Raw genomic sequence first — 72,089 nt, 5'->3', positions numbered from 1 at the left:
TTTATGGAAAAATAGTGTTTTCTGAATTTCAATGTTGCAACTTGCTGAAAACTGTCCACAATGTTCATTTCATCTCAAATAGACAGCACATAAATAAATTGGACATCCAGAGTGCATCAAACATGATTTAGAGCTTGTTTATGGAAAAAAAGTTTTTTCTCTATTTCAATGCAACTTGCTGAAAACTGTCCACAATGTTCATTTCATCTCAAATAGACAGCACATAAATAAATTGGACATCCAGAGTGCATCAAACATGATTTAGAGCTTGTTTATGGAAAAAAAGTTTTTTCTCTATTTCAATGTTGCAACTTGCTGAAAACTGTCCACAATGTTCATTTCATCTCAAATAGACAGCACATAAATAAATTGGACATCCAGAGTGCATCAAACATGATTTAGAGCTTGTTTATGGAAAAAAAGTTTTTTCTCTATTTCAATGCAACTTGCTGAAAACTGTCCACAATGTTCATTTCATCTCAAATAGACAGCACATAAATAAATTGGACATCCAGAGTGCATCAAACATGATTTAGAGCTTGTTTATGGAAAAAAAGTTTTTTCTCTATTTCAATGCAACTTGCTGAAAACTGTCCACAATGTTAATTTCATCTCAAATAGACAGCACAGCAAAAATTGGACATCCAGAGTGCATCGAACATGATTTAGAGCTTGTTTATGGAAAAAAAATTTTTTCTGTATTTCAATGTTGCAACTTGCTGAAAACTGTCCACAGTGTTCATTTCATCTCAAATAGACAGCACAGCAAAAATTGGACATACAGAGTGCATCAAACATGATTTAGAGCTTGTTTATGGAAAATAAAAAATCTGTATTTCAATGTTGCAACTTGCTGAAAACTGTCCACAATGTTCATTTCATCTCAAATAGACAGCACAGCAAAAATTGGACATCCAGAGTGCATCAAACATGATTTGGAGCTTGTTTATGGAAAAAGGTGTTTCTGTATTTCAATGTTGCAACTTGCTGAAAACTGTCCACAATGTTCATTTCATCTCAAATAGACAGCACAGAAATAAATTGGACATCCAGAGTGCATCAAACATGATTTAGAGCTTATTTATGGAAAAAAAGTTTTTTCTCTATTTCAATGTTGCAACTTGCTGAAAACTGTCCACAATGTTCATTTCATCTCAAATAGACAGCACAGCAAAAAATTGGACATCCAGAGTGCATCAAACATGATTTAGAGCTTGTTTATGGAAAAGAAAAAATCTGTATTTCAATGTTGCAACTTGCTGAAAACTGTCCACAATGTTCATTTCATCTCAAATAGACAGCACAGGAAAAATTGGACATCCAGAGTGCATCAAACATGATTTAGAGCTTGTTTATGGAAAAAGAGTGTTTTCTGAATTTCAATGTTGCAACTTGCTGAAAACTGTCCACAATGTTCATTTCATCTCAAATAGACAGCACAGGAAAAATTGGACATCCAGAGTGCATCAAACATGATTTAGAGCTTGTTTATGGAAAAAGAGTGTTTTCTGAATTTCAATGTTGCAACTTGCTGAAAACTGTCCACAATGTTCATTTCATCTCAAATAGACAGCACATAAATAAATTGGACATCCAGAGTGCATCAAACATGATTTAGAGCTTGTTTATGGAAAAAAAGTTTTTTCTCTATTTCAATGCAACTTGCTGAAAACTGTCCACAATGTTCATTTCATCGCAAATAGACAGCACATAAATAAATTGGACATCCAGAGTGCATCAAACATGATTTAGAGCTTGTTTATGGAAAAAAAGTTTTTTCTCTATTTCAATGTTGCAACTTGCTGAAAACTGTCCACAATGTTCATTTCATCTCAAATAGACAGCACATAAATAAATTGGACATCCAGAGTGCATCAAACATGATTTAGAGCTTGTTTATGGAAAAAAAGTTTTTTCTCTATTTCAATGCAACTTGCTGAAAACTGTCCACAATGTTCATTTCATCGCAAATAGACAGCACATAAATAAATTGGACATCCAGAGTGCATCAAACATGATTTAGAGCTTGTTTATGGAAAAAAAGTTTTTTCTCTATTTCAATGTTGCAACTTGCTGAAAACTGTCCACAATGTTCATTTCATCTCAAATAGACAGCACAGCAAAAAATTGGACATCCAGAGTGCATCAAACATGATTTAGAGCTTGTTTATGGAAAAGAAAAAATCTGTATTTCAATGTTGCAACTTGCTGAAAACTGTCCACAATGTTCATTTCATCTCAAATAGACAGCACATAAATAAATTGGACATCCAGAGTGCATCAAACATGATTTAGAGCTTGTTTATGGAAAAAAAGTTTTTTCTCTATTTCAATGCAACTTGCTGAAAACTGTCCACAATGTTCATTTCATCTCAAATAGACAGCACATAAATAAATTGGACATCCAGAGTGCATCAAACATGATTTAGAGCTTGTTTATGGAAAAAAAGTTTTTTCTCTATTTCAATGTTGCAACTTGCTGAAAACTGTCCACAATGTTCATTTCATCTCAAATAGACAGCACATAAATAAATTGGACATCCAGAGTGCATCAACCATGATTTAGAGCTTGTTTATGGAAAAAAAAGTTTTTTCTCTATTTCAATGCAACTTGCTGAAAACTGTCCACAATGTTCATTTCATCTCAAATAGACAGCAAATAAATAAATTGGACATCCAGAGTGCATCAAACATGATTTAGAGCTTGTTTATGGAAAAAAAAGTTTTTTCTCTATTTCAATGCAACTTGCTGAAAACTGTCCATAATGTTCATTTCATCTCAAATAGACAGCACAGCAAAAATTGGACATCCAGAGTGCATCAAACATGATTTAGAGCTTATTTATGGAAAAAAAGATTTTTCTCTATTTCAATGTTGCAACTTGCTGAAAACTGTCCACAATGTTCATTTCATCTCAAATAGACAGCAGATAAATAAATTGGACATCCAGAGTGCATCAAACATGATTTAGAGCTTGTTTATGGAAAAAAAGTTTTTTCTCTATTTCAATGCAAATTGCTGAAAACTGTCCACAATGTTCATTTCATCTCAAATAGACAGCACAGCAAAAATTGGACATCCAGAGTGCATCGAACATGATTTAGAGCTTGTTTATGGAAAAACATTTTTTTCTGTATTTCAATGTTGCAACTTGCTGAAAACTGTCCACAGTGTTCATTTCATCTCAAATAGACAGCACAGCAAAAATTGGACATACAGAGTGCATCAAACATGATTTAGAGCTTGTTTATGGAAAAGAAAAAATCTGTATTTCAATGTTGCAACTTGCTGAAAACTGTCCACAATGTTCATTTCATCTCAAATAGACAGCACAGGAAAAATTGGACATCCAGAGTGCATCAAACATGATTTAGAGCTTGTTTATGGAAAAAGAGTGTTTTCTGAATTTCAATGTTGCAACTTGCTGAAAACTGTCCACAATGTTCATTTCATCTCAAATAGACAGCACATAAATAAATTGGACATCCAGAGTGCATCAAACATGATTTAGAGCTTGTTTATGGAAAAAAAGTTTTTTCTCTATTTCAATGCAACTTGCTGAAAACTGTCCACAATGTTCATTTCATCGCAAATAGACAGCACATAAATAAATTGGACATCCAGAGTGCATCAAACATGATTTAGAGCTTGTTTATGGAAAAAAAGTTTTTTCTCTATTTCAATGTTGCAACTTGCTGAAAACTGTCCACAATGTTCATTTCATCTCAAATAGACAGCACATAAATAAATTGGACATCCAGAGTGCATCAAACATGATTTAGAGCTTATTTATGGAAAAAAAGATTTTTCTCTATTTCAATGTTGCAACTTGCTGAAAACTGTCCACAATGTTCATTTCATCTCAAATAGACAGCAGATAAATAAATTGGACATCCAGAGTGCATCAAACATGATTTAGAGCTTGTTTATGGAAAACAAGTTTTTTCTCTATTTCAATGCAAATTGCTGAAAACTGTCCAATGTTCATTTAATCTCAAATAGACAGCACAGCAAAAATTGGACATCCAGAGTGCATCGAACATGATTTAGAGCTTGTTTATGGAAAAACATTTTTTTCTGTATTTCAATGTTGCAACTTGCTGAAAACTGTCCACAGTGTTCATTTCATCTCAAATAGACAGCACAGCAAAAATTGGACATACAGAGTGCATCAAACATGATTTAGAGCTTGTTTATGGAAAAGAAAAAATCTGTATTTCAATGTTGCAACTTGCTGAAAACTGTCCACAATGTTCATTTCATCTCAAATAGACAGCACAGGAAAAATTGGACATCCAGAGTGCATCAAACATGATTTAGAGCTTGTTTATGGAAAAATAGTGTTTTCTGAATTTCAATGTTGCAACTTGCTGAAAACTGTCCACAATGTTCATTTCATCTCAAATAGACAGCACATAAATAAATTGGACATCCAGAGTGCATCAAACATGATTTAGAGCTTGTTTATGGAAAAAAAGTTTTTTCTCTATTTCAATGCAACTTGCTGAAAACTGTCCACAATGTTCATTTCATCTCAAATAGACAGCACATAAATAAATTGGACATCCAGAGTGCATCAAACATGATTTAGAGCTTGTTTATGGAAAAAAAGTTTTTTCTCTATTTCAATGCAACTTGCTGAAAACTGTCCACAATGTGCATTTCATCTCAAATAGACAGCACATAAATAAATTGGACATCCAGAGTGCATCAAACATGATTTAGAGCTTGTTTATGGAAAAAAAGTTTTTTCTCTATTTCAATGCAACTTGCTGAAAACTGTCCACAATGTTAATTTCATCTCAAATAGACAGCACAGCAAAAATTGGACATACAGAGTGCATCGAACATGATTTAGAGCTTGTTTATGGAAAATAAAAAATCTGTATTTCAATGTTGCAACTTGCTGAAAACTGTCCACAATGTTCATTTCATCTCAAATAGACAGCACAGCAAAAATTGGACATCCAGAGTGCATCAAACATGATTTGGAGCTTGTTTATGGAAAAAGGTGTTTCTGTATTTCAATGTTGCAACTTGCTGAAAACTGTCCACAATGTTAATTTCATCTCAAATAGACAGCACAGAAATAAATTGGACATCCAGAGTGCATCAAACATGATTTAGAGCTTATTTATGGAAAAAAAGTTTTTTCTCTATTTCAATGTTGCAACTTGCTGAAAACTGTCCACAATGTTCATTTCATCTCAAATAGACAGCACAGCAAAAAATTGGACATCCAGAGTGCATCAAACATGATTTAGAGCTTGTTTATGGAAAAGAAAAAATCTGTATTTCAATGTTGCAACTTGCTGAAAACTGTCCACAATGTTCATTTCATCTCAAATAGACAGCACAGGAAAAATTGGACATCCAGAGTGCATCAAACATGATTTAGAGCTTGTTTATGGAAAAAGAGTGTTTTCTGAATTTCAATGTTGCAACTTGCTGAAAACTGTCCACAATGTTCATTTCATCTCAAATAGACAGCACAGGAAAAATTGGACATCCAGAGTGCATCAAACATGATTTAGAGCTTGTTTATGGAAAAAAAGTTTTTTCTCTATTTCAATGTTGCAACTTGCTGAAAACTGTCCACAATGTTCATTTCATCTCAAATAGACAGCACATAAATAAATTGGACATCCAGAGTGCATCAAACATGATTTAGAGCTTGTTTATGGAAAAAAAGTTTTTTCTCTATTTCAATGCAACTTGCTGAAAACTGTCCACAATGTTCATTTCATCTCAAATAGACAGCACATAAATAAATTGGACATCCAGAGTGCATCAAACATGATTTAGAGCTTGTTTATGGAAAAAAAGTTTTTTCTCTATTTCAATGCAACTTGCTGAAAACTGTCCACAATGTTAATTTCATCTCAAATAGACAGCACAGCAAAAATTGGACATCCAGAGTGCATCGAACATGATTTAGAGCTTGTTTATGGAAAACAATTTTTTTCTGTATTTCAATGTTGCAACTTGCTGAAAACTGTCCACAGTGTTCATTTCATCTCAAATAGACAGCACAGCAAAAATTGGACATACAGAGTGCATCAAACATGATTTAGAGCTTGTTTATGGAAAATAAAAAATCTGTATTTCAATGTTGCAACTTGCTGAAAACTGTCCACAATGTTCATTTCATCTCAAATAGACAGCACAGCAAAAATTGGACATCCAGAGTGCATCAAACATGATTTGGAGCTTGTTTATGGAAAAAGGTGTTTCTGTATTTCAATGTTGCAACTTGCTGAAAACTGTCCACAATGTCGATTTCATCTCAAATAGACAGCACAGAAATAAATTGGACATCCAGAGTGCATCAAACATGATTTAGAGCTTATTTATGGAAAAAAAGTTTTTTCTCTATTTCAATGTTGCAACTTGCTGAAAACTGTCCACAATGTTCATTTCATCTCAAATAGACAGCACAGCAAAAAATTGGACATCCAGAGTGCATCAAACATGATTTAGAGCTTGTTTATGGAAAAGAAAAAATCTGTATTTCAATGTTGCAACTTGCTGAAAACTGTCCACAATGTTCATTTCATCTCAAATAGACAGCACAGGAAAAATTGGACATCCAGAGTGCATCAAACATGATTTAGAGCTTGTTTATGGAAAAAGAGTGTTTTCTGAATTTCAATGTTGCAACTTGCTGAAAACTGTCCACAATGTTCATTTCATCTCAAATAGACAGCACAGGAAAAATTGGACATCCAGAGTGCATCAAACATGATTTAGAGCTTGTTTATGGAAAAAGAGTGTTTTCTGAATTTCAATGTTGCAACTTGCTGAAAACTGTCCACAATGTTCATTTCATCTCAAATAGACAGCACATAAATAAATTGGACATCCAGAGTGCATCAAACATGATTTAGAGCTTGTTTATGGAAAAAAAGTTTTTTCTCTATTTCAATGCAACTTGCTGAAAACTGTCCACAATGTTCATTTCATCGCAAATAGACAGCACATAAATAAATTGGACATCCAGAGTGCATCAAACATGATTTAGAGCTTGTTTATGGAAAAAAAGTTTTTTCTCTATTTCAATGTTGCAACTTGCTGAAAACTGTCCACAATGTTCATTTCATCTCAAATAGACAGCACATAAATAAATTGGACATCCAGAGTGCATCAAACATGATTTAGAGCTTGTTTATGGAAAAAGAGTGTTTTCTGAATTTCAATGTTGCAACTTGCTGAAAACTGTCCACAATGTTCATTTCATCTCAAATAGACAGCACATAAATAAATTGGACATCCAGAGTGCATCAAACATGATTTAGAGCTTGTTTATGGAAAAAAAGTTTTTTCTCTATTTCAATGTTGCAACTTGCTGAAAACTGTCCACAATGTTCATTTCATCTCAAATAGACAGCACATAAATAAATTGGACATCCAGAGTGCATCAACCATGATTTAGAGCTTGTTTATGGAAAAAAAAGTTTTTTCTCTATTTCAATGCAACTTGCTGAAAACTGTCCACAATGTTCATTTCATCTCAAATAGACAGCACAGCAAAAATTGGAAATCCAGAGTGCATCAAACATGATTTAGAGCTTATTTATGGAAAAAAAGATTTTTTTCTATTTCAATGTTGCAACTTGCTGAAAACTGTCCACAATGTTCATTTCATCTCAAATAGACAGCAGATAAATAAATTGGACATCCAGAGTGCATCAAACATGATTTAGAGCTTGTTTATGGAAAAAAAGTTTTTTCTCTATTTCAATGCAAATTGCTGAAAACTGTCCACAATGTTCATTTCATCTCAAATAGACAGCACAGCAAAAATTGGACATCCAGAGTGCATCGAACATGATTTAGAGCTTGTTTATGGAAAAACATTTTTTTCTGTATTTCAATGTTGCAACTTGCTGAAAACTGTCCACAATGTTCATTTCATCTCAAATAGACAGCACATAAATAAATTGGACATCCAGAGTGCATCAAACATGATTTAGAGCTTGTTTATGGAAAAAAAGTTTTTTCTCTATTTCAATGCAACTTGCTGAAAACTGTCCACAATGTTCATTTCATCGCAAATAGACAGCACATAAATAAATTGGACATCCAGAGTGCATCAAACATGATTTAGAGCTTGTTTATGGAAAAAAAGTTTTTTCTCTATTTCAATGTTGCAACTTGCTGAAAACTGTCCACAATGTTCATTTCATCTCAAATAGACAGCACATAAATAAATTGGACATCCAGAGTGCATCAAACATGATTTAGAGCTTGTTTATGGAAAAAAAGTTTTTTCTCTATTTCAATGCAACTTGCTGAAAACTGTCCACAATGTTCATTTCATCGCAAATAGACAGCACATAAATAAATTGGACATCCAGAGTGCATCAAACATGATTTAGAGCTTGTTTATGGAAAAAAAGTTTTTCCTCTATTTCAATGCAACTTGCTGAAAACTGTCCACAATGTTCATTTCATCGCAAATAGACAGCACATAAATAAATTGGACATCCAGAGTGCATCAAACATGATTTAGAGCTTGTTTATGGAAAAAAAGTTTTTTCTCTATTTCAATGTTGCAACTTGCTGAAAACTGTCCACAATGTTCATTTCATCTCAAATAGACAGCACATAAATAAATTGGACATCCAGAGTGCATCAAACATGATTTAGAGCTTGTTTATGGAAAAAAAGTTTTTTCTCTATTTCAATGCAACTTGCTGAAAACTGTCCACAATGTTCATTTCATCGCAAATAGACAGCACATAAATAAATTGGACATCCAGAGTGCATCAAACATGATTTAGAGCTTGTTTATGGAAAAAAAGTTTTTCCTCTATTTCAATGTTGCAACTTGCTGAAAACTGTCCACAATGTTCATTTCATCTCAAATAGACAGCACAGCAAAAAATTGGACATCCAGAGTGCATCAAACATGATTTAGAGCTTGTTTATGGAAAAGAAAAAATCTGTATTTCAATGTTGCAACTTGCTGAAAACTGTCCACAATGTTCATTTCATCTCAAATAGACAGCACATAAATAAATTGGACATCCAGAGTGCATCAAACATGATTTAGAGCTTGTTTATGGAAAAAAAGTTTTTTCTCTATTTCAATGCAACTTGCTGAAAACTGTCCACAATGTTCATTTCATCGCAAATAGACAGCACATAAATAAATTGGACATCCAGAGTGCATCAAACATGATTTAGAGCTTGTTTATGGAAAAAAAGTTTTTTCTCTATTTCAATGTTGCAACTTGCTGAAAACTGTCCACAATGTTCATTTCATCTCAAATAGACAGCACATAAATAAATTGGACATCCAGAGTGCATCAAACATGATTTAGAGCTTGTTTATGGAAAAAGAGTGTTTTCTGAATTTCAATGTTGCAACTTGCTGAAAACTGTCCACAATGTTCATTTCATCTCAGATAGACAGCACATAAATAAATTGGACATCCAGAGTGCATCAAACATGATTTAGAGCTTGTTTATGGAAAACAAGTTTTTTCTCTATTTCAATGTTGCAACTTGCTGAAAACTGTCCACAATGTTCATTTCATCTCAAATAGACAGCACATAAATAAATTGGACATCCAGAGTGCATCAACCATGATTTAGAGCTTGTTTATGGAAAAAAAAGTTTTTTCTCTATTTCAATGCAACTTGCTGAAAACTGTCCACACTGTTCATTTCATCTCAAATAGACAGCACAGCAAAAATTGGACATCCAGAGTGCATCAAACATGATTTAGAGCTTATTTATGGAAAAAAAGATTTTTTTCTATTTCAATGTTGCAACTTGCTGAAAACTGTCCACAATGTTCATTTCATCTCAAATAGACAGCAGATAAATAAATTGGACATCCAGAGTGCATCAAACATGATTTAGAGCTTGTTTATGGAAAAGAAAAAATCTGTATTTCAATGTTGCAACTTGCTGAAAACTGTCCACAATGTTCATTTCATCTCAAATAGACAGCAGATAAATAAATTGGACATCCAGAGTGCATCAAACATGATTTAGAGCTTGTTTATGGAAAAAAAGTTTTTTCTCTATTTCAATGCAAATTGCTGAAAACTGTCCACAATGTTCATTTCATCTCAAATAGACAGCACAGCAAAAATTGGACATCCAGAGTGCATCAAACATGATTTAGAGCTTGTTTATGGAAAAAGAGTGTTTTCTGAATTTCAATGTTGCAACTTGCTGAAAACTGTCCACAATGTTCATTTCATCTCAAATAGACAGCACAGGAAAAATTGGACATCCAGAGTGCATCAAACATGATTTAGAGCTTGTTTATGGAAAAAGAGTGTTTTCTGAATTTCAATGTTGCAACTTGCTGAAAACTGTCCACAATGTTCATTTCATCTCAAATAGACAGCACATAAATAAATTGGACATCCAGAGTGCATCAAACATGATTTAGAGCTTGTTTATGGAAAAAAAAGTTTTTTCTCTATTTCAATGCAACTTGCTGAAAACTGTCCACAATGTTCATTTCATCGCAAATAGACAGCACATAAATAAATTGGACATCCAGAGTGCATCAAACATGATTTAGAGCTTGTTTATGGAAAAAAAGTTTTTTCTCTATTTCAATGTTGCAACTTGCTGAAAACTGTCCACAATGTTCATTTCATCTCAAATAGACAGCACATAAATAAATTGGACATCCAGAGTGCATCAAACATGATTTAGAGCTTATTTATGGAAAAAAAGATTTTTCTCTATTTCAATGTTGCAACTTGCTGAAAACTGTCCACAATGTTCATTTCATCTCAAATAGACAGCAGATAAATAAATTGGACATCCAGAGTGCATCAAACATGATTTAGAGCTTGTTTATGGAAAAAAAGTTTTTTCTCTATTTCAATGCAAATTGCTGAAAACTGTCCACAATGTTCATTTCATCTCAAATAGACAGCACAGCAAAAATTGGACATCCAGAGTGCATCGAACATGATTTAGAGCTTGTTTATGGAAAAACATTTTTTTCTGTATTTCAATGTTGCAACTTGCTGAAAACTGTCCACAGTGTTCATTTCATCTCAAATAGACAGCACAGCAAAAATTGGACATACAGAGTGCATCAAACATGATTTAGAGCTTGTTTATGGAAAATAAAAAATCTGTATTTCAATGTTGCAACTTGCTGAAAACTGTCCACAATGTTCATTTCATCTCAAATAGACAGCAGATAAATAAATTGGACATCCAGAGTGCATCAAACATGATTTAGAGCTTGTTTATGGAAAAAAAGTTTTTTCTCTATTTCAATGCAAATTGCTGAAAACTGTCCACAATGTTCATTTCATCTCAAATAGACAGCACAGCAAAAATTGGACATCCAGAGTGCATCAAACATGATTTAGAGCTTGTTTATGGAAAAAGAGTGTTTTCTGAATTTCAATGTTGCAACTTGCTGAAAACTGTCCACAATGTTCATTTCATCTCAAATAGACAGCACAGGAAAAATTGGACATCCAGAGTGCATCAAACATGATTTAGAGCTTATTTATGGAAAAAAAGATTTTTCTCTATTTCAATGTTGCAACTTGCTGAAAACTGTCCACAATGTTCATTTCATCTCAAATAGACAGCAGATAAATAAATTGGACATCCAGAGTGCATCAAACATGATTTAGAGCTTGTTTATGGAAAAAAAGTTTTTTCTCTATTTCAATGCAAATTGCTGAAAACTGTCCACAATGTTCATTTCATCTCAAATAGACAGCACAGCAAAAATTGGACATCCAGAGTGCATCGAACATGATTTAGAGCTTGTTTATGGAAAAACATTTTTTTCTGTATTTCAATGTTGCAACTTGCTGAAAACTGTCCACAGTGTTCATTTCATCTCAAATAGACAGCACAGCAAAAATTGGACATACAGAGTGCATCAAACATGATTTAGAGCTTGTTTATGGAAAAGAAAAAATCTGTATTTCAATGTTGCAACTTGCTGAAAACTGTCCACAATGTTCATTTCATCTCAAATAGACAGCACAGGAAAAATTGGACATCCAGAGTGCATCAAACATGATTTAGAGCTTGTTTATGGAAAAAGAGTGTTTTCTGAATTTCAATGTTGCAACTTGCTGAAAACTGTCCACAATGTTCATTTCATCTCAAATAGACAGCACATAAATAAATTGGACATCCAGAGTGCATCAAACATGATTTAGAGCTTGTTTATGGAAAAAAAGTTTTTTCTCTATTTCAATGCAACTTGCTGAAAACTGTCCACAATGTTCATTTCATCTCAAATAGACAGCACATAAATAAATTGGACATCCAGAGTGCATCAAACATGATTTAGAGCTTGTTTATGGAAAAAAAGTTTTTTCTCTATTTCAATGCAACTTGCTGAAAACTGTCCACAATGTTAATTTCATCTCAAATAGACAGCACATAAATAAATTGGACATCCAGAGTGCATCACACATGATTTAGAGCTTGTTTATGGAAAAAAAGTTTTTTCTCTATTTCAATGCAACTTGCTGAAAACTGTCCACAATGTTCATTTCATCGCAAATAGACAGCACATAAATAAATTGGACATCCAGAGTGCATCAAACATGATTTAGAGCTTGTTTATGGAAAAAAAGTTTTTTCTCTATTTCAATGTTGCAACTTGCTGAAAACTGTCCACAATGTTCATTTCATCTCAAATAGACAGCACATAAATAAATTGGACATCCAGAGTGCATCAAACATGATTTAGAGCTTATTTATGGAAAAAAAGATTTTTCTCTATTTCAATGTTGCAACTTGCTGAAAACTGTCCACAATGTTCATTTCATCTCAAATAGACAGCAGATAAATAAATTGGACATCCAGAGTGCATCAAACATGATTTAGAGCTTGTTTATGGAAAAAAAGTTTTTTCTCTATTTCAATGCAAATTGCTGAAAACTGTCCACAATGTTCATTTCATCTCAAATAGACAGCACAGCAAAAATTGGACATCCAGAGTGCATCGAACATGATTTAGAGCTTGTTTATGGAAAAACATTTTTTTCTGTATTTCAATGTTGCAACTTGCTGAAAACTGTCCACAGTGTTCATTTCATCTCAAATAGACAGCACAGCAAAAATTGGACATACAGAGTGCATCAAACATGATTTAGAGCTTGTTTATGGAAAAGAAAAAATCTGTATTTCAATGTTGCAACTTGCTGAAAACTGTCCACAATGTTCATTTCATCTCAAATAGACAGCACAGGAAAAATTGGACATCCAGAGTGCATCAAACATGATTTAGAGCTTGTTTATGGAAAAAGAGTGTTTTCTGAATTTCAATGTTGCAACTTGCTGAAAACTGTCCACAATGTTCATTTCATCTCAAATAGACAGCACATAAATAAATTGGACATCCAGAGTGCATCAAACATGATTTAGAGCTTGTTTATGGAAAAAAAGTTTTTTCTCTATTTCAATGCAACTTGCTGAAAACTGTCCACAATGTTCATTTCATCTCAAATAGACAGCACAGCAAAAATTGGACATCCAGAGTGCATCGAACATGATTTAGAGCTTGTTTATGGAAAAACATTTTTTTCTGTATTTCAATGTTGCAACTTGCTGAAAACTGTCCACAGTGTTCATTTCATCTCAAATAGACAGCACAGCAAAAATTGGACATACAGAGTGCATCAAACATGATTTAGAGCTTGTTTATGGAAAAGAAAAAATCTGTATTTCAATGTTGCAACTTGCTGAAAACTGTCCACAATGTTCATTTCATCTCAAATAGACAGCACATAAATAAATTGGACATCCAGAGTGCATCAAACATGATTTAGAGCTTGTTTATGGAAAAAAAGTTTTTTCTCTATTTCAATGCAACTTGCTGAAAACTGTCCACAATTTTAATTTCATCTCAAATAGACAGCACATAAATAAATTGGACATCCAGAGTGCATCACACATGATTTAGAGCTTGTTTATGGAAAAAAAGTTTTTTCTCTATTTCAATGCAACTTGCTGAAAACTGTCCACAATGTTCATTTCATCGCAAATAGACAGCACATAAATAAATTGGACATCCAGAGTGCATCAAACATGATTTAGAGCTTGTTTATGGAAAAAAAGTTTTTTCTCTATTTCAATGTTGCAACTTGCTGAAAACTGTCCACAATGTTCATTTCATCGCAAATAGACAGCACATAAATAAATTGGACATCCAGAGTGCATCAAACATGATTTAGAGCTTGTTTATGGAAAAAAAGTTTTTTCTCTATTTCAATGTTGCAACTTGCTGAAAACTGTCCACAATGTTCATTTCATCTCAAATAGACAGCACATAAATAAATTGGACATCCAGAGTGCATCAAACATGATTTAGAGCTTATTTATGGAAAAAAAGATTTTTCTCTATTTCAATGTTGCAACTTGCTGAAAACTGTCCACAATGTTCATTTCATCTCAAATAGACAGCAGATAAATAAATTGGACATCCAGAGTGCATCAAACATGATTTAGAGCTTGTTTATGGAAAAAAAGTTTTTTCTCTATTTCAATGCAAATTGCTGAAAACTGTCCACAATGTTCATTTCATCTCAAATAGACAGCACAGCAAAAATTGGACATCCAGAGTGCATCGAACATGATTTAGAGCTTGTTTATGGAAAAACATTTTTTTCTGTATTTCAATGTTGCAACTTGCTGAAAACTGTCCACAGTGTTCATTTCATCTCAAATAGACAGCACAGCAAAAATTGGACATACAGAGTGCATCAAACATGATTTAGAGCTTGTTTATGGAAAATAAAAAATCTGTATTTCAATGTTGCAACTTGCTGAAAACTGTCCACAATGTTCATTTCATCTCAAATAGACAGCAGATAAATAAATTGGACATCCAGAGTGCATCAAACATGATTTAGAGCTTGTTTATGGAAAAAAAGTTTTTTCTCTATTTCAATGCAAATTGCTGAAAACTGTCCACAATGTTCATTTCATCTCAAATAGACAGCACAGCAAAAATTGGACATCCAGAGTGCATCAAACATGATTTAGAGCTTGTTTATGGAAAAAGAGTGTTTTCTGAATTTCAATGTTGCAACTTGCTGAAAACTGTCCACAATGTTCATTTCATCTCAAATAGACAGCACAGGAAAAATTGGACATCCAGAGTGCATCAAACATGATTTAGAGCTTGTTTATGGAAAAAGAGTGTTTTCTGAATTTCAATGTTGCAACTTGCTGAAAACTGTCCACAATGTTCATTTCATCTCAAATAGACAGCACATAAATAAATTGGACATCCAGAGTGCATCAAACATGATTTAGAGCTTGTTTATGGAAAAAAAGTTTTTTCTCTATTTCAATGCAACTTGCTGAAAACTGTCCACAATGTTCATTTCATCGCAAATAGACAGCACATAAATAAATTGGACATCCAGAGTGCATCAAACATGATTTAGAGCTTGTTTATGGAAAAAAAGTTTTTTCTCTATTTCAATGTTGCAACTTGCTGAAAACTGTCCACAATGTTCATTTCATCTCAAATAGACAGCACATAAATACATTGGACATCCAGAGTGCATCAAACATGATTTAGAGCTTATTTATGGAAAAAAAGATTTTTCTCTATTTCAATGTTGCAACTTGCTGAAAACTGTCCACAATGTTCATTTCATCTCAAATAGACAGCAGATAAATAAATTGGACATCCAGAGTGCATCAAACATGATTTAGAGCTTGTTTATGGAAAAAAAGTTTTTTCTCTATTTCAATGCAAATTGCTGAAAACTGTCCACAATGTTCATTTCATCTCAAATAGACAGCACAGCAAAAATTGGACATCCAGAGTGCATCGAACATGATTTAGAGCTTGTTTATGGAAAAACATTTTTTTCTGTATTTCAATGTTGCAACTTGCTGAAAACTGTCCACAGTGTTCATTTCATCTCAAATAGACAGCACAGCAAAAATTGGACATACAGAGTGCATCAAACATGATTTAGAGCTTGTTTATGGAAAATAAAAAATCTGTATTTCAATGTTGCAACTTGCTGAAAACTGTCCACAATGTTCATTTCATCTCAAATAGACAGCACAGGAAAAATTGGACATCCAGAGTGCATCAAACATGATTTAGAGCTTGTTTATGGAAAAAGAGTGTTTTCTGAATTTCAATGTTGCAACTTGCTGAAAACTGTCCACAATGTTCATTTCATCTCAAATAGACAGCACATAAATAAATTGGACATCCAGAGTGCATCAAACATGATTTAGAGCTTGTTTATGGAAAAAAAGTTTTTTCTCTATTTCAATGCAACTTGCTGAAAACTGTCCACAATGTTCATTTCATCGCAAATAGACAGCACATAAATAAATTGGACATCCAGAGTGCATCAAACATGATTTAGAGCTTGTTTATGGAAAAAAAGTTTTTTCTCTATTTCAATGTTGCAACTTGCTGAAAACTGTCCACAATGTTCATTTCATCTCAAATAGACAGCACATAAATAAATTGGACATCCAGAGTGCATCAAACATGATTTAGAGCTTATTTATGGAAAAAAAGATTTTTCTCTATTTCAATGTTGCAACTTGCTGAAAACTGTCCACAATGTTCATTTCATCTCAAATAGACAGCAGATAAATAAATTGGACATCCAGAGTGCATCAAACATGATTTAGAGCTTGTTTATGGAAAAAAAGTTTTTTCTCTATTTCAATGCAAATTGCTGAAAACTGTCCACAATGTTCATTTCATCTCAAATAGACAGCACAGCAAAAATTGGACATCCAGAGTGCATCGAACATGATTTAGAGCTTGTTTATGGAAAAACATTTTTTTCTGTATTTCAATGTTGCAACTTGCTGAAAACTGTCCACAGTGTTCATTTCATCTCAAATAGACAGCACAGCAAAAATTGGACATACAGAGTGCATCAAACATGATTTAGAGCTTGTTTATGGAAAAGAAAAAATCTGTATTTCAATGTTGCAACTTGCTGAAAACTGTCCACAATGTTCATTTCATCTCAAATAGACAGCACAGGAAAAATTGGACATCCAGAGTGCATCAAACATGATTTAGAGCTTGTTTATGGAAAAAGAGTGTTTTCTGAATTTCAATGTTGCAACTTGCTGAAAACTGTCCACAATGTTCATTTCATCTCAAATAGACAGCACATAAATAAATTGGACATCCAGAGTGCATCAAACATGATTTAGAGCTTGTTTATGGAAAAAAAGTTTTTTCTCTATTTCAATGCAACTTGCTGAAAACTGTCCACAATGTTCATTTCATCTCAAATAGACAGCACAGCAAAAATTGGACATCCAGAGTGCATCGAACATGATTTAGAGCTTGTTTATGGAAAAACATTTTTTTCTGTATTTCAATGTTGCAACTTGCTGAAAACTGTCCACAGTGTTCATTTCATCTCAAATAGACAGCACAGCAAAAATTGGACATACAGAGTGCATCAAACATGATTTAGAGCTTGTTTATGGAAAAGAAAAAATCTGTATTTCAATGTTGCAACTTGCTGAAAACTGTCCACAATGTTCATTTCATCTCAAATAGACAGCACAGGAAAAATTGGACATCCAGAGTGCATCAAACATGATTTAGAGCTTGTTTATGGAAAAAGAGTGTTTTCTGAATTTCAATGTTGCAACTTGCTGAAAACTGTCCACAATGTTCATTTCATCTCAAATAGACAGCACATAAATAAATTGGACATCCAGAGTGCATCAAACATGATTTAGAGCTTGTTTATGGAAAAAAAGTTTTTTCTCTATTTCAATGCAACTTGCTGAAAACTGTCCACAATGTTCATTTCATCGCAAATAGACAGCACATAAATAAATTGGACATCCAGAGTGCATCAAACATGATTTAGAGCTTGTTTATGGAAAAAAAGTTTTTTCTCTATTTCAATGTTGCAACTTGCTGAAAACTGTCCACAATGTTCATTTCATCTCAAATAGACAGCACATAAATAAATTGGACATCCAGAGTGCATCAAACATGATTTAGAGCTTATTTATGGAAAAAAAGATTTTTCTCTATTTCAATGTTGCAACTTGCTGAAAACTGTCCACAATGTTCATTTCATCTCAAATAGACAGCAGATAAATAAATTGGACATCCAGAGTGCATCAAACATGATTTAGAGCTTGTTTATGGAAAAAAAGTTTTTTCTCTATTTCAATGCAAATTGCTGAAAACTGTCCACAATGTTCATTTCATCTCAAATAGACAGCACAGCAAAAATTGGACATCCAGAGTGCATCGAACATGATTTAGAGCTTGTTTATGGAAAAACATTTTTTTCTGTATTTCAATGTTGCAACTTGCTGAAAACTGTCCACAGTGTTCATTTCATCTCAAATAGACAGCACAGCAAAAATTGGACATACAGAGTGCATCAAACATGATTTAGAGCTTGTTTATGGAAAAGAAAAAATCTGTATTTCAATGTTGCAACTTGCTGAAAACTGTCCACAATGTTCATTTCATCTCAAATAGACAGCACAGGAAAAATTGGACATCCAGAGTGCATCAAACATGATTTAGAGCTTGTTTATGGAAAAAGAGTGTTTTCTGAATTTCAATGTTGCAACTTGCTGAAAACTGTCCACAATGTTCATTTCATCTCAAATAGACAGCACATAAATAAATTGGACATCCAGAGTGCATCAAACATGATTTAGAGCTTGTTTATGGAAAAAAAGTTTTTTCTCTATTTCAATGCAACTTGCTGAAAACTGTCCACAATGTTCATTTCATCTCAAATAGACAGCACAGCAAAAATTGGACATCCAGAGTGCATCGAACATGATTTAGAGCTTGTTTATGGAAAAACATTTTTTTCTGTATTTCAATGTTGCAACTTGCTGAAAACTGTCCACAGTGTTCATTTCATCTCAAATAGACAGCACAGCAAAAATTGGACATACAGAGTGCATCAAACATGATTTAGAGCTTGTTTATGGAAAAGAAAAAATCTGTATTTCAATGTTGCAACTTGCTGAAAACTGTCCACAATGTTCATTTCATCTCAAATAGACAGCACAGGAAAAATTGGACATCCAGAGTGCATCAAACATGATTTAGAGCTTGTTTATGGAAAAAGAGTGTTTTCTGAATTTCAATGTTGCAACTTGCTGAAAACTGTCCACAATGTTCATTTCATCTCAAATAGACAGCACATAAATAAATTGGACATCCAGAGTGCATCAAACATGATTTAGAGCTTGTTTATGGAAAAAAAGTTTTTTCTCTATTTCAATGCAACTTGCTGAAAACTGTCCACAATGTTCATTTCATCTCAAATAGACAGCACATAAATAAATTGGACATCCAGAGTGCATCAAACATGATTTAGAGCTTGTTTATGGAAAAAAAGTTTTTTCTCTATTTCAATGTTGCAACTTGCTGAAAACTGTCCACAATGTTCATTTCATCTCAAATAGACAGCACATAAATAAATTGGACATCCAGAGTGCATCAAACATGATTTAGAGCTTGTTTATGGAAAAAAAGTTTTGTCTCTATTTCAATGCAACTTGCTGAAAACTGTCCACAATGTTCATTTCATCTCAAATAGACAGCACATAAATAAATTGGACATCCAGAGTGCATCAAACATGATTTAGAGCTTGTTTATGGAAAAAAAGTTTTTTCTCTATTTCAATGCAACTTGCTGAAAACTGTCCACAGTGTTCATTTCATCTCAAATAGACAGCACAGCAAAAATTGGACATACAGAGTGCATCAAACATGATTTAGAGCTTGTTTATGGAAAAGAAAAAATCTGTATTTCAATGTTGCAACTTGCTGAAAACTGTCCACAATGTTCATTTCATCTCAAATAGACAGCACAGCAAAAATTGGACATCCAGAGTGCATCAAACATGATTTGGAGCTTGTTTATGGAAAAAGGTGTTTCTGTATTTCAATGTTGCAACTTGCTGAAAACTGTCCACAATGTTCATTTCATCTCAAATAGACAGCACAGAAATAAATTGGACATCCAGAGTGCATCAAACATGATTTAGAGCTTATTTATGGAAAAAAAGTTTTTTCTCTATTTCAATGTTGCAACTTGCTGAAAACTGTCCACAATGTTCATTTCATCTCAAATAGACAGCACAGCAAAAAATTGGACATCCAGAGTGCATCAAACATGATTTAGAGCTTGTTTATGGAAAAGAAAAAATCTGTATTTCAATGTTGCAACTTGCTGAAAACTGTCCACAATGTTCATTTCATCTCAAATAGACAGCACAGGAAAAATTGGACATCCAGAGTGCATCAAACATGATTTAGAGCTTGTTTATGGAAAAAGAGTGTTTTCTGAATTTCAATGTTGCAACTTGCTGAAAACTGTCCACAATGTTCATTTCATCTCAAATAGACAGCACAGGAATAATTGGACATCCAGAGTGCATCAAACATGATTTAGAGCTTGTTTATGGAAAAAAAGTTTTTTCTCTATTTCAATGTTGCAACTTGCTGAAAACTGTCCACAATGTTCATTTCATCTCAAATAGACAGCACATAAATAAATTGGACATCCAGAGTGCATCAAACATGATTTAGAGCTTGTTTATGGAAAAAAAGTTTTTTCTCTATTTCAATGCAACTTGCTGAAAACTGTCCACAATGTTCATTTCATCTCAAATAGACAGCACATAAATAAATTGGACATCCAGAGTGCATCAAACATGATTTAGAGCTTGTTTATGGAAAAAAAGTTTTTTCTCTATTTCAATGCAACTTGCTGAAAACTGTCCACAGTGTTCATTTCATCTCAAATAGACAGCACAGCAAAAATTGGACATCCAGAGTGCATCAAACATGATTTGGAGCTTGTTTATGGAAAAAGGTGTTTCTGTATTTCAATGTTGCAACTTGCTGAAAACTGTCCACAATGTTCATTTCATCTCAAATAGACAGCACAGAAATAAATTGGACATCCAGAGTGCATCAAACATGATTTAGAGCTTATTTATGGAAAAAAAGTTTTTTCTCTATTTCAATGTTGCAACTTGCTGAAAACTGTCCACAATGTTCATTTCATCTCAAATAGACAGCACAGCAAAAAATTGGACATCCAGAGTGCATCAAACATGATTTAGAGCTTGTTTATGGAAAAGAAAAAATCTGTATTTCAATGTTGCAACTTGCTGAAAACTGTCCACAATGTTCATTTCATCTCAAATAGACAGCACAGGAAAAATTGGACATCCAGAGTGCATCAAACATGATTTAGAGCTTGTTTATGGAAAAAGAGTGTTTTCTGAATTTCAATGTTGCAACTTGCTGAAAACTGTCCACAATGTTCATTTAATCTCAAATAGACAGCACATAAATAAATTGGACATCCAGAGTGCATCAAACATGATTTAGAGCTTGTTTATGGAAAAAAAGTTTTTTCTCTATTTCAATGTTGCAACTTGCTGAAAACTGTCCACAATGTTCATTTCATCTCAAATAGACAGCACATAAATAAATTGGACATCCAGAGTGCATCAAACATGATTTAGAGCTTGTTTATGGAAAAAAAGTTTTTTCTCTATTTCAATGTTGCAACTTGCTGAAAACTGTCCACAATGTTCATTTCATCTCAAATAGACAGCACATAAATAAATTGGACATCCAGAGTGCATCAAACATGATTTAGAGCTTGTTTATGGAAAAAAAGTTTTTTCTCTATTTCAATGCAACTTGCTGAAAACTGTCCACAATGTTCATTTCATCTCAAATAGACAGCACATAAATAAATTGGACATCCAGAGTGCATCAAACATGATTTAGAGCTTGTTTATGGAAAAAAAGTTTTTTCTCTATTTCAATGCAACTTGCTGAAAACTGTCCACAGTGTTCATTTCATCTCAAATAGACAGCACAGCAAAAATTGGACATACAGAGTGCATCAAACATGATTTAGAGCTTGTTTATGGAAAAGAAAAAATCTGTATTTCAATGTTGCAACTTGCTGAAAACTGTCCACAATGTTCATTTCATCTCAAATAGACAGCACAGCAAAAATTGGACATCCAGAGTGCATCAAACATGATTTGGAGCTTGTTTATGGAAAAAGGTGTTTCTGTATTTCAATGTTGCAACTTGCTGAAAACTGTCCACAATGTTCATTTCATCTCAAATAGACAGCACAGAAATAAATTGGACATCCAGAGTGCATCAAACATGATTTAGAGCTTATTTATGGAAAAAAAGTTTTTTCTCTATTTCAATGTTGCAACTTGCTGAAAACTGTCCACAATGTTCATTTCATCTCAAATAGACAGCACAGCAAAAAATTGGACATCCAGAGTGCATCAAACATGATTTAGAGCTTGTTTATGGAAAAGAAAAAATCTGTATTTCAATGTTGCAACTTGCTGAAAACTGTCCACAATGTTCATTTCATCTCAAATAGACAGCACAGGAAAAATTGGACATCCAGAGTGCATCAAACATGATTTAGAGCTTGTTTATGGAAAAAGAGTGTTTTCTGAATTTCAATGTTGCAACTTGCTGAAAACTGTCCACAATGTTCATTTCATCTCAAATAGACAGCACAGGAATAATTGGACATCCAGAGTGCATCAAACATGATTTAGAGCTTGTTTATGGAAAAGAAAAAATCTGTATTTCAATGTTGCAACTTGCTGAAAACTGTCCACAATGTTCATTTCATCTCAAATAGACAGCACAGGAAAATTGGACATCCAGAGTGCATCAAACATGATTTAGAGCTTGTTTATGGAAAAAGAGTGTTTTCTGAATTTCAATGTTGCAACTTGCTGAAAACTGTCCACAATGTTCATTTCATCTCAAATAGACAGCACAGGAATAATTGGACATCCAGAGTGCATCAAACATGATTTAGAGCTTGTTTATGGAAAAAAAGTTTTTTCTCTATTTCAATGTTGCAACTTGCTGAAAACTGTCCACAATGTTCATTTCATCTCAAATAGACAGCACATAAATAAATTGGACATCCAGAGTGCATCAAACATGATTTAGAGCTTGTTTATGGAAAAAAAGTTTTTTCTCTATTTCAATGCAACTTGCTGAAAACTGTCCACAATGTTCATTTCATCTCAAATAGACAGCACATAAGTAAATTGGACATCCAGAGTGCATCAAACATGATTTAGAGCTTGTTTATGGAAAAAAAGTTTTTTCTCTATTTCAATGCAACTTGCTGAAAACTGTCCACAATGTTAATTTCATCTCAAATAGACAGCACAGCAAAAATTGGACATCCAGAGTGCATCGAACATGATTTAGAGCTTGTTTATGGAAAAAAAAAAAAATCTGTATTTCAATGTTGCAACTTGCTGAAAACTGTCCACAGTGTTCATTTCATCTCAAATAGACAGCACAGCAAAAATTGGACATCCAGAGTGCATCAAACATGATTTAGAGCTTGTTTATGGAAAAAGAGTGTTTTCTGAATTTCAATGTTGCAACTTGCTGAAAACTGTCCACAATGTTCATTTCATCTCAAATAGACAGCACAGGAATAATTGGACATCCAGAGTGCATCAAACATGATTTAGAGCTTGTTTATGGAAAAGAAAAAATCTGTATTTCAATGTTGCAACTTGCTGAAAACTGTCCACAATGTTCATTTCATCTCAAATAGACAGCACAGGAAAATTGGACATCCAGAGTGCATCAAACATGATTTAGAGCTTGTTTATGGAAAAAGAGTGTTTTCTGAATTTCAATGTTGCAACTTGCTGAAAACTGTCCACAATGTTCATTTCATCTCAAATAGACAGCACAGGAATAATTGGACATCCAGAGTGCATCAAACATGATTTAGAGCTTGTTTATGGAAAAAAAGTTTTTTCTCTATTTCAATGTTGCAACTTGCTGAAAACTGTCCACAATGTTCATTTCATCTCAAATAGACAGCACATAAATAAATTGGACATCCAGAGTGCATCAAACATGATTTAGAGCTTGTTTATGGAAAAAAAGTTTTTTTCTCTATTTCAATGCAACTTGCTGAAAACTGTCCACAATGTTCATTTCATCTCAAATAGACAGCACATAAGTAAATTGGACATCCAGAGTGCATCAAACATGATTTAGAGCTTGTTTATGGAAAAAAAGTTTTTTCTCTATTTCAATGCAACTTGCTGAAAACTGTCCACAATGTTAATTTCATCTCAAATAGACAGCACAGCAAAAATTGGACATCCAGAGTGCATCGAACATGATTTAGAGCTTGTTTATGGAAAAAAAAAAAAATCTGTATTTCAATGTTGCAACTTGCTGAAAACTGTCCACAGTGTTCATTTCATCTCAAATAGACAGCACAGCAAAAATTGGACATACAGAGTGCATCAAACATGATTTAGAGCTTGTTTATGGAAAATAAAAAATCTGTATTTCAATGTTGCAACTTGCTGAAAACTGTCCACAATGTTCATTTCATCTCAAATAGACAGCACAGCAAAAATTGGACATCCAGAGTGCATCAAACATGATTTGGAGCTTGTTTATGGAAAAAGGTGTTTCTGTATTTCAATGTTGCAACTTGCTGAAAACTGTCCACAATGTTCATTTCATCTCAAATAGACAGCACAGAAATAAATTGGACATCCAGAGTGCATCAAACATGATTTAGAGCTTATTTATGGAAAAAAAGTTTTTTCTCTATTTCAATGTTGCAACTTGCTGAAAACTGTCCACAATGTTCATTTCATCTCAAATAGACAGCACAGCAAAAAATTGGACATCCAGAGTGCATCAAACATGATTTAGAGCTTGTTTATGGAAAATAAAAAATCTGTATTTCAATGTTGCAACTTGCTGAAAACTGTCCACAATGTTCATTTCATCTCAAATAGACAGCACAGGAAAAATTGGACATCCAGAGTGCATCAAACATGATTTAGAGCTTGTTTATGGAAAAAGAGTGTTTTCTGAATTTCAATGTTGCAACTTGCTGAAAACTGTCCACAATGTTCATTTCATCTCAAATAGACAGCACATAAATAAATTGGACATCCAGAGTGCATCAAACATGATTTAGAGCTTGTTTATGGAAAAAAAGTTTTTTCTCTATTTCAATGCAACTTGCTGAAAACTGTCCACAATGTTCATTTCATCGCAAATAGACAGCACATAAATAAATTGGACATCCAGAGTGCATCAAACATGATTTAGAGCTTGTTTATGGAAAAAAAGTTTTTTCTCTATTTCAATGTTGCAACTTGCTGAAAACTGTCCACAATGTTCATTTCATCTCAAATAGACAGCACATAAATAAATTGGACATCCAGAGTGCATCAAACATGATTTAGAGCTTGTTTATGGAAAAAAAGTTTTTTCTCTATTTCAATGCAACTTGCTGAAAACTGTCCACAATGTTCATTTCATCTCAAATAGACAGCACATAAATAAATTGGACATCCAGAGTGCATCAAACATGATTTAGAGCTTGTTTATGGAAAAAAAGTTTTTTCTCTATTTCAATGTTGCAACTTGCTGAAAACTGTCCACAATGTTCATTTCATCTCAAATAGACAGCACATAAATAAATTGGACATCCAGAGTGCATCAAACATGATTTAGAGCTTGTTTATGGAAAAAAAGTTTTTTCTCTATTTCAATGCAACTTGCTGAAAACTGTCCACAATGTTCATTTCATCTCAAATAGACAGCACATAAATAAATTGGACATCCAGAGTGCATCAAACATGATTTAGAGCTTGTTTATGGAAAAAAAGTTTTTTCTCTATTTCAATGCAACTTGCTGAAAACTGTCCACAATGTTAATTTCATCTCAAATAGACAGCACAGCAAAAATTGGACATTCCAGAGTGCATCGAACATGATTTAGAGCTTGTTTATGGAAAAAATTTTTTTTCTGTATTTCAATGTTGCAACTTGCTGAAAACTGTCCACAGTGTTCATTTCATCTCAAATAGACAGCACAGCAAAAATTGGACATACAGAGTGCATCAAACATGATTTAGAGCTTGTTTATGGAAAATAAAAAATCTGTATTTCAATGTTGCAACTTGCTGAAAACTGTCCACAATGTTCATTTCATCTCAAATAGACAGCACAGAAATGAATTGGACATCCAGAGTGCATCAAACATGATTTAGAGCTTATTTATGGAAAAAAAGTTTTTTCTCTATTTCAATGTTGCAACTTGTTGAAAACTGTCCACAATGTTCATTTCATCTCAAATAGACAGCACAGCAAAAAATTGGACATCCAGAGTGCATCAAACATGATTTAGAGCTTGTTTATGGAAAAGAAAAAATCTGTATTTCAATGTTGCAACTTGCTGAAAACTGTCCACAATGTTCATTTCATCTCAAATAGACAGCACAGGAAAAATTGGACATCCAGAGTGCATCAAACATGATTTAGAGCTTGTTTATGGAAAAGAAAAAATCTGTATTTCAATGTTGCAACTTGCTGAAAACTGTCCACAATGTTCATTTCATCTCAAATAGACAGCACAGGAAAAATTGGACATCCAGAGTGCATCAAACATGATTTAGAGCTTGTTTATGGAAAAAGAGTGTTTTCTGAATTTCAATGTTGCAACTTGCTGAAAACTGTCCACAATGTTCATTTCATCTCAAATAGACAGCACATCAAAAATTGGACATACAGAGTGCATCAAACATGATTTAGAGCTTGTTTATGGAAAAAAAGTTTTTTCTCTATTTCAATGCAACTTGCTGAAAACTGTCCACAATGTTCATTTCATCTCAAATAGACAGCACATAAATAAATTGGACATCCAGAGTGCATCAAACATGATTTAGAGCTTGTTTATGGAAAAAAAGTTTTTTCTCTATTTCAATGTTTCAACTTGCTGAAAACTGTCCACAATGTTCATTTCATCTCAAATAGACAGCACAGGAAAAATTGGACATCCAGAGTGCATCAAACATGATTTAGAGCTTGTTTATGGAAAAAGAGTGTTTTCTGAATTTCAATGTTGCAACTTGCTGAAAACTGTCCACAATGTTCATTTCATCTCAAATAGACAGCACATAAATAAATTGGACATCCAGAGTGCATCAAACATGATTTAGAGCTTGTTTATGGAAAAAAAGTTTTTTCTCTATTTCAATGCAACTTGCTGAAAACTGTCCACAATGTTCATTTCATCGCAAATAGACAGCACATAAATAAATTGGACATCCAGAGTGCATCAAACATGATTTAGAGCTTGTTTATGGAAAAAAAGTTTTTTCTCTATTTCAATGTTGCAACTTGCTGAAAACTGTCCACAATGTTCATTTCATCTCAAATAGACAGCACATAAATAAATTGGACATCCAGAGTGCATCAAACATGATTTAGAGCTTGTTTATGGAAAAAGAGTGTTTTCTGAATTTCAATGTTGCAACTTGCTGAAAACTGTCCACAATGTTCATTTCATCTCAAATAGACAGCACAGGAAAAATTGGACATCCAGAGTGCATCAAACATGATTTAGAGCTTGTTTATGGAAAAAGAGTGTTTTCTGAATTTCAATGTTGCAACTTGCTGAAAACTGTCCACAATGTTCATTTCATCTCAAATAGACAGCACATAAATAAATTGGACATCCAGAGTGCATCAAACATGATTTAGAGCTTGTTTATGGAAAAAAAGTTTTTTCTCTATTTCAATGCAACTTGCTGAAAACTGTCCACAATGTTCATTTCATCGCAAATAGACAGCACATAAATAAATTGGACATCCAGAGTGCATCAAACATGATTTAGAGCTTGTTTATGGAAAAAAAGTTTTTTCTCTATTTCAATGTTGCAACTTGCTGAAAACTGTCCACAATGTTCATTTCATCTCAAATAGACAGCACATAAATAAATTGGACATCCAGAGTGCATCAAACATGATTTAGAGCTTGTTTATGGAAAAAGAGTGTTTTCTGAATTTTAATGTTGCAACTTGCTGAAAACTGTCCACAATGTTCATTTCATCTCAAATAGACAGCACAGGAAAAATTGGACATCCAGAGTGCATCAAACATGATTTAGAGCTTGTTTATGGAAAAAGAGTGTTTTCTGAATTTCAATGTTGCAACTTGCTGAAAACTGTCCACAATGTTCATTTCATCTCAAATAGACAGCACATAAATAAATTGGACATCCAGAGTGCATCAAACATGATTTAGAGCTTGTTTATGGAAAAAAAGTTGTTTCTCTATTTCAATGCAACTTGCTGAAAACTGTCCACAATGTTCATTTCATCGCAAATAGACAGCACATAAATAAATTGGACATCCAGAGTGCATCAAACATGATTTAGAGCTTGTTTATGGAAAAAAAGTTTTTTCTCTATTTCAATGTTGCAACTTGCTGAAAACTGTCCACAATGTTCATTTCATCTCAAATAGACAGCACATAAATAAATTGGACATCCAGAGTGCATCAAACATGATTTAGAGCTTGTTTATGGAAAAAGAGTGTTTTCTGAATTTCAATGTTGCAACTTGCTGAAAACTGTCCACAATGTTCATTTCATCTCAAATAGACAGCACATAAATAAATTGGACATCCAGAGTGCATCAAACATGATTTAGAGCTTGTTTATGGAAAAAAAGTTTTTTCTCTATTTCAATGTTGCAACTTGCTGAAAACTGTCCACAATGTTCATTTCATCTCAAATAGACAGCACATAAATAAATTGGACATCCAGAGTGCATCAAACATGATTTAGAGCTTGTTTATGGAAAAAAAGTTTTTTCTCTATTTCAATGCAACTTGCTGAAAACTGTCCACAATGTTCATTTCATCTCAAATAGACAGCACATAAATAAATTGGACATCCAGAGTGCATCAAACATGATTTAGAGCTTGTTTATGGAAAAAAAGTTTTTTCTCTATTTCAATGCAACTTGCTGAAAACTGTCCACAATGTTAATTTCATCTCAAATAGACAGCACAGCAAAAATTGGACATCCAGAGTGCATCGAACATGATTTAGAGCTTGTTTATGGAAAAAATGTTTTTTCTGTATTTCAATGTTGCAACTTGCTGAAAACTGTCCACAGTGTTCATTTCATCTCAAATAGACAGCACAGCAAAAATTGGACATACAGAGTGCATCAAACATGATTTAGAGCTTGTTTATGGAAAATAAAAAATCTGTATTTCAATGTTGCAACTTGCTGAAAACTGTCCACAATGTTCATTTCATCTCAAATAGACAGCACAGAAATGAATTGGACATCCAGAGTGCATCAAACATGATTTAGAGCTTATTTATGGAAAAAAAGTTTTTTCTCTATTTCAATGTTGCAACTTGTTGAAAACTGTCCACAATGTTCATTTCATCTCAAATAGACAGCACAGCAAAAAATTGGACATCCAGAGTGCATCAAACATGATTTAGAGCTTGTTTATGGAAAATAAAAAATCTGTATTTCAATGTTGCAACTTGCTGAAAACTGTCCACAATGTTCATTTCATCTCAAATAGACAGCACAGGAAAAATTGGACATCCAGAGTGCATCAAACATGATTTAGAGCTTGTTTATGGAAAAGAAAAAATCTGTATTTCAATGTTGCAACTTGCTGAAAACTGTCCACAATGTTCATTTAATCTCAAATAGACAGCACAGGAAAAATTGGACATCCAGAGTGCATCAAACATGATTTAGAGCTTGTTTATGGAAAAAGAGTGTTTTCTGAATTTCAATGTTGCAACTTGCTGAAAACTGTCCACAATGTTCATTTCATCTCAAATAGACAGCACATCAAAAATTGGACATACAGAGTGCATCAAACATGATTTAGAGCTTGTTTATGGAAAAAAAGTTTTTTCTCTATTTCAATGCAACTTGCTGAAAACTGTCCACAATGTTCATTTCATCTCAAATAGACAGCACATAAATAAATTGGACATCCAGAGTGCATCAAACATGATTTAGAGCTTGTTTATGGAAAAAAAGTTTTTTCTCTATTTCAATGTTGCAACTTGCTGAAAACTGTCCACAATGTTCATTTCATCTCAAATAGACAGCACAGGAAAAATTGGACATCCAGAGTGCATCAAACATGATTTAGAGCTTGTTTATGGAAAAAGAGTGTTTTCTGAATTTCAATGTTGCAACTTGCTGAAAACTGTCCACAATGTTCATTTCATCTCAAATAGACAGCACAGGAAAAATTGGACATCCAGAGTGCATCAAACATGATTTAGAGCTTGTTTATGGAAAAAAAGTTTTTTCTCTATTTCAATGCAACTTGCTGAAAACTGTCCACAAAGTTAATTTCATCTCAAATAGACAGCACAGCAAAAATTGGACATACAGAGTGCATCAAACATGATTTGGAGCTTGTTTATGGAAAAAGGTGTTTCTGTATTTCAATGTTGCAACTTGCTGAAAACTGTCCACAATGTTAATTTCATCTCAAATAGACAGCACAGCAAAAAAGGGACATCCAGAGTGCATCGAACATGATTTAGAGCTTGTTTATGGAAAAAAATTTTTTTCTGTATTTCAATGTTGCAACTTGCTGAAAACTGTCCACAGTGTTCATTTCATCTCAAATAGACAGCACAGCAAAACTTGGACATACAGAGTGCATCAAACATGATTTAGAGCTTGTTTATGGAAAATAAAAAATCTGTATTTCAATGTTGCAACTTGCTGAAAACTGTCCACAATGTTAATTTCATCTCAAATAGACAGCACAGCAAAAAAGGGACATCCAGAGTGCATCGAACATGATTTAGAGCTTGTTTATGGAAAAAAATTTTTTTCTGTATTTCAATGTTGCAACTTGCTGAAAACTGTCCACAGTGTTCATTTCATCTCAAATAGACAGCACAGCAAAACTTGGACATACAGAGTGCATCAAACATGATTTAGAGCTTGTTTATGGAAAATAAAAAATCTGTATTTCAATGTTGCAACTTGCTGAAAACTGTCCACAATGTTCATTTCATCTCAAATAGACAGCACAGCAAAAATTGGACATCCAGAGTGCATCAAACATGATTTGGAGCTTGTTTATGGAAAAAGGTGTTTCTGTATTTCAATGTTGCAACTTGCTGAAAACTGTCCACAATGTTCATTTCATCTCAAATAGACAGCACAGCAAAAATTGGACATCCAGAGTGCATCAAACATGATTTAGAGCTTGTTTATGGAAAAAAAGTTTTTTCTCTATTTCAATGCAAATTGCTGAAAACTGTCCACAATGTTCATTTCATCTCAAATAGACAGCACATAAATAAATTGGACATCCAGAGTGCATCAAACATGATTTAGAGCTTGTTTATGGAAAAAAAGTTTTTTCTATATTTCAATGCAACTTGCTGAAAACTGTCCACAATGTTCATTTCATCTCAAATAGACAGCACAGGAAAAATTGGACATCCAGAGTGCATCAAACATGATTTAGAGCTTGTTTATGGAAAAAGAGTGTTTTCTGAATTTCAATGTTGCAACTTGCTGAAAACTGTCCACAATGTTCATTTCATCTCAAATAGACAGCACATCAAAAATTGGACATACAGAGTGCATCAAACATGATTTAGAGCTTGTTTATGGAAAAAAAGTTTTTTCTCTATTTCAATGCAACTTGCTGAAAACTGTCCACAATGTTCATTTCATCTCAAATAGACAGCACATAAATAAATTGGACATCCAGAGTGCATCAAACATGATTTAGAGCTTGTTTATGGAAAAAAAGTTTTTTCTCTATTTCCATGTTGCAACTTGCTGAAAACTGTCCACAATGTTCATTTCATCTCAAATAGACAGCACAGGAAAAATTGGACATCCAGAGTGCATCAAACATGATTTAGAGCTTGTTTATGGAAAAAGAGTGTTTTCTGAATTTCAATGTTGCAACTTGCTGAAAACTGTCCACAATGTTCATTTCATCTCAAATAGACAGCACAGGAAAAATTGGACATCCAGAGTGCATCAAACATGATTTAGAGCTTGTTTATGGAAAAAAAGTTTTTTCTCTATTTCAATGCAACTTGCTGAAAACTGTCCACAATGTTAATTTCATCTCAAATAGACAGCACAGCAAAAATTGGACATACAGAGTGCATCAAACATGATTTGGAGCTTGTTTATGGAAAAAGGTGTTTCTGTATTTCAATGTTGCAACTTGCTGAAAACTGTCCACAATGTTAATTTCATCTCAAATAGACAGCACAGCAAAAAAGGGACATCCAGAGTGCATCGAACATGATTTAGAGCTTGTTTATGGAAAAAAAATTTTTTCTGTATTTCAATGTTGCAACTTGCTGAAAACTGTCCACAGTGTTCATTTCATCTCAAATAGACAGCACAGCAAAACTTGGACATACAGAGTGCATCAAACATGATTTAGAGCTTGTTTATGGAAAATAAAAAATCTGTATTTCAATGTTGCAACTTGCTGAAAACTGTCCACAGTGTTCATTTCATCTCAAATAGACAGCACAGCAAAACTTGGACATACAGAGTGCATCAAACATGATTTAGAGCTTGTTTATGGAAAATAAAAAATCTGTATTTCAATGTTGCAACTTGCTGAAAACTGTCCACAATGTTCATTTCATCTCAAATAGACAGCACAGCAAAAATTGGACATCCAGAGTGCATCAAACATGATTTGGAGCTTGTTTATGGAAAAAGGTGTTTCTGTATTTCAATGTTGCAACTTGCTGAAAACTGTCCACAATGTTCATTTCATCTCAAATAGACAGCACATAAATAAATTGGACATCCAGAGTGCATCAAACATGATTTAGAGCTTGTTTATGGAAAAAAAGTTTTTTCTCTATTTCAATGTTGCAACTTGCTGAAAACTGTCCACAATGTTCATTTCATCTCAAATAGACAGCACATAAATAAATTGGACATCCAGAGTGCATCAAACATGATTTAGAGCTTGTTTATGGAAAAAAAGTTTTTTCTCTATTTCAATGCAACTTGCTGAAAACTGTCCACAATGTTCATTTCATCTCAAATAGACAGCACAGGAAAAATTGGACATCCAGAGTGCATCGAACATGATTTAGAGCTTGTTTATGGAAAAACATTTTTTTCTGTATTTCAATGTTGCAACTTGCTGAAAACTGTCCACAGTGTTCATTTCATCTCAAATAGACAGCACAGGAAAAATTGGACATCCAGAGTGCATCAAACATGATTTAGAGCTTGTTTATGGAAAAAGAGTGTTTTCTGAATTTCAATGTTGCAACTTGCTGAAAACTGTCCACAATGTTCATTTCATCTCAAATAGACAGCACATAAATAAATTGGACATCCAGAGTGCATCAAACATGATTTAGAGCTTGTTTATGGAAAAAAAGTTTTTTCTCTATTTCAATGCAACTTGCTGAAAACTGTCCACAATGTTAATTTCATCTCAAATAGACAGCACAGCAAAAATTGGACATCCAGAGTGCATCGAACATGATTTAGAGCTTGTTTATGGAAAAAAAAAAAATTCTGTATTTCAATGTTGCAACTTGCTGAAAACTGTCCACAGTGTTCATTTCATCTCAAATAGACAGCACAGCAAAACTTGGACATACAGAGTGCATCAAACATGATTTAGAGCTTGTTTATGGAAAATAAAAAATCTGTATTTCAATGTTGCAACTTGCTGAAAACTGTCCACAATGTTCATTTCATCTCAAATAGACAGCACAGCAAAAATTGGACATCCAGAGTGCATCAAACATGATTTGGAGCTTGTTTATGGAAAAAGGTGTTTCTGTATTTCAATGTTGCAACTTGCTGAAAACTGTCCACAATGTTCATTTAATCTCAAATAGACAGCACAGCAAAAATTGGACATCCAGAGTGCATCAAACATGATTTAGAGCTTGTTTATGGAAAAAAAGTTTTTTCTCTATTTCAATGCAAATTGCTGAAAACTGTCCACAATGTTCATTTCATCTCAAATAGACAGCACATAAATAAATTGGACATCCAGAGTGCATCAAACATGATTTAGAGCTTGTTTATGGAAAAAAAGTTCTTTCTCTATTTCAATGCAACTTGCTGAAAACTGTCCACAATGTTCATTTAATCTCAAATAGACAGCACATAAATAAATTGGACATCCAGAGTGCATCAAACATGATTTAGAGCTTGTTTATGGAAAAAAAGTTTTTTCTCTATTTCAATGTTGCAACTTGCTGAAAACTGTCCACAATGTTCATTTCATCTCAAATAGACAGCACATAAATAAATTGGACATCCAGAGTGCATCAAACATGATTTAGAGCTTGTTTATGGAAAAAAAGTTTTTTCTCTATTTCAATGCAACTTGCTGAAAACTGTCCACAATGTTCATTTCATCTCAAATAGACAGCACAGCAAAAATTGGACATCCAGAGTGCATCGAACATGATTTAGAGCTTGTTTATGGAAAAACATTTTTTTCTGTATTTCAATGTTGCAACTTGCTGAAAACTGTCCACAGTGTTCATTTCATCTCAAATAGACAGCACAGGAAAAATTGGACATCCAGAGTGCATCAAACATGATTTAGAGCTTGTTTATGGAAAAAGAGTGTTTTCTGAATTTCAATGTTGCAACTTGTTGAAAACTGTCCACAATGTTCATTTCATCTCAAATAGACAGCACATAAATAAATTGGACATCCAGAGTGCATCAAACATGATTTAGAGCTTGTTTATGGAAAAAAAGTTTTTTCTCTATTTCAATGCAACTTGCTGAAAACTGTCCACAATGTTAATTTCATCTCAAATAGACAGCACAGCAAAAATTGGACATCCAGAGTGCATCGAACATGATTTAGAGCTTGTTTATGGAAAAAAAATTTTTTCTGTATTTCAATGTTGCAACTTGCTGAAAACTGTCCACAGTGTTCATTTCATCTCAAATAGACAGCACAGCAAAACTTGGACATACAGAGTGCATCAAACATGATTTAGAGCTTGTTTATGGAAAATAAAAAATCTGTATTTCAATGTTGCAACTTGCTGAAAACTGTCCACAATGTTCATTTCATCTCAAATAGACAGCACAGCAAAAATTGGACATCCAGAGTGCATCAAACATGATTTGGAGCTTGTTTATGGAAAAAGGTGTTTCTGTATTTCAATGTTGCAACTTGCTGAAAACTGTCCACAATGTTCATTTAATCTCAAATAGACAGCACAGCAAAAATTGGACATCCAGAGTGCATCAAACATGATTTAGAGCTTGTTTATGGAAAAAAAGTTTTTTCTCTATTTCAATGCAAATTGCTGAAAACTGTCCACAATGTTCATTTCATCTCAAATAGACAGCACATAAATAAATTGGACATCCAGAGTGCATCAAACATGATTTAGAGCTTGTTTATGGAAAAAAAGTTTTTTCTATATTTCAATGCAACTTGCTGAAAACTGTCCACAATGTTCATTTCATCTCAAACAGCAAAAATTGGACATCCAGAGTGCATCAAACATGATTTAGAGCTTGTTTATGGAAAAAAAGTTTTTTCTCTATTTCAATGCAAATTGCTGAAAACTGTCCACAATGTTCATTTCATCTCAAATAGACAGCACATAAATAAATTGGACATCCAGAGTGCATCAAACATGATTTAGAGCTTGTTTATGGAAAAAAAGTTCTTTCTCTATTTCAATGCAACTTGCTGAAAACTGTCCACAATGTTCATTTAATCTCAAATAGACAGCACATAAATAAATTGGACATCCAGAGTGCATCAAACATGATTTAGAGCTTGTTTATGGAAAAAAAGTTTTTTCTCTATTTCAATGTTGCAACTTGCTGAAAACTGTCCACAATGTTCATTTCATCTCAAATAGACAGCACAGCAAAAATTGGACATCCAGAGTGCATCGAACATGATTTAGAGCTTGTTTATGGAAAAACATTTTTTTCTGTATTTCAATGTTGCAACTTGCTGAAAACTGTCCACAGTGTTCATTTCATCTCAAATAGACAGCACAGGAAAAATTGGACATCCAGAGTGCATCAAACATGATTTAGAGCTTGTTTATGGAAAAAAAGTTTTTTCTATATTTCAATGCAACTTGCTGAAAACTGTCCACAATGTTCATTTCATCTCAAATAGACAGCACAGCAAAAATTGGACATCCAGAGTGCATCGAACATGATTTAGAGCTTGTTTATGGAAAAACATTTTTTTCTGTATTTCAATGTTGCAACTTGCTGAAAACTGTCCACAGTGTTCATTTCATCTCAAATAGACAGCACAGGAAAAATTGGACATCCAGAGTGCATCAAACATGATTTAGAGCTTGTTTATGGAAAAAAAGTTTTTTCTATATTTCAATGCAACTTGCTGAAAACTGTCCACAATGTTCATTTCATCTCAAATAGACAGCACAGCAAAAATTGGACATACAGAGTGCATCAAACATGATTTAGAGCTTGTTTATGGAAAAAAAGTTTTTTCTCTATTTCAATGCAACTTGCTGAAAACTGTCCACAATGTTCATTTCATCTCAAATAGACAGCACAGCAAAAATTGGACATCCAGAGTGCATCGAACATGATTTAGAGCTTGTTTATGGAAAAAAAAAAAATTCTGTATTTCAATGTTGCAACTTGCTGAAAACTGTCCACAGTGTTCATTTCATCTCAAACAGACAGCACAGCAAAACTTGGACATACAGAGTGCATCAAACATGATTTAGAGCTTGTTTATGGAAAATAAAAAATCTGTATTTCAATGTTGCAACTTGCTGAAAACTGTCCACAATGTTCATTTCATCTCATATAGACAGCACAGCAAAAATTGGACATCCAGAGTGCATCAAACATGATTTGGAGCTTGTTTATGGAAAAAGGTGTTTCTGTATTTCAATGTTGCAACTTGCTGAAAACTGTCCACAATGTTCATTTCATCTCAAATAGACAGCACAGCAAAAATTGGACATCCAGAGTGCATCAAACATGATTTGGAGCTTGTTTATGGAAAAAGGTGTTTCTGTATTTCAATGTTGCAACTTGCTGAAAACTGTCCACAATGTTCATTTAATCTCAAATAGACAGCACAGCAAAAATTGGACATCCAGAGTGCATCAAACATGATTTAGAGCTTGTTTATGGAAAAAAAGTTTTTTCTCTATTTCAATGCAAATTGCTGAAAACTGTCCACAATGTTCATTTCATCTCAAATAGACAGCACATAAATAAATTGGACATCCAGAGTGCATCAAACATGATTTAGAGCTTGTTTATGGAAAAAAAGTTTTTTCTATATTTCAATGCAACTTGCTGAAAACTGTCCACAATGTTCATTTCATCTCAAATAGACAGCACAGCAAAAATTGGACATACAGAGTGCATCAAACATGATTTAGAGCTTGTTTATGGAAAAGAAAAAATCTGTATTTCAATGTTGCAACTTGCTGAAAACTGTCCACAATGTTCATTTCATCTCAAATAGACAGCACAGGAAAAATTGGACATCCAGAGTGCATCAAACATGATTTAGAGCTTGTTTATGGAAAAAGAGTGTTTTCTGAATTTCAATGTTGCAACTTGCTGAAAACTGTCCACAATGTTCATTTCATCTCAAATAGACAGCACATAAATAAATTGGACATCCAGAGTGCATCAAACATGATTTAGAGCTTGTTTATGGAAAAAAAGTTTTTTCTCTATTTCAATGCAACTTGCTGAAAACTGTCCACAATGTTCATTTCATCGCAAATAGACAGCACATAAATAAATTGGACATCCAGAGTGCATCAAACATGATTTAGAGCTTGTTTATGGAAAAAAAGTTTTTTCTCTATTTCAATGTTGCAACTTGCTGAAAACTGTCCACAATGTTCATTTCATCTCAAATAGACAGCACATAAATAAATTGGACATCCAGAGTGCATCAAACATGATTTAGAGCTTATTTATGGAAAAAAAGATTTTTCTCTATTTCAATGTTGCAACTTGCTGAAAACTGTCCACAATGTTCATTTCATCTCAAATAGACAGCAGATAAATAAATTGGACATCCAGAGTGCATCAAACATGATTTAGAGCTTGTTTATGGAAAAAAAGTTTTTTCTCTATTTCAATGCAAATTGCTGAAAACTGTCCACAATGTTCATTTCATCTCAAATAGACAGCACAGCAAAAATTGGACATCCAGAGTGCATCGAACATGATTTAGAGCTTGTTTATGGAAAAACATTTTTTTCTGTATTTCAATGTTGCAACTTGCTGAAAACTGTCCACAGTGTTCATTTCATCTCAAATAGACAGCACAGCAAAAATTGGACATACAGAGTGCATCAAACATGATTTAGAGCTTGTTTATGGAAAAGAAAAAATCTGTATTTCAATGTTGAAACTTGCTGAAAACTGTCCACAATGTTCATTTCATCTCAAATAGACAGCACAGGAAAAATTGGACATCCAGAGTGCATCAAACATGATTTAGAGCTTGTTTATGGAAAAAGAGTGTTTTCTGAATTTCAATGTTGCAACTTGCTGAAAACTGTCCACAATGTTCATTTCATCTCAAATAGACAGCACATAAATAAATTGGACATCCAGAGTGCATCAAACATGATTTAGAGCTTGTTTATGGAAAAAAAGTTTTTTCTCTATTTCAATGCAACTTGCTGAAAACTGTCCACAATGTTCATTTCATCTCAAATAGACAGCACATAAATAAATTGGACATCCAGAGTGCATCAAACATGATTTAGAGCTTGTTTATGGAAAAAAAGTTTTTTCTCTATTTCAATGTGGCAACTTGCTGAAAACTGTCCACAATGTTCATTTCATCTCAAATAGACAGCACATAAATAAATTGGACATCCAGAGTGCATCAAACATGATTTAGAGCTTGTTTATGGAAAAAAAGTTTTTTCTCTATTTCAATGCAACTTGCTGAAAACTGTCCACAATGTTCATTTCATCTCAAATAGACAGCACATAAATAAATTGGACATCCAGAGTGCATCAAACATGATTTAGAGCTTGTTTATGGAAAAAAAGTTTTTTCTCTATTTCAATGCAACTTGCTGAAAACTGTCCACAATGTTAATTTCATCTCAAATAGACAGCACAGCAAAAATTGGACATCCAGAGTGCATCGAACATGATTTAGAGCTTGTTTATGGAAAAAAAAAATTTTCTGTATTTCAATGTTGCAACTTGCTGAAAACTGTCCACAGTGTTCATTTCATCTCAAATAGACAGCACAGCAAAAAATTGGACATACAGAGTGCATCAAACATGATTTAGAGCTTGTTTATGGAAAAGAAAAAATCTGTATTTCAATGTTGCAACTTGCTGAAAACTGTCCACAATGTTCATTTCATCTCAAATAGACAGCACAGCAAAAATTGGACATCCAGAGTGCATCAAACATGATTTGGAGCTTGTTTATGGAAAAAGGTGTTTCTGTATTTCAATGTTGCAACTTCCTGAAAACTGTCCACAATGTTCATTTCATCTCAAATAGACAGCACAGAAATAAATTGGACATCCAGAGTGCATCAAACATGATTTAGAGCTTATTTATGGAAAAAAAGTTTTTTCTCTATTTCAATGTTGCAACTTGCTGAAAACTGTCCACAATGTTCATTTCATCTCAAATAGACAGCACAGCAAAAAATTGGACATCCAGAGTGCATCAAACATGATTTAGAGCTTGTTTATGGAAAAGAAAAAATCTGTATTTCAATGTTGCAACTTGCTGAAAACTGTCCACAATGTTCTTTTCATCTCAAATAGACAGCACAGGAAAAATTGGACATCCAGAGTGCATCAAACATGATTTAGAGCTTGTTTATGGAAAAAGAGTGTTTTCTGAATTTCAATGTTGCAACTTGCTGAAAACTGTCCACAATGTTCATTTCATCTCAAATAGACAGCACAGGAAAAATTGGACATCCAGAGTGCATCAAACATGATTTAGAGCTTGTTTATGGAAAAAAAGTTTTTTCTCTATTTCAATGTTGCAACTTGCTGAAAACTGTCCACAATGTTCATTTCATCTCAAATAGACAGCACATAAATAAATTGGACATCCAGAGTGCATCAAACATGATTTAGAGCTTGTTTATGGAAAAAAAGTTTTTTCTCTATTTCAATGCAACTTGCTGAAAACTGTCCACAATGTTCATTTCATCTCAAATAGACAGCACATAAATAAATTGGACATCCAGAGTGCATCAAACATGATTTAGAGCTTGTTTATGGAAAAAAAGTTTTTTCTCTATTTCAATGCAACTTGCTGAAAACTGTCCACAATGTTAATTTCATCTCAAATAGACAGCACAGCAAAAATTGGACATCCAGAGTGCATCGAACATGATTTAGAGCTTGTTTATGGAAAAAATTTTTTTTCTGTATTTCAATGTTGCAACTTGCTGAAAACTGTCCACAGTGTTCATTTCATCTCAAATAGACAGCACAGCAAAAATTGGACATACAGAGTGCATCAAACATGATTTAGAGCTTGTTTATGGAAAATAAAAAATCTGTATTTCAATGTTGCAACTTGCTGAAAACTGTCCACAATGTTAATTTCATCTCAAATAGACAGCACAGCAAAAATTGGACATCCAGAGTGCATCAAACATGATTTGGAGCTTGTTTATGGAAAAAGGTGTTTCTGTATTTCAATGTTGCAACTTGCTGAAAACTGTCCACAATGTTCATTTCATCTCAAATAGACAGCACAGAAATAAATTGGACATCCAGAGTGCATCAAACATGATTTAGAGCTTATTTATGGAAAAAAAGTTTTTTCTCTATTTCAATGTTGCAACTTGCTGAAAACTGTCCACAATGTTCATTTCATCTCAAATAGACAGCACAGCAAAAAATTGGACATCCAGAGTGCATCAAACATGATTTAGAGCTTGTTTATGGAAAAAGAGTGTTTTCTGAATTTCAATGTTGCAACTTGCTGAAAACTGTCCACAATGTTCATTTCATCTCAAATAGACAGCACAGGAAAAATTGGACATCCAGAGTGCATCAAACATGATTTAGAGCTTGTTTATGGAAAAAGAGTGTTTTCTGAATTTCAATGTTGCAACTTGCTGAAAACTGTCCACAATGTTCATTTCATCTCAAATAGACAGCACATAAATAAATTGGACATCCAGAGTGCATCAAACATGATTTAGAGCTTGTTTATGGAAAAAAAGTTTTTTCTCTATTTCAATGCAACTTGCTGAAAACTGTCCACAATGTTCATTTCATCTCAAATAGACAGCACATAAATAAATTGGACATCCAGAGTGCATCAAACATGATTTAGAGCTTGTTTATGGAAAAAAAGTTTTTTCTCTATTTCAATGTGGCAACTTGCTGAAAACTGTCCACAATGTTCATTTCATCTCAAATAGACAGCACATAAATAAATTGGACATCCAGAGTGCATCAAACATGATTTAGAGCTTGTTTATGGAAAAAAAGTTTTTTCTGTATTTCAATGTTGCAACTTGCTGAAAACTGTCCACAGTGTTCATTTCATCTCAAATAGACAGCACAGCAAAAAATTGGACATACAGAGTGCATCAAACATGATTTAGAGCTTGTTTATGGAAAAGAAAAAATCTGTATTTCAATGTTGCAACTTGCTGAAAACTGTCCACAATGTTCATTTCATCTCAAATAGACAGCACAGCAAAAATTGGACATCCAGAGTGCATCAAACATGATTTGGAGCTTGTTTATGGAAAAAGGTGTTTCTGTATTTCAATGTTGCAACTTCCTGAAAACTGTCCACAATGTTCATTTCATCTCAAATAGACAGCACAGAAATAAATTGGACATCCAGAGTGCATCAAACATGATTTAGAGCTTATTTATGGAAAAAAAGTTTTTTCTCTATTTCAATGTTGCAACTTGCTGAAAACTGTCCACAATGTTCATTTCATCTCAAATAGACAGCACAGCAAAAAATTGGACATCCAGAGTGCATCAAACATGATTTAGAGCTTGTTTATGGAAAAGAAAAAATCTGTATTTCAATGTTGCAACTTGCTGAAAACTGTCCACAATGTTCTTTTCATCTCAAATAGACAGCACAGGAAAAATTGGACATCCAGAGTGCATCAAACATGATTTAGAGCTTGTTTATGGAAAAAGAGTGTTTTCTGAATTTCAATGTTGCAACTTGCTGAAAACTGTCCACAATGTTCATTTCATCTCAAATAGACAGCACAGGAAAAATTGGACATCCAGAGTGCATCAAACATGATTTAGAGCTTGTTTATGGAAAAAAAGTTTTTTCTCTATTTCAATGTTGCAACTTGCTGAAAACTGTCCACAATGTTCATTTCATCTCAAATAGACAGCACATAAATAAATTGGACATCCAGAGTGCATCAAACATGATTTAGAGCTTGTTTATGGAAAAAAAGTTTTTTCTCTATTTCAATGCAACTTGCTGAAAACTGTCCACAATGTTCATTTCATCTCAAATAGACAGCACATAAATAAATTGGACATCCAGAGTGCATCAAACATGATTTAGAGCTTGTTTATGGAAAAAAAGTTTTTTCTCTATTTCAATGCAACTTGCTGAAAACTGTCCACAATGTTAATTTCATCTCAAATAGACAGCACAGCAAAAATTGGACATCCAGAGTGCATCGAACATGATTTAGAGCTTGTTTATGGAAAAAAATTTTTTTCTGTATTTCAATGTTGCAACTTGCTGAAAACTGTCCACAGTGTTCATTTCATCTCAAATAGACAGCACAGCAAAAATTGGACATACAGAGTGCATCAAACATGATTTAGAGCTTGTTTATGGAAAATAAAAAATCTGTATTTCAATGTTGCAACTTGCTGAAAACTGTCCACAATGTTCATTTCATCTCAAATAGACAGCACAGCAAAAATTGGACATCCAGAGTGCATCAAACATGATTTGGAGCTTGTTTATGGAAAAAGGTGTTTCTGTATTTCAATGTTGCAACTTGCTGAAAACTGTCCACAATGTTCATTTCATCTCAAATAGACAGCACAGAAATAAATTGGACATCCAGAGTGCATCAAACATGATTTAGAGCTTATTTATGGAAAAAAAGTTTTTTCTCTATTTCAATGTTGCAACTTGCTGAAAACTGTCCACAATGTTCATTTCATCTCAAATAGACAGCACAGCAAAAAATTGGACATCCAGAGTGCATCAAACATGATTTAGAGCTTGTTTATGGAAAAAGAGTGTTTTCTGAATTTCAATGTTGCAACTTGCTGAAAACTGTCCACAATGTTCATTTCATCTCAAATAGACAGCACAGGAAAAATTGGACATCCAGAGTGCATCAAACATGATTTAGAGCTTGTTTATGGAAAAAGAGTGTTTTCTGAATTTCAATGTTGCAACTTGCTGAAAACTGTCCACAATGTTCATTTCATCTCAAATAGACAGCACATAAATAAATTGGACATCCAGAGTGCATCAAACATGATTTAGAGCTTGTTTATGGAAAAGAAAAAATCTGTATTTCAATGTTGCAACTTGCTGAAAACTGTCCACAATGTTCATTTCATCTCAAATAGACAGCACAGGAAAAATTGGACATCCAGAGTGCATCAAACATGATTTAGAGCTTGTTTATGGAAAAAGAGTGTTTTCTGAATTTCAATGTTGCAACTTGCTGAAAACTGTCCACAATGTTCATTTCATCTCAAATAGACAGCACAGGAAAAATTGGACATCCAGAGTGCATCAAACATGATTTAGAGCTTGTTTATGGAAAAAGAGTGTTTTCTGAATTTCAATGTTGCAACTTGCTGAAAACTGTCCACAATGTTCATTTCATCTCAAATAGACAGCACATAAATAAATTGGACATCCAGAGTGCATCAAACATGATTTAGAGCTTGTTTATGGAAAAAAAGTTTTTTCTCTATTTCAATGCAACTTGCTGAAAACTGTCCACAATGTTCATTTCATCGCAAATAGACAGCACATAAATAAATTGGACATCCAGAGTGCATCAAACATGATTTAGAGCTTGTTTATGGAAAAAAAGTTTTTTCTCTATTTCAATGTTGCAACTTGCTGAAAACTGTCCACAATGTTCATTTCATCTCAAATAGACAGCACATAAATAAATTGGACATCCAGAGTGCATCAAACATGATTTAGAGCTTGTTTATGGAAAAAAAGTTTTTTCTCTATTTCAATGCAACTTGCTGAAAACTGTCCACAATGTTCATTTCATCTCAAATAGACAGCACATAAATAAATTGGACATCCAGAGTGCATCAAACATGATTTAGAGCTTGTTTATGGAAAAAAAGTTTTTTCTCTATTTCAATGTTGCAACTTGCTGAAAACTGTCCACAATGTTCATTTCATCTCAAATAGACAGCACATAAATAAATTGGACATCCAGAGTGCATCAAACATGATTTAGAGCTTGTTTATGGAAAAAAAGTTTTTTCTCTATTTCAATGCAACTTGCTGAAAACTGTCCACAATGTTCATTTCATCTCAAATAGACAGCACATAAATAAATTGGACATCCAGAGTGCATCAAACATGATTTAGAGCTTGTTTATGGAAAAAAAGTTTTTTCTCTATTTCAATGCAACTTGCTGAAAACTGTCCACAATGTTAATTTCATCTCAAATAGACAGCACAGCAAAAATTGGACATCCAGAGTGCATCGAACATGATTTAGAGCTTGTTTATGGAAAAAAAAATTTTTCTGTATTTCAATGTTGCAACTTGCTGAAAACTGTCCACAGTGTTCATTTCATCTCAAATAGACAGCACAGCAAAAATTGGACATACAGAGTGCATCAAACATGATTTAGAGCTTGTTTATGGAAAATAAAAAATCTGTATTTCAATGTTGCAACTTGCTGAAAACTGTCCACAATGTTCATTTCATCTCAAATAGACAGCACAGCAAAAATTGGACATCCAGAGTGCATCAAACATGATTTGGAGCTTGTTTATGGAAAAAGGTGTTTCTGTATTTCAATGTTGCAACTTGCTGAAAACTGTCCACAATGTTCATTTCATCTCAAATAGACAGCACAGAAATGAATTGGACATCCAGAGTGCATCAAACATGATTTAGAGCTTATTTATGGAAAAAAAGTTTTTTCTCTATTTCAATGTTGCAACTTGTTGAAAACTGTCCACAATGTTCATTTCATCTCAAATAGACAGCACAGCAAAAAATTGGACATCCAGAGTGCATCAAACATGATTTAGAGCTTGTTTATGGAAAAAAAGTTTTTTCTCTATTTCAATGTTGCAACTTGCTGAAAACTGTCCACAATGTTCATTTCATCTCAAATAGACAGCACATAAATAAATTGGACATCCAGAGTGCATCAAACATGATTTAGAGCTTGTTTATGGAAAAAAAGTTTTTTCTCTATTTCAATGCAACTTGCTGAAAACTGTCCACAATGTTCATTTCATCTCAAATAGACAGCACATAAATAAATTGGACATCCAGAGTGCATCAAACATGATTTAGAGCTTGTTTATGGAAAAAAAGTTTTTTCTCTATTTCAATGCAACTTGCTGAAAACTGTCCACAATGTTAATTTCATCTCAAATAGACAGCACAGCAAAAATTGGACATCCAGAGTGCATCGAACATGATTTAGAGCTTGTTTATGGAAAAAAAAAAATTTCTGTATTTCAATGTTGCAACTTGCTGAAAACTGTCCACAGTGTTCATTTCATCTCAAATAGACAGCACAGCAAAAATTGGACATACAGAGTGCATCAAACATGATTTAGAGCTTGTTTATGGAAAATAAAAAATCTGTATTTCAATGTTGCAACTTGCTGAAAACTGTCCACAATGTTCATTTCATCTCAAATAGACAGCACAGCAAAAATTGGACATCCAGAGTGCATCAAACATGATTTGGAGCTTGTTTATGGAAAAAGGTGTTTCTGTATTTCAATGTTGCAACTTGCTGAAAACTGTCCACAATGTTCATTTCATCTCAAATAGACAGCACAGAAATAAATTGGACATCCAGAGTGCATCAAACATGATTTAGAGCTTATTTATGGAAAAAAAGTTTTTTCTCTATTTCAATGTTGCAACTTGCTGAAAACTGTCCACAATGTTCATTTCATCTCAAATAGACAGCACAGCAAAAAATTGGACATCCAGAGTGCATCAAACATGATTTAGAGCTTGTTTATGGAAAAGAAAAAATCTGTATTTCAATGTTGCAACTTGCTGAAAACTGTCCACAATGTTCATTTCATCTCAAATAGACAGCACAGGAAAAATTGGACATCCAGAGTGCATCAAACATGATTTAGAGCTTGTTTATGGAAAAAGAGTGTTTTCTGAATTTCAATGTTGCAACTTGCTGAAAACTGTCCACAATGTTCATTTCATCTCAAATAGACAGCACAGGAAAAATTGGACATCCAGAGTGCATCAAACATGATTTAGAGCTTGTTTATGGAAAAAGAGTGTTTTCTGAATTTCAAAGTTGCAACTTGCTGAAAACTGTCCACAATGTTCATTTCATCTCAAATAGACAGCACATAAATAAATTGGACATCCAGAGTGCATCAAACATGATTTAGAGCTTGTTTATGGAAAAAAAGTGTTTTCTCTATTTCAATGTTGCAACTTGCTGAAAACTGTCCACAATGTTCATTTCATCTCAAATAGACAGCACATAAATAAATTGGACATCCAGAGTGCATCAAACATGATTTAGAGCTTGTTTATGGAAAAAAAGTTTTTTCTCTATTTCAATGCAACTTGCTGAAAACTGTCCACAATGTTCATTTCATCTCAAATAGACAGCACATAAATAAATTGGACATCCAGAGTGCATCAAACATGATTTAGAGCTTGTTTATGGAAAAAAAGTTTTTTCTCTATTTCAATGCAACTTGCTGAAATCTGTCCACAATGTTCATTTCATCTCAAATAGACAGCACATAAATAAATTGGACATCCAGAGTGCATCAAACATGATTTAGAGCTTGTTTATGGAAAAAAAGTTTTTTCTCTATTTCAATGTTGCAACTTGCTGAAAACTGTCCACAATGTTCATTTCATCTCAAATAGACAGCACATAAATAAATTGGACATCCAGAGTGCATCAAACATGATTTAGAGCTTGTTTATGGAAAAAAAGTTTTTTCTCTATTTCAATGCAACTTGCTGAAAACTGTCCACAATGTTCATTTCATCTCAAATAGACAGCACATAAATAAATTGGACATCCAGAGTGCATCAAACATGATTTAGAGCTTGTTTATGGAAAAAAAGTTTTTTCTCTATTTCAATGCAACTTGCTGAAAACTGTCCACAATGTTAATTTCATCTCAAATAGACAGCACAGCAAAAATTGGACATCCAGAGTGCATCGAACATGATTTAGAGCTTGTTTATGGAAAAAAAAAAATTCTGTATTTCAATGTTGCAACTTGCTGAAAACTGTCCACAGTGTTCATTTCATCTCAAATAGACAGCACAGCAAAAATTGGACATACAGAGTGCATCAAACATGATTTAGAGCTTGTTTATGGAAAATAAAAAATCTGTATTTCAATGTTGCAACTTGCTGAAAACTGTCCACAATGTTCATTTCATCTCAAATAGACAGCACAGCAAAAATTGGACATCCAGAGTGCATCAAACATGATTTGGAGCTTGTTTATGGAAAAAGGTGTTTCTGTATTTCAATGTTGCAACTTGCTGAAAACTGTCCACAATGTTCATTTCATCTCAAATAGACAGCACAGAAATGAATTGGACATCCAGAGTGCATCAAACATGATTTAGAGCTTATTTATGGAAAAAAAGTTTTTTCTCTATTTCAATGTTGCAACTTGTTGAAAACTGTCCACAATGTTCATTTCATCTCAAATAGACAGCACAGCAAAAAATTGGACATCCAGAGTGCATCAAACATGATTTAGAGCTTGTTTATGGAAAAAAAGTTTTTTCTCTATTTCAATGTTGCAACTTGCTGAAAACTGTCCACAATGTTCATTTCATCTCAAATAGACAGCACATAAATAAATTGGACATCCAGAGTGCATCAAACATGATTTAGAGCTTGTTTATGGAAAAAAAGGTTTTTCTCTATTTCAATGCAACTTGCTGAAAACTGTCCACAATGTTCATTTCATCTCAAATAGACAGCACATAAATAAATTGGACATCCAGAGTGCATCAAACATGATTTAGAGCTTGTTTATGGAAAAAAAGTTTTTTCTCTATTTCAATGCAACTTGCTGAAAACTGTCCACAATGTTAATTTCATCTCAAATAGACAGCACAGCAAAAATTGGACATCCAGAGTGCATCGAACATGATTTAGAGCTTGTTTATGGAAAAAAAATTTTTTCTGTATTTCAATGTTGCAACTTGCTGAAAACTGTCCACAGTGTTCATTTCATCTCAAATAGACAGCACAGCAAAAATTGGACATACAGAGTGCATCAAACATGATTTAGAGCTTGTTTATGGAAAATAAAAAATCTGTATTTCAATGTTGCAACTTGCTGAAAACTGTCCACAATGTTCATTTCATCTCAAATAGACAGCACAGCAAAAATTGGACATCCAGAGTGCATCAAACATGATTTGGAGCTTGTTTATGGAAAAAGGTGTTTCTGTATTTCAATGTTGCAACTTGCTGAAAACTGTCCACAATGTTCATTTCATCTCAAATAGACAGCACAGAAATGAATTGGACATCCAGAGTGCATCAAACATGATTTAGAGCTTGTTTATGGAAAAAAAGGTTTTTCTCTATTTCAATGCAACTTGCTGAAAACTGTCCACAATGTTCATTTCATCTCAAATAGACAGCACATAAATAAATTGGACATCCAGAGTGCATCAAACATGATTTAGAGCTTGTTTATGGAAAAAAAGTTTTTTCTCTATTTCAATGCAACTTGCTGAAAACTGTCCACAATGTTAATTTCATCTCAAATAGACAGCACAGCAAAAATTGGACATCCAGAGTGCATCGAACATGATTTAGAGCTTGTTTATGGAAAAAAAAATTTTTCTGTATTTCAATGTTGCAACTTGCTGAAAACTGTCCACAGTGTTCATTTCATCTCAAATAGACAGCACAGCAAAAATTGGACATACAGAGTGCATCAAACATGATTTAGAGCTTGTTTATGGAAAATAAAAAATCTGTATTTCAATGTTGCAACTTGCTGAAAACTGTCCACAATGTTCATTTCATCTCAAATAGACAGCACAGCAAAAATTGGACATCCAGAGTGCATCAAACATGATTTGGAGCTTGTTTATGGAAAAAGGTGTTTCTGTATTTCAATGTTGCAACTTGCTGAAAACTGTCCACAATGTTCATTTCATCTCAAATAGACAGCACAGAAATGAATTGGACATCCAGAGTGCATCAAACATGATTTAGAGCTTATTTATGGAAAAAAAGTTTTTTCTCTATTTCAATGTTGCAACTTGTTGAAAACTGTCCACAATGTTCATTTCATCTCAAATAGACAGCACAGCAAAAAATTGGACATCCAGAGTGCATCAAACATGATTTAGAGCTTGTTTATGGAAAAAGAGTGTTTTCTGAATTTCAATGTTGCAACTTGCTGAAAACTGTCCACAATGTTCATTTCATCTCAAATAGACAGCACAGGAAAAATTGGACATCCAGAGTGCATCAAACATGATTTAGAGCTTGTTTATGGAAAAAGAGTGTTTTCTGAATTTCAATGTTGCAACTTGCTGAAAACTGTCCACAATGTTCATTTCATCTCAAATAGACAGCACAGGAAAAATTGGACATCCAGAGTGCATCAAACATGATTTAGAGCTTGTTTATGGAAAAAAAGTTTTTTCTCTATTTCAATGCAACTTGCTGAAAACTGTCCACAATGTTCATTTCATCTCAAATAGACAGCACATAAATAAATTGGACATCCAGAGTGCATCAAACATGATTTAGAGCTTGTTTATGGAAAAAAAGTTTTTTCTCTATTTCAATGCAACTTGCTGAAAACTGTCCACAATGTTAATTTCATCTCAAATAGACAGCACAGCAAAAATTGGACATACAGAGTGCATCAAACATGATTTGGAGCTTGTTTATGGAAAAAGGTGTTTCTGTATTTCAATGTTGCAACTTGCTGAAAACTGTCCACAATGTTAATTTCATCTCAAATAGACAGCACAGCAAAAAAGGGACATCCAGAGTGCATCGAACATGATTTAGAGCTTGTTTATGGAAAAAATTTTTTTTCTGTATTTCAATGTTGCAACTTGCTGAAAACTGTCCACAGTGTTCATTTCATCTCAAATAGACAGCACAGCAAAACTTGGACATACAGAGTGCATCAAACATGATTTAGAGCTTGTTTATGGAAAATAAAAAATCTGTATTTCAATGTTGCAACTTGCTGAAAACTGTCCACAATGTTCATTTCATCTCAAATAGACAGCACATAAATAAATTGGACATCCAGAGTGCATCAAACATGATTTAGAGCTTGTTTATGGAAAAAAAGTTTTTTCTCTATTTCAATGCAACTTGCTGAAAACTGTCCACAATGTTAATTTCATCTCAAATAGACAGCACAGCAAAAATTGGACATCCAGAGTGCATCGAACATGATTTAGAGCTTGTTTATGGAAAAACATTTTTTTCTGTATTTCAATGTTGCAACTTGCTGAAAACTGTCCACAGTGTTCATTTCATCTCAAATAGACAGCACAGCAAAAATTGGACATACAGAGTGCATCAAACATGATTTAGAGCTTGTTTATGGAAAATAAAAAATCTGTATTTCAATGTTGCAACTTGCTGAAAACTGTCCACAATGTTCATTTCATCTCAAATAGACAGCACAGCAAAAATTGGACATCCAGAGTGCATCAAACATGATTTGGAGCTTGTTTATGGAAAAAGGTGTTTCTGTATTTCAATGTTGCAACTTGCTGAAAACTGTCCACAATGTTCATTTCATCTCAAATAGACAGCACAGAAATGAATTGGACATCCAGAGTGCATCAAACATGATTTAGAGCTTATTTATGGAAAAAAAGTTTTTTCTCTATTTCAATGTTGCAACTTGTTGAAAACTGTCCACAATGTTCATTTCATCTCAAATAGACAGCACAGCAAAAAATTGGACATCCAGAGTGCATCAAACATGATTTAGAGCTTGTTTATGGAAAAAGAGTGTTTTCTGAATTTCAATGTTGCAACTTGCTGAAAACTGTCCACAATGTTCATTTCATCTCAAATAGACAGCACAGGAAAAATTGGACATCCAGAGTGCATCAAACATGATTTAGAGCTTGTTTATGGAAAACAAGTTTTTTCTCTATTTCAATGCAACTTGCTGAAAACTGTCCACAATGTTCATTTCATCTCAAATAGACAGCACATAAATAAATTGGACATCCAGAGTGCATCAAACATGATTTAGAGCTTGTTTATGGAAAAAAAGTTTTTTCTCTATTTCAATGCAACTTGCTGAAAACTGTCCACAATGTTAATTTCATCTCAAATAGACAGCACAGCAAAAATTGGACATACAGAGTGCATCAAACATGATTTGGAGCTTGTTTATGGAAAAAGGTGTTTCTGTATTTCAATGTTGCAACTTGCTGAAAACTGTCCACAATGTTAATTTCATCTCAAATAGACAGCACAGCAAAAAAGGGACATCCAGAGTGCATCGAACATGATTTAGAGCTTGTTTATGGAAAAAAATTTTTTTCTGTATTTCAATGTTGCAACTTGCTGAAAACTGTCCACAGTGTTCATTTCATCTCAAATAGACAGCACAGCAAAACTTGGACATACAGAGTGCATCAAACATGATTTAGAGCTTGTTTATGGAAAATAAAAAATCTGTATTTCAATGTTGCAACTTGCTGAAAACTGTCCACAATGTTCATTTCATCTCAAATAGACAGCACAGCAAAAATTGGACATCCAGAGTGCATCAAACATGATTTGGAGCTTGTTTATGGAAAAAGGTGTTTCTGTATTTCAATGTTGCAACTTGCTGAAAACTGTCCACAATGTTCATTTCATCTCAAATAGACAGCACAGCAAAAATTGGACATCCAGAGTGCATCAAACATGATTTGGAGCTTGTTTATGGAAAAAGGTGTTTCTGTATTTCAATGTTGCAACTTGCTGAAAACTGTCCACAATGTTCATTTAATCTCAAATAGACAGCACAGCAAAAATTGGACATCCAGAGTGCATCAAACATGATTTAGAGCTTGTTTATGGAAAAAAAGTTTTTTCTCTATTTCAATGCAAATTGCTGAAAACTGTCCACAATGTTCATTTCATCTCAAATAGACAGCACATAAATAAATTGGACATCCAGAGTGCATCAAACATGATTTAGAGCTTGTTTATGGAAAAAAAGTTTTTTCTATATTTCAATGCAACTTGCTGAAAACTGTCCACAATGTTCATTTCATCTCAAATAGACAGCACATCAAAAATTGGACATACAGAGTGCATCAAACATGATTTAGAGCTTGTTTATGGAAAAAAAGTGTTTTCTCTATTTCAATGCAACTTGCTGAAAACTGTCCACAATGTTCATTTCATCTCAAATAGACAGCACATAAATAAATTGGACATCCAGAGTGCATCAAACATGATTTAGAGCTTGTTTATGGAAAAAAAGTTTTTTCTCTATTTCAATGTTGCAACTTGCTGAAAACTGTCCACAATGTTCATTTCATCTCAAATAGACAGCACAGGAAAAATTGGACATCCAGAGTGCATCAAACATGATTTAGAGCTTGTTTATGGAAAAAAAGTTTTTTCTCTATTTCAATGTTGCAACTTGCTGAAAACTGTCCACAATGTTCATTTCATCTCAAATAGACAGCACAGGAAAAATTGGACATCCAGAGTGCATCAAACATGATTTAGAGCTTGTTTATGGAAAAAGAGTGTTTTCTGAATTTCAATGTTGCAACTTGCTGAAAACTGTCCACAATGTTCATTTCATCTCAAATAGACAGCACATAAATAAATTGGACATCCAGAGTGCATCAAACATGATTTAGAGCTTGTTTATGGAAAAAAAGTTTTTTCTCTATTTCAATGCAACTTGCTGAAAACTGTCCACAATGTTCATTTCATCGCAAATAGACAGCACATAAATAAATTGGACATCCAGAGTGCATCAAACATGATTTAGAGCTTGTTTATGGAAAAAAAGTTTTTTCTCTATTTCAATGTTGCAACTTGCTGAAAACTGTCCACAATGTTCATTTCATCTCAAATAGACAGCACATAAATAAATTGGACATCCAGAGTGCATCAAACATGATTTAGAGCTTGTTTATGGAAAAAAAGTTTTTTCTCTATTTCAATGTTGCAACTTGCTGAAAACTGTCCACAATGTTCATTTCATCTCAAATAGACAGCACATAAATAAATTGGACATCCAGAGTGCATCAAACATGATTTAGAGCTTGTTTATGGAAAAAAAGTTTTTTCTCTATTTCAATGTTGCAACTTGCTGAAAACTGTCCACAATGTTCATTTCATCTCAAATAGACAGCACATAAATAAATTGGACATCCAGAGTGCATCAAACATGATTTAGAGCTTGTTTATGGAAAAAAAGTTTTTTCTCTATTTCAATGCAACTTGCTGAAAACTGTCCACAATGTTCATTTCATCTCAAATAGACAGCACATAAATAAATTGGACATCCAGAGTGCATCAAACATGATTTAGAGCTTGTTTATGGAAAAAAAGTTTTTTCTCTATTTCAATGCAACTTGCTGAAAACTGTCCACAATGTTAATTTCATCTCAAATAGACAGCACAGCAAAAATTGGACATCCAGAGTGCATCGAACATGATTTAGAGCTTGTTTATGGAAAAAATTTTTTTTCTGTATTTCAATGTTGCAACTTGCTGAAAACTGTCCACAGTGTTCATTTCATCTCAAATAGACAGCACATAAATAAATTGGACATCCAGAGTGCATCAAACATGATTTAGAGCTTGTTTATGGAAAAAAAGTTTTTTCTCTATTTCAATGCAACTTGCTGAAAACTGTCCACAATGTTAATTTCATCTCAAATAGACAGCACAGCAAAAATTGGACATACAGAGTGCATCAAACATGATTTGGAGCTTGTTTATGGAAAAAGGTGTTTCTGTATTTCAATGTTGCAACTTGCTGAAAACTGTCCACAATGTTAATTTCATCTCAAATAGACAGCACAGCAAAAAAGGGACATCCAGAGTGCATCGAACATGATTTAGAGCTTGTTTATGGAAAAAAAAAAAAATCTGTATTTCAATGTTGCAACTTGCTGAAAACTGTCCACAGTGTTCATTTCATCTCAAATAGACAGCACAGCAAAACTTGGACATACAGAGTGCATCAAACATGATTTAGAGCTTGTTTATGGAAAATAAAAAATCTGTATTTCAATGTTGCAACTTGCTGAAAACTGTCCACAATGTTCATTTCATCTCAAATAGACAGCACAGCAAAAATTGGACATCCAGAGTGCATCAAACATGATTTGGAGCTTGTTTATGGAAAAAGGTGTTTCTGTATTTCAATGTTGCAACTTGCTGAAAACTGTCCACAATGTTCATTTCATCTCAAATAGACAGCACAGCAAAAATTGGACATCCAGAGTGCATCAAACATGATTTGGAGCTTGTTTATGGAAAAAGGTGTTTCTGTATTTCAATGTTGCAACTTGCTGAAAACTGTCCACAATGTTCATTTAATCTCAAATAGACAGCACAGCAAAAATTGGACATCCAGAGTGCATCAAACATGATTTAGAGCTTGTTTATGGAAAAAAAGTTTTTTCTCTATTTCAATGCAAATTGCTGAAAACTGTCCACAATGTTCATTTCATCTCAAATAGACAGCACATAAATAAATTGGACATCCAGAGTGCATCAAACATGATTTAGAGCTTGTTTATGGAAAAAAAGTTTTTTCTATATTTCAATGCAACTTGCTGAAAACTGTCCACAATGTTCATTTCATCTCAAATAGACAGCACATCAAAAATTGGACATACAGAGTGCATCAAACATGATTTAGAGCTTGTTTATGGAAAAAAAGTTTTTTCTCTATTTCAATGCAACTTGCTGAAAACTGTCCACAATGTTCATTTCATCTCAAATAGACAGCACATAAATAAATTGGACATCCAGAGTGCATCAAACATGATTTAGAGCTTGTTTATGGAAAAAAAGTTTTTTCTCTATTTCAATGTTGCAACTTGCTGAAAACTGTCCACAATGTTCATTTCATCTCAAATAGACAGCACAGGAAAAATTGGACATCCAGAGTGCATCAAACATGATTTAGAGCTTGTTTATGGAAAAAAAGTTTTTTCTCTATTTCAATGTTGCAACTTGCTGAAAACTGTCCACAATGTTCATTTCATCTCAAATAGACAGCACAGGAAAAATTGGACATCCAGAGTGCATCAAACATGATTTAGAGCTTGTTTATGGAAAAAGAGTGTTTTCTGAATTTCAATGTTGCAACTTGCTGAAAACTGTCCACAATGTTCATTTCATCTCAAATAGACAGCACATAAATAAATTGGACATCCAGAGTGCATCAAACATGATTTAGAGCTTGTTTATGGAAAAAAAGTTTTTTCTCTATTTCAATGCAACTTGCTGAAAACTGTCCACAATGTTCATTTCATCGCAAATAGACAGCACATAAATAAATTGGACATCCAGAGTGCATCAAACATGATTTAGAGCTTGTTTATGGAAAAAAAGTTTTTTCTCTATTTCAATGTTGCAACTTGCTGAAAACTGTCCACAATGTTCATTTCATCTCAAATAGACAGCACATAAATAAATTGGACATCCAGAGTGCATCAAACATGATTTAGAGCTTGTTTATGGAAAAAAAGTTTTTTCTCTATTTCAATGTTGCAACTTGCTGAAAACTGTCCACAATGTTCATTTCATCTCAAATAGACAGCACATAAATAAATTGGACATCCAGAGTGCATCAAACATGATTTAGAGCTTGTTTATGGAAAAAAAGTTTTTTCTCTATTTCAATGTTGCAACTTGCTGAAAACTGTCCACAGTGTTCATTTCATCTCAAATAGACAGCACAGCAAAACTTGGACATACAGAGTGCATCAAACATGATTTAGAGCTTGTTTATGGAAAATAAAAAATCTGTATTTCAATGTTGCAACTTGCTGAAAACTGTCCACAATGTTCATTTCATCTCAAATAGACAGCACAGCAAAAATTGGACATCCAGAGTGCATCAAACATGATTTGGAGCTTGTTTATGGAAAAAGGTGTTTCTGTATTTCAATGTTGCAACTTGCTGAAAACTGTCCACAATGTTCATTTCATCTCAAATAGACAGCACAGCAAAAATTGGACATCCAGAGTGCATCAAACATGATTTGGAGCTTGTTTATGGAAAAAGGTGTTTCTGTATTTCAATGTTGCAACTTGCTGAAAACTGTCCACAATGTTCATTTCATCGCAAATAGACAGCACATAAATAAATTGGACATCCAGAGTGCATCAAACATGATTTAGAGCTTGTTTATGGAAAAAAAGTTTTTTCTCTATTTCAATGTTGCAACTTGCTGAAAACTGTCCACAATGTTCATTTCATCTCAAATAGACAGCACATAAATAAATTGGACATCCAGAGTGCATCAAACATGATTTAGAGCTTGTTTATGGAAAAAAAGTTTTTTCTCTATTTCAATGTTGCAACTTGCTGAAAACTGTCCACAATGTTCATTTCATCTCAAATAGACAGCACATAAATAAATTGGACATCCAGAGTGCATCAAACATGATTTAGAGCTTGTTTATGGAAAAAAAGTTTTTTCTCTATTTCAATGTTGCAACTTGCTGAAAACTGTCCACAGTGTTCATTTCATCTCAAATAGACAGCACAGCAAAACTTGGACATACAGAGTGCATCAAACATGATTTAGAGCTTGTTTATGGAAAATAAAAAATCTGTATTTCAATGTTGCAACTTGCTGAAAACTGTCCACAATGTTCATTTCATCTCAAATAGACAGCACAGCAAAAATTGGACATCCAGAGTGCATCAAACATGATTTGGAGCTTGTTTATGGAAAAAGGTGTTTCTGTATTTCAATGTTGCAACTTGCTGAAAACTGTCCACAATGTTCATTTCATCTCAAATAGACAGCACAGCAAAAATTGGACATCCAGAGTGCATCAAACATGATTTGGAGCTTGTTTATGGAAAAAGGTGTTTCTGTATTTCAATGTTGCAACTTGCTGAAAACTGTCCACAATGTTCATTTAATCTCAAATAGACAGCACAGCAAAAATTGGACATCCAGAGTGCATCAAACATGATTTAGAGCTTGTTTATGGAAAAAAAGTTTTTTCTCTATTTCAATGCAAATTGCTGAAAACTGTCCACAATGTTCATTTCATCTCAAATAGACAGCACATCAAAAATTGGACATACAGAGTGCATCAAACATGATTTAGAGCTTGTTTATGGAAAAAAAGTTTTTTCTCTATTTCAATGCAACTTGTTGAAAACTGTCCACAATGTTCATTTCATCTCAAATAGACAGCACATAAATAAATTGGACATCCAGAGTGCATCAAACATGATTTAGAGCTTGTTTATGGAAAAAAAGTTTTTTCTCTATTTCAATGTTGCAACTTGCTGAAAACTGTCCACAATGTTCATTTCATCTCAAATAGACAGCACAGGAAAAATTGGACATCCAGAGTGCATCAAACATGATTTAGAGCTTGTTTATGGAAAAAAAGTTTTTTCTCTATTTCAATGTTGCAACTTGCTGAAAACTGTCCACAATGTTCATTTCATCTCAAATAGACAGCACAGGAAAAATTGGACATCCAGAGTGCATCAAACATGATTTAGAGCTTGTTTATGGAAAAAGAGTGTTTTCTGAATTTCAATGTTGCAACTTGCTGAAAACTGTCCACAATGTTCATTTCATCTCAAATAGACAGCACATAAATAAATTGGACATCCAGAGTGCATCAAACATGATTTAGAGCTTGTTTATGGAAAAAAAGTTTTTTCTCTATTTCAATGCAACTTGCTGAAAACTGTCCACAATGTTCATTTCATCGCAAATAGACAGCACATAAATAAATTGGACATCCAGAGTGCATCAAACATGATTTAGAGCTTGTTTATGGAAAAAAAGTTTTTTCTCTATTTCAATGTTGCAACTTGCTGAAAACTGTCCACAATGTTCATTTCATCTCAAATAGACAGCACATAAATAAATTGGACATCCAGAGTGCATCAAACATGATTTAGAGCTTGTTTATGGAAAAAAAGTTTTTTCTCTATTTCAATGTTGCAACTTGCTGAAAACTGTCCACAATGTTCATTTCATCTCAAATAGACAGCACATAAATAAATTGGACATCCAGAGTGCATCAAACATGATTTAGAGCTTGTTTATGGAAAAAAAGTTTTTTCTCTATTTCAATGTTGCAACTTGCTGAAAACTGTCCACAATGTTCATTTCATCTCAAATAGACAGCACATAAATAAATTGGACATCCAGAGTGCATCAAACATGATTTAGAGCTTGTTTATGGAAAAAAAGTTTTTTCTCTATTTCAATGCAACTTGCTGAAAACTGTCCACAATGTTCATTTCATCTCAAATAGACAGCACATAAATAAATTGGACATCCAGAGTGCATCAAACATGATTTAGAGCTTGTTTATGGAAAAAAAGTTTTTTCTCTATTTCAATGCAACTTGCTGAAAACTGTCCACAATGTTAATTTCATCTCAAATAGACAGCACAGCAAAAATTGGACATCCAGAGTGCATCGAACATGATTTAGAGCTTGTTTATGGAAAAAAATTTTTTTCTGTATTTCAATGTTGCAACTTGCTGAAAACTGTCCACAGTGTTCATTTCATCTCAAATAGACAGCACAGCAAAAATTGGACATACAGAGTGCATCAAACATGATTTAGAGCTTGTTTATGGAAAATAAAAAATCTGTATTTCAATGTTGCAACTTGCTGAAAACTGTCCACAATGTTCATTTCATCTCAAATAGACAGCACAGCAAAAATTGGACATCCAGAGTGCATCAAACATGATTTAGAGCTTGTTTATGGAAAAGAAAAAATCTGTATTTCAATGTTGCAACTTGCTGAAAACTGTCCACAATGTTCATTTCATCTCAAATAGACAGCACAGGAAAAATTGGACATCCAGAGTGCATCAAACATGATTTAGAGCTTGTTTATGGAAAAAGAGTGTTTTCTGAATTTCAATGTTGCAACTTGCTGAAAACTGTCCACAATGTTCATTTCATCTCAAATAGACAGCACAGGAAAAATTGGACATCCAGAGTGCATCAAACATGATTTAGAGCTTGTTTATGGAAAAAGAGTGTTTTCTGAATTTCAATGTTGCAACTTGCTGAAAACTGTCCACAATGTTCATTTCATCTCAAATAGACAGCACATAAATAAATTGGACATCCAGAGTGCATCAAACATGATTTAGAGCTTGTTTATGGAAAAAAAGTTTTTTCTCTATTTCAATGCAACTTGCTGAAAACTGTCCACAATGTTCATTTCATCGCAAATAGACAGCACAGCAAAAATTGGACATCCAGAGTGCATCGAACATGATTTAGAGCTTGTTTATGGAAAAAAATTTTTTTCTGTATTTCAATGTTGCAACTTGCTGAAAACTGTCCACAGTGTTCATTTCATCTCAAATAGACAGCACATAAATAAATTGGACATCCAGAGTGCATCAAACATGATTTAGAGCTTGTTTATGGAAAAAAAGTTTTTTCTCTATTTCAATGCAACTTGCTGAAAACTGTCCACAATGTTCATTTCATCTCAAATAGACAGCACATAAATAAATTGGACATCCAGAGTGCATCAAACATGATTTAGAGCTTGTTTATGGAAAAAAAGTTTTTTCTCTATTTCAATGCAACTTGCTGAAAACTGTCCACAATGTTAATTTCATCTCAAATAGACAGCACAGCAAAAATTGGACATCCAGAGTGCATCGAACATGATTTAGAGCTTGTTTATGGAAAAAAATTGTTTTCTGTATTTCAATGTTGCAACTTGCTGAAAACTGTCCACAGTGTTCATTTCATCTCAAATAGACAGCACAGCAAAAATTGGACATACAGAGTGCATCAAACATGATTTAGAGCTTGTTTATGGAAAATAAAAAATCTGTATTTCAATGTTGCAACTTGCTGAAAACTGTCCACAATGTTCATTTCATCTCAAATAGACAGCACAGCAAAAATTGGACATCCAGAGTGCATCAAACATGATTTGGAGCTTGTTTATGGAAAAAGGTGTTTCTGTATTTCAATGTTGCAACTTGCTGAAAACTGTCCACAATGTTCATTTCATCTCAAATAGACAGCACAGAAATGAATTGGACATCCAGAGTGCATCAAACATGATTTAGAGCTTATTTATGGAAAAAAAGTTTTTTCTCTATTTCAATGTTGCAACTTGTTGAAAACTGTCCACAATGTTCATTTCATCTCAAATAGACAGCACAGCAAAAAATTGGACATCCAGAGTGCATCAAACATGATTTAGAGCTTGTTTATGGAAAAAAAGTTTTTTCTCTATTTCAATGTTGCAACTTGCTGAAAACTGTCCACAATGTTCATTTCATCTCAAATAGACAGCACATAAATAAATTGGACATCCAGAGTGCATCAAACATGATTTAGAGCTTGTTTATGGAAAAAAAGTTTTTTCTCTATTTCAATGCAACTTGCTGAAAACTGTCCACAATGTTCATTTCATCTCAAATAGACAGCACATAAATAAATTGGACATCCAGAGTGCATCAAACATGATTTAGAGCTTGTTTATGGAAAAAAAGTTTTTTCTCTATTTCAATGCAACTTGCTGAAAACTGTCCACAATGTTAATTTCATCTCAAATAGACAGCACAGCAAAAATTGGACATCCAGAGTGCATCGAACATGATTTAGAGCTTGTTTATGGAAAAAAATTTTTTTCTGTATTTCAATGTTGCAACTTGCTGAAAACTGTCCACAGTGTTCATTTCATCTCAAATAGACAGCACAGCAAAAATTGGACATACAGAGTGCATCAAACATGATTTAGAGCTTGTTTATGGAAAATAAAAAATCTGTATTTCAATGTTGCAACTTGCTGAAAACTGTCCACAATGTTCATTTCATCTCAAATAGACAGCACAGCAAAAATTGGACATCCAGAGTGCATCAAACATGATTTGGAGCTTGTTTATGGAAAAAGGTGTTTCTGTATTTCAATGTTGCAACTTGCTGAAAACTGTCCACAATGTTCATTTCATCTCAAATAGACAGCACAGAAATAAATTGGACATCCAGAGTGCATCAAACATGATTTAGAGCTTATTTATGGAAAAAAAGTTTTTTCTCTATTTCAATGTTGCAACTTGCTGAAAACTGTCCACAATGTTCATTTCATCTCAAATAGACAGCACAGCAAAAAATTGGACATCCAGAGTGCATCAAACATGATTTAGAGCTTGTTTATGGAAAAGAAAAAATCTGTATTTCAATGTTGCAACTTGCTGAAAACTGTCCACAATGTTCATTTCATCTCAAATAGACAGCACAGGAAAAATTGGACATCCAGAGTGCATCAAACATGATTTAGAGCTTGTTTATGGAAAAAGAGTGTTTTCTGAATTTCAATGTTGCAACTTGCTGAAAACTGTCCACAATGTTCATTTCATCTCAAATAGACAGCACAGGAAAAATTGGAAATCCAGAGTGCATCAAACATGATTTAGAGCTTGTTTATGGAAAAAGAGTGTTTTCTGAATTTCAAAGTTGCAACTTGCTGAAAACTGTCCACAATGTTCATTTCATCTCAAATAGACAGCACATAAATAAATTGGACATCCAGAGTGCATCAAACATGATTTAGAGCTTGTTTATGGAAAAAAAGTGTTTTCTCTATTTCAATGCAACTTGCTGAAAACTGTCCACAATGTTCATTTCATCGCAAATAGACAGCACATAAATAAATTGGACATCCAGAGTGCATCAAACATGATTTAGAGCTTGTTTATGGAAAAAAAGTTTTTTCTCTATTTCAATGTTGCAACTTGCTGAAAACTGTCCACAATGTTCATTTCATCTCAAATAGACAGCACATAAATAAATTGGACATCCAGAGTGCATCAAACATGATTTAGAGCTTGTTTATGGAAAAAAAGTTTTTTCTCTATTTCAATGCAACTTGCTGAAATCTGTCCACAATGTTCATTTCATCTCAAATAGACAGCACATAAATAAATTGGACATCCAGAGTGCATCAAACATGATTTAGAGCTTGTTTATGGAAAAAAAGTTTTTTCTCTATTTCAATGTTGCAACTTGCTGAAAACTGTCCACAATGTTCATTTCATCTCAAATAGACAGCACATAAATAAATTGGACATCCAGAGTGCATCAAACATGATTTAGAGCTTATTTATGGAAAAAAAGTTTTTTCTCTATTTCAATGTTGCAACTTGCTGAAAACTGTCCACAATGTTCATTTCATCTCAAATAGACAGCACAGCAAAAAATTGGACATCCAGAGTGCATCAAACATGATTTAGAGCTTGTTTATGGAAAAGAAAAAATCTGTATTTCAATGTTGCAACTTGCTGAAAACTGTCCACAATGTTCATTTCATCTCAAATAGACAGCACAGGAAAAATTGGACATCCAGAGTGCATCAAACATGATTTAGAGCTTGTTTATGGAAAAAGAGTGTTTTCTGAATTTCAATGTTGCAACTTGCTGAAAACTGTCCACAATGTTCATTTCATCTCAAATAGACAGCACAGGAAAAATTGGAAATCCAGAGTGCATCAAACATGATTTAGAGCTTGTTTATGGAAAAAGAGTGTTTTCTGAATTTCAAAGTTGCAACTTGCTGAAAACTGTCCACAATGTTCATTTCATCTCAAATAGACAGCACATAAATAAATTGGACATCCAGAGTGCATCAAACATGATTTAGAGCTTGTTTATGGAAAAAAAGTGTTTTCTCTATTTCAATGCAACTTGCTGAAAACTGTCCACAATGTTCATTTCATCGCAAATAGACAGCACATAAATAAATTGGACATCCAGAGTGCATCAAACATGATTTAGAGCTTGTTTATGGAAAAAAAGTTTTTTCTCTATTTCAATGTTGCAACTTGCTGAAAACTGTCCACAATGTTCATTTCATCTCAAATAGACAGCACATAAATAAATTGGACATCCAGAGTGCATCAAACATGATTTAGAGCTTGTTTATGGAAAAAAAGTTTTTTCTCTATTTCAATGCAACTTGCTGAAATCTGTCCACAATGTTCATTTCATCTCAAATAGACAGCACATAAATAAATTGGACATCCAGAGTGCATCAAACATGATTTAGAGCTTGTTTATGGAAAAAAAGTTTTTTCTCTATTTCAATGTTGCAACTTGCTGAAAACTGTCCACAATGTTCATTTCATCTCAAATAGACAGCACATAAATAAATTGGACATCCAGAGTGCATCAAACATGATTTAGAGCTTGTTTATGGAAAAAAAGTTTTTTCTCTATTTCAATGCAACTTGCTGAAAACTGTCCACAATGTTCATTTCATCTCAAATAGACAGCACATAAATAAATTGGACATCCAGAGTGCATCAAACATGATTTAGAGCTTGTTTATGGAAAAAAAGTTTTTTCTCTATTTCAATGCAACTTGCTGAAAACTGTCCACAATGTTAATTTCATCTCAAATAGACAGCACAGCAAAAATTGGACATCCAGAGTGCATCGAACATGATTTAGAGCTTGTTTATGGAAAAAAAAAAATTCTGTATTTCAATGTTGCAACTTGCTGAAAACTGTCCACAGTGTTCATTTCATCTCAAATAGACAGCACAGCAAAAATTGGACATACAGAGTGCATCAAACATGATTTAGAGCTTGTTTATGGAAAATAAAAAATCTGTATTTCAATGTTGCAACTTGCTGAAAACTGTCCACAATGTTCATTTCATCTCAAATAGACAGCACAGCAAAAATTGGACATCCAGAGTGCATCAAACATGATTTGGAGCTTGTTTATGGAAAAAGGTGTTTCTGTATTTCAATGTTGCAACTTGCTGAAAACTGTCCACAATGTTCATTTCATCTCAAATAGACAGCACAGAAATGAATTGGACATCCAGAGTGCATCAAACATGATTTAGAGCTTATTTATGGAAAAAAAGTTTTTTCTCTATTTCAATGTTGCAACTTGTTGAAAACTGTCCACAATGTTCATTTCATCTCAAATAGACAGCACAGCAAAAAATTGGACATCCAGAGTGCATCAAACATGATTTAGAGCTTGTTTATGGAAAAAAAGTTTTTTCTCTATTTCAATGTTGCAACTTGCTGAAAACTGTCCACAATGTTCATTTCATCTCAAATAGACAGCACATAAATAAATTGGACATCCAGAGTGCATCAAACATGATTTAGAGCTTGTTTATGGAAAAAAAGGTTTTTCTCTATTTCAATGCAACTTGCTGAAAACTGTCCACAATGTTCATTTCATCTCAAATAGACAGCACATAAATAAATTGGACATCCAGAGTGCATCAAACATGATTTAGAGCTTGTTTATGGAAAAAAAGTTTTTTCTCTATTTCAATGCAACTTGCTGAAAACTGTCCACAATGTTAATTTCATCTCAAATAGACAGCACAGCAAAAATTGGACATCCAGAGTGCATCGAACATGATTTAGAGCTTGTTTATGGAAAAAAATTTTTTTCTGTATTTCAATGTTGCAACTTGCTGAAAACTGTCCACAGTGTTCATTTCATCTCAAATAGACAGCACAGCAAAAATTGGACATACAGAGTGCATCAAACATGATTTAGAGCTTGTTTATGGAAAATAAAAAATCTGTATTTCAATGTTGCAACTTGCTGAAAACTGTCCACAATGTTCATTTCATCTCAAATAGACAGCACAGCAAAAATTGGACATCCAGAGTGCATCAAACATGATTTGGAGCTTGTTTATGGAAAAAGGTGTTTCTGTATTTCAATGTTGCAACTTGCTGAAAACTGTCCACAATGTTCATTTCATCTCAAATAGACAGCACAGAAATGAATTGGACATCCAGAGTGCATCAAACATGATTTAGAGCTTGTTTATGGAAAAAAAGGTTTTTCTCTATTTCAATGCAACTTGCTGAAAACTGTCCACAATGTTCATTTCATCTCAAATAGACAGCACATAAATAAATTGGACATCCAGAGTGCATCAAACATGATTTAGAGCTTGTTTATGGAAAAAAAGTTTTTTCTCTATTTCAATGCAACTTGCTGAAAACTGTCCACAATGTTAATTTCATCTCAAATAGACAGCACAGCAAAAATTGGACATCCAGAGTGCATCGAACATGATTTAGAGCTTGTTTATGGAAAAAAAATTTTTTCTGTATTTCAATGTTGCAACTTGCTGAAAACTGTCCACAGTGTTCATTTCATCTCAAATAGACAGCACAGCAAAAATTGGACATACAGAGTGCATCAAACATGATTTAGAGCTTGTTTATGGAAAATAAAAAATCTGTATTTCAATGTTGCAACTTGCTGAAAACTGTCCACAATGTTCATTTCATCTCAAATAGACAGCACAGCAAAAATTGGACATCCAGAGTGCATCAAACATGATTTGGAGCTTGTTTATGGAAAAAGGTGTTTCTGTATTTCAATGTTGCAACTTGCTGAAAACTGTCCACAATGTTCATTTCATCTCAAATAGACAGCACAGAAATGAATTGGACATCCAGAGTGCATCAAACATGATTTAGAGCTTATTTATGGAAAAAAAGTTTTTTCTCTATTTCAATGTTGCAACTTGTTGAAAACTGTCCACAATGTTCATTTCATCTCAAATAGACAGCACAGCAAAAAATTGGACATCCAGAGTGCATCAAACATGATTTAGAGCTTGTTTATGGAAAAAGAGTGTTTTCTGAATTTCAATGTTGCAACTTGCTGAAAACTGTCCACAATGTTCATTTCATCTCAAATAGACAGCACAGGAAAAATTGGACATCCAGAGTGCATCAAACATGATTTAGAGCTTGTTTATGGAAAAAGAGTGTTTTCTGAATTTCAATGTTGCAACTTGCTGAAAACTGTCCACAATGTTCATTTCATCTCAAATAGACAGCACAGGAAAAATTGGACATCCAGAGTGCATCAAACATGATTTAGAGCTTGTTTATGGAAAAAAAGTTTTTTCTCTATTTCAATGCAACTTGCTGAAAACTGTCCACAATGTTCATTTCATCTCAAATAGACAGCACATAAATAAATTGGACATCCAGAGTGCATCAAACATGATTTAGAGCTTGTTTATGGAAAAAAAGTTTTTTCTCTATTTCAATGCAACTTGCTGAAAACTGTCCACAATGTTAATTTCATCTCAAATAGACAGCACAGCAAAAATTGGACATACAGAGTGCATCAAACATGATTTGGAGCTTGTTTATGGAAAAAGGTGTTTCTGTATTTCAATGTTGCAACTTGCTGAAAACTGTCCACAATGTTAATTTCATCTCAAATAGACAGCACAGCAAAAAAGGGACATCCAGAGTGCATCGAACATGATTTAGAGCTTGTTTATGGAAAAAAAAATTTTTCTGTATTTCAATGTTGCAACTTGCTGAAAACTGTCCACAGTGTTCATTTCATCTCAAATAGACAGCACAGCAAAACTTGGACATACAGAGTGCATCAAACATGATTTAGAGCTTGTTTATGGAAAATAAAAAATCTGTATTTCAATGTTGCAACTTGCTGAAAACTGTCCACAATGTTCATTTCATCTCAAATAGACAGCACATAAATAAATTGGACATCCAGAGTGCATCAAACATGATTTAGAGCTTGTTTATGGAAAAAAAGTTTTTTCTCTATTTCAATGCAACTTGCTGAAAACTGTCCACAATGTTAATTTCATCTCAAATAGACAGCACAGCAAAAATTGGACATCCAGAGTGCATCGAACATGATTTAGAGCTTGTTTATGGAAAAACATTTTTTTCTGTATTTCAATGTTGCAACTTGCTGAAAACTGTCCACAGTGTTCATTTCATCTCAAATAGACAGCACAGCAAAAATTGGACATACAGAGTGCATCAAACATGATTTAGAGCTTGTTTATGGAAAATAAAAAATCTGTATTTCAATGTTGCAACTTGCTGAAAACTGTCCACAATGTTCATTTCATCTCAAATAGACAGCACAGCAAAAATTGGACATCCAGAGTGCATCAAACATGATTTGGAGCTTGTTTATGGAAAAAGGTGTTTCTGTATTTCAATGTTGCAACTTGCTGAAAACTGTCCACAATGTTCATTTCATCTCAAATAGACAGCACAGAAATGAATTGGACATCCAGAGTGCATCAAACATGATTTAGAGCTTATTTATGGAAAAAAAGTTTTTTCTCTATTTCAATGTTGCAACTTGTTGAAAACTGTCCACAATGTTCATTTCATCTCAAATAGACAGCACAGCAAAAAATTGGACATCCAGAGTGCATCAAACATGATTTAGAGCTTGTTTATGGAAAAAGAGTGTTTTCTGAATTTCAATGTTGCAACTTGCTGAAAACTGTCCACAATGTTCATTTCATCTCAAATAGACAGCACAGGAAAAATTGGACATCCAGAGTGCATCAAACATGATTTAGAGCTTGTTTATGGAAAACAAGTTTTTTCTCTATTTCAATGCAACTTGCTGAAAACTGTCCACAATGTTCATTTCATCTCAAATAGACAGCACATAAATAAATTGGACATCCAGAGTGCATCAAACATGATTTAGAGCTTGTTTATGGAAAAAAAGTTTTTTCTCTATTTCAATGCAACTTGCTGAAAACTGTCCACAATGTTAATTTCATCTCAAATAGACAGCACAGCAAAAATTGGACATACAGAGTGCATCAAACATGATTTGGAGCTTGTTTATGGAAAAAGGTGTTTCTGTATTTCAATGTTGCAACTTGCTGAAAACTGTCCACAATGTTAATTTCATCTCAAATAGACAGCACAGCAAAAAAGGGACATCCAGAGTGCATCGAACATGATTTAGAGCTTGTTTATGGAAAAAAAATTTTTTCTGTATTTCAATGTTGCAACTTGCTGAAAACTGTCCACAGTGTTCATTTCATCTCAAATAGACAGCACAGCAAAACTTGGACATACAGAGTGCATCAAACATGATTTAGAGCTTGTTTATGGAAAATAAAAAATCTGTATTTCAATGTTGCAACTTGCTGAAAACTGTCCACAATGTTCATTTCATCTCAAATAGACAGCACAGCAAAAATTGGACATCCAGAGTGCATCAAACATGATTTGGAGCTTGTTTATGGAAAAAGGTGTTTCTGTATTTCAATGTTGCAACTTGCTGAAAACTGTCCACAATGTTCATTTCATCTCAAATAGACAGCACAGCAAAAATTGGACATCCAGAGTGCATCAAACATGATTTGGAGCTTGTTTATGGAAAAAGGTGTTTCTGTATTTCAATGTTGCAACTTGCTGAAAACTGTCCACAATGTTCATTTAATCTCAAATAGACAGCACAGCAAAAATTGGACATCCAGAGTGCATCAAACATGATTTAGAGCTTGTTTATGGAAAAAAAGTTTTTTCTCTATTTCAATGCAAATTGCTGAAAACTGTCCACAATGTTCATTTCATCTCAAATAGACAGCACATAAATAAATTGGACATCCAGAGTGCATCAAACATGATTTAGAGCTTGTTTATGGAAAAAAAGTTTTTTCTATATTTCAATGCAACTTGCTGAAAACTGTCCACAATGTTCATTTCATCTCAAATAGACAGCACATCAAAAATTGGACATACAGAGTGCATCAAACATGATTTAGAGCTTGTTTATGGAAAAAAAGTTTTTTCTCTATTTCAATGCAACTTGCTGAAAACTGTCCACAATGTTCATTTCATCTCAAATAGACAGCACATAAATAAATTGGACATCCAGAGTGCATCAAACATGATTTAGAGCTTGTTTATGGAAAAAAAGTTTTTTCTCTATTTCAATGTTGCAACTTGCTGAAAACTGTCCACAATGTTCATTTCATCTCAAATAGACAGCACAGGAAAAATTGGACATCCAGAGTGCATCAAACATGATTTAGAGCTTGTTTATGGAAAAAAAGTTTTTTCTCTATTTCAATGTTGCAACTTGCTGAAAACTGTCCACAATGTTCATTTCATCTCAAATAGACAGCACAGGAAAAATTGGACATCCAGAGTGCATCAAACATGATTTAGAGCTTGTTTATGGAAAAAGAGTGTTTTCTGAATTTCAATGTTGCAACTTGCTGAAAACTGTCCACAATGTTCATTTCATCTCAAATAGACAGCACATAAATAAATTGGACATCCAGAGTGCATCAAACATGATTTAGAGCTTGTTTATGGAAAAAAAGTTTTTTCTCTATTTCAATGCAACTTGCTGAAAACTGTCCACAATGTTCATTTCATCGCAAATAGACAGCACATAAATAAATTGGACATCCAGAGTGCATCAAACATGATTTAGAGCTTGTTTATGGAAAAAAAGTTTTTTCTCTATTTCAATGTTGCAACTTGCTGAAAACTGTCCACAATGTTCATTTCATCTCAAATAGACAGCACATAAATAAATTGGACATCCAGAGTGCATCAAACATGATTTAGAGCTTGTTTATGGAAAAAAAGTTTTTTCTCTATTTCAATGTTGCAACTTGCTGAAAACTGTCCACAATGTTCATTTCATCTCAAATAGACAGCACATAAATAAATTGGACATCCAGAGTGCATCAAACATGATTTAGAGCTTGTTTATGGAAAAAAAGTTTTTTCTCTATTTCAATGTTGCAACTTGCTGAAAACTGTCCACAATGTTCATTTCATCTCAAATAGACAGCACATAAATAAATTGGACATCCAGAGTGCATCAAACATGATTTAGAGCTTGTTTATGGAAAAAAAGTTTTTTCTCTATTTCAATGCAACTTGCTGAAAACTGTCCACAATGTTCATTTCATCTCAAATAGACAGCACATAAATAAATTGGACATCCAGAGTGCATCAAACATGATTTAGAGCTTGTTTATGGAAAAAAAGTTTTTTCTCTATTTCAATGTTGCAACTTGCTGAAAACTGTCCACAATGTTCATTTCATCTCAAATAGACAGCACAGGAAAAATTGGACATCCAGAGTGCATCAAACATGATTTAGAGCTTGTTTATGGAAAAAGAGTGTTTTCTGAATTTCAATGTTGCAACTTGCTGAAAACTGTCCACAATGTTCATTTCATCTCAAATAGACAGCACATAAATAAATTGGACATCCAGAGTGCATCAAACATGATTTAGAGCTTGTTTATGGAAAAAAAGTTTTTTCTCTATTTCAATGCAACTTGCTGAAAACTGTCCACAATGTTCATTTCATCGCAAATAGACAGCACATAAATAAATTGGACATCCAGAGTGCATCAAACATGATTTAGAGCTTGTTTATGGAAAAAAAGTTTTTTCTCTATTTCAATGTTGCAACTTGCTGAAAACTGTCCACAATGTTCATTTCATCTCAAATAGACAGCACATAAATAAATTGGACATCCAGAGTGCATCAAACATGATTTAGAGCTTGTTTATGGAAAAAAAGTTTTTTCTCTATTTCAATGTTGCAACTTGCTGAAAACTGTCCACAATGTTCATTTCATCTCAAATAGACAGCACATAAATAAATTGGACATCCAGAGTGCATCAAACATGATTTAGAGCTTGTTTATGGAAAAAAAGTTTTTTCTCTATTTCAATGTTGCAACTTGCTGAAAACTGTCCACAATGTTCATTTCATCTCAAATAGACAGCACATAAATAAATTGGACATCCAGAGTGCATCAAACATGATTTAGAGCTTGTTTATGGAAAAAAAGTTTTTTCTCTATTTCAATGCAACTTGCTGAAAACTGTCCACAATGTTCATTTCATCTCAAATAGACAGCACATAAATAAATTGGACATCCAGAGTGCATCAAACATGATTTAGAGCTTGTTTATGGAAAAAAAGTTTTTTCTCTATTTCAATGCAACTTGCTGAAAACTGTCCACAATGTTAATTTCATCTCAAATAGACAGCACAGCAAAAATTGGACATCCAGAGTGCATCGAACATGATTTAGAGCTTGTTTATGGAAAAAAATTTTTTTCTGTATTTCAATGTTGCAACTTGCTGAAAACTGTCCACAGTGTTCATTTCATCTCAAATAGACAGCACATAAATAAATTGGACATCCAGAGTGCATCAAACATGATTTAGAGCTTGTTTATGGAAAAAAAGTTTTTTCTCTATTTCAATGCAACTTGCTGAAAACTGTCCACAATGTTAATTTCATCTCAAATAGACAGCACAGCAAAAATTGGACATACAGAGTGCATCAAACATGATTTGGAGCTTGTTTATGGAAAAAGGTGTTTCTGTATTTCAATGTTGCAACTTGCTGAAAACTGTCCACAATGTTAATTTCATCTCAAATAGACAGCACAGCAAAAAAGGGACATCCAGAGTGCATCGAACATGATTTAGAGCTTGTTTATGGAAAAAAAAAAAATTCTGTATTTCAATGTTGCAACTTGCTGAAAACTGTCCACAGTGTTCATTTCATCTCAAATAGACAGCACAGCAAAACTTGGACATACAGAGTGCATCAAACATGATTTAGAGCTTGTTTATGGAAAATAAAAAATCTGTATTTCAATGTTGCAACTTGCTGAAAACTGTCCACAATGTTCATTTCATCTCAAATAGACAGCACAGCAAAAATTGGACATCCAGAGTGCATCAAACATGATTTGGAGCTTGTTTATGGAAAAAGGTGTTTCTGTATTTCAATGTTGCAACTTGCTGAAAACTGTCCACAATGTTCATTTCATCTCAAATAGACAGCACAGCAAAAATTGGACATCCAGAGTGCATCAAACATGATTTGGAGCTTGTTTATGGAAAAAGGTGTTTCTGTATTTCAATGTTGCAACTTGCTGAAAACTGTCCACAATGTTCATTTCATCTC

The sequence above is a fragment of the Oncorhynchus mykiss genome, chromosome 16 (assembly GCF_057628025.1).
Source record: "Oncorhynchus mykiss isolate SJ-2025 chromosome 16, ASM5762802v1, whole genome shotgun sequence".
NCBI classification, from domain to species: Eukaryota; Metazoa; Chordata; class Actinopteri; order Salmoniformes; family Salmonidae; genus Oncorhynchus; species Oncorhynchus mykiss.
This window is presented reverse-complemented; position numbering follows the sequence as displayed.